This window comes from Apium graveolens, chromosome 6 (assembly GCF_009905375.1).
Source record: "Apium graveolens cultivar Ventura chromosome 6, ASM990537v1, whole genome shotgun sequence".
Classification (NCBI taxonomy): Eukaryota; Viridiplantae; Streptophyta; class Magnoliopsida; order Apiales; family Apiaceae; genus Apium; species Apium graveolens.
The window spans coordinates 98,078,753-98,150,841 of NC_133652.1; the positions used below are offsets into that span (position 1 = coordinate 98,078,753).

The window sequence follows — 72,089 nt, forward strand, 5'->3', positions numbered from 1 at the left end:
TGCAGTTGTTGATCAACCAGGAAAGATGATACCAAAGGAGAAAGGTGATTACACACCTGAAGACATCTCATCTATTGCCAAGGATGCAAGGGTTAGGCATCTGCTTCATAGTACAATTGACAATATCATGTCAAACAGGGTAATTGGATGAAAGACTGCAAAGGAAATATGGGATGCTTTGGAGACAAGATGCCAGGGAACTAAAGCCATCAAAAAGAACAGGAAGACTATACTCACACAAGAGTATGAGCACTTTGACTCAAAAGCTGATGAGTCATTAACTGATTTATATGACAGGTTTGCCAAACTCTTGAATGATTTGTCACTAGTGGACAAGGAATATGATCTTGAAGATTTAAATCTAAAATTCCTTTTAGCTATTCCTGAAAATTGGGATTTGAAGTCTAGTACCATAAGAGACAACTATGACCTTGCTGAAACTACTCTTGATGAAAGTTATGGTATGCTCAAGACTCGTGCACTTGAGATGGATCAAAGGAGCAAAAGGCATGGAAGAAAGTCAAAGATAGTTGCTCTTAAAGCTGAGAAGGAATCTCCTAAAGTGATTGTCTCAAAGGGGGGCAAAGGAAAGGCTCTCATCATATAGTCTGATTCAGAGTCATCATATTCTGATGATGATGATTCAGAATCTGAAAATTTATCTGAAGTGGATGTTGATGCAGAGATGATGCAACTGTGTGCTCTTATGGTGAAGGGTATCACAAAGATAGCCTACAAGAAATTCAGAAAGGGCAAGAAGTTTTCCAGAAAAGGTGGAAGTTCTGAAAAGAAAGGGTTCAGAAAGTCTGAAGGCAAAGGAGGAAAGTCTAGCAGAGGAGGAAACTCAAATTTCAAATGCTACAATTGTGGTGAAAGAAGCCACATCTCTCCTGACTGCAAGAAAGGAAAAAGTGATAAAGGCCAGACACTTATCACAAAGAAGAAAAACTGGGCAGACACTTCAGATCTGAAGAAGAGGTGAACTATGCCTTGATGGAAAATGCTGATAGCAGTTCTGAAACTGCTGAATTGAAGGCACCTCATTCAACTCTTGATTTTCATACTGATGATATTTCTGAGCTAAGATTATATATGAAAACCATGTTCATTAGTTTTAGAGATCAGACTTTAGAAAATAAGAGATTAAAATCTGAAACTCTTGCTCTTAAAAATACAAATGACTACTTAGAAAAAGATTTAGTTATATTCCATCAAACTCAGAAAGAAAGAGATGAGGCTTTTTATGTTAAAGATGAACTGCTAAAATTGAATAAATATCTTAAATCTGAACTGGAAAAGCAAAAGGAGATAATCAAAACTTGGACTAACTGTGGAAGAACAACTCAGAAAATCTTAGAAAATAGAAATCGGAAAGGAGGACTAGGTTAACTAGATGATAAAGAAGAAAAGGAAACTGTGTCATCTAAACCAAATTTTACCAAGAAAGCTGAAAAGCATAAAGTTAATCCTGTCAAGTTTGTGTCAAATTCTGACAAGTCAAAATCTGAAAAGATGAAAGACTCTAAAACAGAAGTAAAAAAAAAGTAAACTTCTGACAAATTAAAATAGGATAAACCAGCTGAAGTAAACATAGGTTTAATGACTAAGAAGCAGCTTAAGCATAAGCTGAAAGAGATAAGAAATGTGAACAAAGTCAATGAAGCTAGAAAAAATAGGAATGAAAAGGAAGGTGTGAATAAAAGTAATAATTATATGCCTTTTCCTAATGCTCCTAGAAAGAAATGCTATAATTATGGAAACTCTAACTATCTTGCTTCTTTTTGCAGGAAAAATAAAGATATAAACTCTTTACCTCCTAGATCAGGAGTTAAGAGGCAGTTTGTTAGGTTTAAACCACAAAATCCTTATTTTTATTATGGTAGTTTATGGCATTCTATTTATACTTGTAAGGAATATCATAGTTTGTACTATGATTATTATCAAATAAAACCTTCTTTAAAGAAAGTTAGTGTAATTCCTTCTAGTGTAAATTCTGATGCAAAGTCTGATAAAAATCATGTTAGCATAAACTCTGAAACTAAATCCACTGTAAATGCTAACAAACTTAAAAAAGGCCAAAGGATCCAAGCAAGTCTTGGTCCTTAAAACTAACCAATAGTGGTCTTTGTGATTGGAGGGCAACAAGAAAAACATCCTGGTCCTGGACAGTGGATGTTCAGGACATATGACTGAAAATAAAGCCCTGCTATCAGACTTTGTGGAGAAAGTTGGCCTAGGAGTTTTTATGGAGATGGCAACATAGGAAAGACTCTGGGATATGGCAATATCAATCTTGGGAATGTCATAATTGAAACAGTAGCTCTTGTCTCAGGACTTAAACACAATCTGCTAAGAGTGAGTCAAATCTGTGACAGAGGTTATCATGTGGATTTCTTTGAAGAACACTGTGAAGTTATAAGTAATTCTACAGGCAAAGTGGTTCTGAAAGGTTACAGACATGGTAACATATATGAAGCCAGACTTTCAACAAACTCTGATGGTTCTGCAAAGTGCCTGTTAAGTAGAGCATCAATTGAATTAAGCTGGAATTGGCACAAGAGACTCTCTCATTTAGATTTCAACAACATAAATGAGCTAGTAAAGAAATATCTTGTGAGAGGACTGGAAAAATCAATATTTTCTCCTGATGGTCTTTATGACTCATGTCAAAAGGCAAAATAAAGAAAATCCTCATTCAAGAGCAAAACGGAATCCTCAATTCTTGAGCCTTATCACTTACTGCATGTTGATCTATTTGGTCTAGTCAATGTCATGTCCATTGCAAAGAAGAAATATACTATGGTTATAGTGGATGAGTTTAGAAGTTACACTTGGGTGTATTTCTTGCTCAAGAAGAATGAAACTACATCTACTCTAACTGATCATGTCAGACAGCTGGATAAGTTAGTCAAAGATTCTGTTAAAATAATAAGAAGTGATAATAGCACTGAGTTCAAGAATTCAATCATGGAAGAGTTCTGCAAAGAGCATGGAATAAAGCAGGAATTTTCTGCACCTGGAACTCCACAGCAGAATGGAGTTGTAGAAAGAAAGAATATGACTCTTATTGAAGCTACACGAACTATGCTTGATGAAGCAAAGCTACCAACCTATTTTTGGGCTGAAGCTGTGCAGACTGCTTGTTTTACATAGAATGCTACACTCATAAACAAGCATGGAAAAATACCATATGAGATGGTGAAGAAAAAGAAGCCAAATTTGAAATACTTTCATGTATTTGGATGCAAGTGTTTTGTTCTTAAGACTCATCCTGAACAACTGTCAAAATTTGATCTAAAAGCTGATAAAGGAATTTTTGTTGGATATCCACTTTCCACAAAAGCCTTCAGAGTCTATAATTTAAGAACGAGGGTTGTCATGGAATCTATCAATGTATCTTTTGATGATAAAAAGATTACCGGAATTGAAGATTTCACTGATCATGATCAGCTGAGATTTGAAAATGAAGATATAAATTCAGATTCTGTAAATTCTGATGACCTAAATCATGATCCTGTAAGTTCTGACGGGTTAAACTCTGATGTCATTAAAACTGTGGTAACTGCTCCAAAGGGAAATCCACATGTTCAGGGGGAGCAAGCTGATGATCATACCACATCTCAAGACTCTCAAGAAGTATCAAAACCTGTCACTAGCTCTTCAAGTTCTGATTCATCAAGTTCTGATGAGCCAAATTCTGATAATTCTGGAAACTCTAATTCTTCAATTCCTGAATGATCCAACTCAAATTCTGAAATTTCAGAGAGCATAACTTCAGGGGGAGCATCAGAAAATGCTGATGGAGACACCATGGATCATGAGGGAGGATCTAGTTTAGAGATCAACTTCCATCTACAAGAAAGTGGACTAAATCACACACACCTAACTTAATAATTGGAGATCCTAAAGCAGGTGTCAGAACTAGAACAACAACATCAAATGAATGTCTCTATCATTCCTTTTTATCTCAGACTGAACTAAAGAAAGTGGAAGAAGCTCCTCGAGATGTTGATTGGCTGCAAGCAATTCAGGAAGAGTTAAATAAATTTGAAAGAAATAAAGTCTGGACCCTAGTGCCAAGACCAAAGAACAGATCAATTGTTGGCACAAAATGGGTGTTCAGAAACAAAACTGACAGTGATGGCATAATTACAAGAAATAAAGCAAGGCTGGTTGCTAAAGGTTACTTTCAACAAGAGGGTATTGACTATGATGAAACATTTGCTCCAGTTGCTAGATTGGAAGCCATAAGAATCTTTTTGGCTTATACTGCTCACAAGAAGTTTAAAGTCTTTCAAATGGATGTGAAAAGTTCTTTTCTCAATGGAGAATTGGAAGAAGAGGTATATGTTGAACAATTTACAGGCTTTGTAGATCCAAAATTTCCAAATCATGTCTACAAGCTTGACAAAACACTTTATGGTCTTAAGCAAGCTCCAAGAGCTTGGTATGAGACTTTACCTCAATTCCTTCTGGAAAGTGGATTTACCAGAGGCACAATTGATAAAACTCTGTTCTACCTTAACCATGGAAAGGACTTACTTTTTGTAACACCCCCAAATCCGGGGTTGGGGATCCGGGTTGTCACGAGTTCCATTTCCCTTAAAAACACCCAATCTTAATAATTAATCAACTACTCTGTACTGTGACCCCACAATAAACACACACACCACATGTTATAGTCTCAGAGATGAACATTCAAAAAAAATAATCACAAATCATTTTATTCCACAATTATCTGCCAATACACCTTAAAAGGTTTTCTGAATAAATTTACATTTTCTTTGCCATTATTACAATTCATAAATATACATAAATCTGGTACATCAAAAGTTGAAAGCCTAGCCTATTGGTAGTCCCTACCTCACCTACAGCAGCATCAACGCTTCCAGAAGACTGCCGAACGTTTTCTAACCTCTTGCGAATCGGGAGCTTGTTCCGGTTCATCTTGTCTATCTGATGTTGTGTGATGAAAGAAGAAAGCAATGGTGAGCAGCAAGCCCACCAAAATAATATGTATAATGATTTACAATATATATGAGCATTCTCATAGTACTCATGAAAGTCTTGGCCAAAAGAAATGAACCAAGTTGATATCTTAATGCGATGAAGTCGCAAAATATTCAGTATATATATATACATATATACTTTTCAAAATATTGGAAGTCCTCTTCCATGTATAATATACACAAAGTTCCAGTTTATAACTGTATAAAAATATCGTTGCAAGGTGATCTCATATATCTAACCTTGTCTCAACGTTTTTCTGAAAATCTTTGTCATTCATAAGACAATTATTAATTAGATATAAGTTTAAAAGATGAAGTTACAAGATACTCCAATATACTTATATCTTTTCTAAATACTACTTGAACTACCACCGTTCAAGGTATAATTAGTTTCAAAAGTTCATCACATAGATGAGACTACAAGACAAGATTTGAATAGATTAAATCTTTGAAATATTATTAAAGGAAATGAAGTTATGATATCCTTCATTAAGTTCTGATATATATATATATATCCACATATACATCTTCTTTATACATTTCCTGAAAACCTCTGCAATGTAAAGTATGAACAGAGTTTGAAACATCCAATGAATTTTGGAAAGGAAAAGAATTTTGGCATAAACCAGATATCTTGCTGATCAGGCAAAGATACCAATAAGTAACCTTTTCTACTAGTAGACGGACGAATTCCCCACTGGTCATCACCCTGGTCGCAATAGGACCTTATGTTGGACTGCCACTCAGCCACTTATGCATTTGATGGACTCCCACTGAGCCACTTACACTATCATGGACGCCCACTGAGCCCATGTTGCTTATGCCGACTCAATAGATGGACTTACTTCCCGAACATTGGGTAAGTAATCAATTCATTTACCAAAACTGCAACCTTGTTGCGAATATAAAATACACCATAGAGCCGGATTCCTCAGGTTTTGAGCGAGTATTTAAATCCCCTTTTTAAAAGGAAGATCTTAAATATAAAAATGAGTTTTGGGATCCGCTCTAACTTTTAAAAATCATTTTGAAGACTCGAAAACACTTTAAAGAGTGTTTGGAGTAATGCTGATTTAATGAAGTAAATCAGTTCCAATATATTTAGAAAATGTCTGAATATTATTATTTAAATAATATTCTCATAAAGATAATCTTTATACAAATAATTGAAGTAGAAGTTGTAAGACTTATACTTGAAATGAGTATTAAATAACCAAAGATATACTTATATGAAAGTACTATCTTTATTTGAATAATCGAAAATAAGTTTGATTATTTACACCTTATTCTTTAATAAAATAAAGAATATATTTCAGCAAATAATCGGAGTCATAGATCCTCAAATGAATATTCAAATAATATTCAATAAATATAATAAGCTGAGTCATAAGCCCTCGAATTAATATTCGAAATAATATTAAATAATAAAATAAAGGAGTCATAAGTCCTCGGATGAATATTCGAAATAGTATTCAATAATAAAATAAAGGAGTCATAAGTCCTCGGATGAATATTCGAAATAATATTCAATAATAAAATAAAGTTATCGAATAAACCTTATTCGATTAATAGTTTTGAAAACTATAACCATATATATATAAATATATATATATATACATATATACAAAATCTACTCGGGATCCTCGACTCCCGGTTTTAGAAAATGTTTTCACATTTGGGTCCCTATACTAAGGGTATATGCAAATTACCGCTATCCTCTAGCATAGGTATTATCAACTTAACCAACAGATATATATATATATATGGTAAGAATACGAAACAGGCATGCATATATATACCATATCAGCATGCTTCAATATATCGCAAAATTTGCTAATTAACCAACATGCATCTATCACAAGATAATGCATATACATATATACATCACAACAACAGTATAACGGGTAGAAAACTTGCCTGAGCGACTGGGGGTTACGAATGGCTCGGGACGAGTCTGGTAACCTATAAACAACAAGTAAGTTGGAATTAAACTAAAGTCACTTGTAAATCTATACTCTAACCAACTCAGACTCTACGCTCGTTTTGCGCTCACTGATTCTCTTAAGTCACTCGAGTACCCTCGGCTCCACCATTTTTAATAAATTAACCATTATGAGTTTTAAAGCGATTCCTTCGCGAGTGTCTTACCAACTGCCTAACACTCTTACCATAATTGTTTCATACATTAATTAACCCTTTTTGGTCTTTAACCTATGTTTCAAAGTAAGGCGAGGGGAAAAGTTTCGTTCGCGAAACGCCGTTACTTGAAACGGTCGTTTCTCCTAAACCGTGCATCGGAATCGAACGAACTATATATCAAAACGAAGCTCGTAACACGAGCTATCTAGACATGGCAATGGTCATAATCTAGCAGGGGGTTCTCGGGTCCTAATGTTATGCACAAAAACAGTCTAAAGAAAATTGGACGTTACGACGGCTTTGTTTATGTGATTTCCCAAATTTAAACCATTCAAAACCAACCACAATTCAACCCCCAATCAATAATACAACCAACATCCGTCCAAACCACATCATAACAGCCCCAACAAATCCACATTAACCATTTATACTTATTCCCCACATGAACTAAAAGCTTTACTTAGGTTCTTTAACTAATTATCAAGATTTACAACTCCACCAATACCACAAAACCAACTAATCTCTACAAACTCAACCAAACTTCAAACAATCAAGCATCATGCTTCACATATACTATATCAATCATATTCAATCCTAATTACTCAAAACTAAAGCTAGGGTTTGTAGTTTATACCTTCCTTGGAGAGTGGAGAATCTAGAGAATGGCTTGGAATCACCCTTAAAGTCCTTATCCAAGCTTAATCTAAACAAAACTTCAAGAACACAAATTTTAGTTCTTGAAAAACACTATTCACCATCTTCCTTAATGATTTATAGAAAAAGATTGGCTTGGAATTAGAAGCTTAAACTTATAGGAAGTATGTAACTATCAATGGGGAAGCTTAGATAATTACCTTGCTAAATAGTAAGTGGTGGAGCTTGGATCTTCATTTTTTAAGAAAGAAGCCGAGAGCATGAAGAAGAAAGAGAGATTTTTTTTTTGTGTTTTGATGAAAATGATTTGCTTGGCTTGGTTGATTTGGTTTTGTTTTTGTTTTAGTTAATTACCTAATTAACCTTGGACTTTGTGTGGTTCTCATTCAACCACACCTCCTTCCTTCCCATGTCATGCTTGTGTCATCCTCATGATATCATCCTCCCCTCCTTGTCCTCTTCTCATTGGTTGGGTGACATCATCCTCTCTAATCCCTTTGATCAACTTCCTAATTGTTTGCCTAATGACTGCTGATCTGTTATACGGTTCGCTTAACTTTCGTTTTCGTTTATCGTTTGAGGGATCATACCCGGGATCTTATTACTTAGGTTCCGTTAACCTTTCTCAATAAATTATATTCCTTTTTATGATCCTCTATTATAATCCTTTAATTTAAATCCTTTTTATCCTGTTACCTTATACTCAATTCTTTCCGTATCTATTGGATTTTCGGGAAAAATCAAAGTGTTCGGAATTGGATTCTGACGATCTTTGCATACACTTATATACCATATAGAGTACTAATAAAATCTCAGAATATCCATATCAGAACCCCTACATAGTGTGGCATGAAAAATTTTCTCATTCAACAAAAACACTATTCATAAGTGTTTCAAAAATTTCCAAAATTTTGGGGTTATTACAGTCTCTCCTCCTTAAAAGGATTCCGTCCCGGAATCAGATAGAAAATGAATAGGGATACTCTCTTAGCATTGCGCTTTCTAACTCTCGAGTAAATTTTCCCACATTGTGGTCCTACCACCAAACTCTGCCTAGTTTGATAACCCTTCTCCTAGCACTTGTTCCTTTTCACTCTATAACCCTTCCTGGTTGCTCCATATAGGTTACGTCGGGTTGCATGTCTATGCGCTCATATGCCCCTATTTATCTGGCATCAGAATTACACTTTCTTAACATTGATACGTGGAACACGTTATGAACTTGCTACAGGTTCGGGGGTAGGGCTAGCTCGTATGCTAACTTCCCAATATGTTTTAGTATAACCAAGGGTCCGCCAAATTGTCGACTTAGCTTTCCTTTCTTTCCGAATTTCATCAATCCTTTCCAAGGGAATACCTATAACAACACTAGGTCCCCTACTTCCCATTCCTTGTCCTTTCGTGTCAAATCAACATACTTCGTGTTCCCATATTGGGCTACTACCAGCCGTCCTCTGATTAAAATCTATTATATCCTTGATCCTTTGGACTACTGCGGGTCCGAGCATCTTGCGCTCTACAACTTCATCCTAACATAAGGGAGATCGACATTGTCTTCCCTCAAGGATCTCATAAGGCGATACCTCAATACTGACATATGATCTATTGTCGTAAGAAAACTCAACCCGTGTTAAGTGACCATTCCAATTTCTTTCAAGTCTATTGCACAGACTCTCATTATAGCTTTTAGCATTAGAGCTTTTGCTTCTCAATACCCATTCTTTTCCAGTTCGTAATCGTTATCACCTTCCGTTCCTAATATTATACTGGTTATACCTTTGCTCGTTAGCATTCTATAACCTTTTAATACACGCGTCAACCTTAGTATCACGAATGTGTTTCCATTCCGAATACCACCATAACTTTACTACTCCTTTTTCAGTTGTTTCTATTTTCCAAAGTTTGATCCACCATGTAGAAGTAAAAGAATTTATTGAGAGATCACTATGATCATGAACACTTGTTATATCTCATAGTTAGTACAGAAGGTGGCCAGCCTTTAGTACTTGACAAGCAATTAAACAATAGATGGTATCCTACTAGGCTTCTATCACACAGATAGATAGTCATTCGGCAATACCTCCCCTTCTGGAAGGGTTGTTCTTCTCAGCTTATATGAAATGAAAAGAAGAGAAAAGAACGAACTGAAGAGAATTGTATATATGAAAAAAATATACTGCCACAAAATATCTGGCTTGGAACCTACCTCTGAACTATAGAGGTTTGTCATAGGAGAACAAAACATATAAGTATTATAGCATCGTATTTCACATGCCTAAATATTTTTGCTATTTTGTCCATCATTCTATGGACCCATGCTCTTCCTCGAGCTTATACACAATCACCTTTGAAACTTCCTCGATATCGAAAATCGAATCTGGGATCTCATTCGAGACATCATCGTCACTAGAATTCTATGCTTGCACCGCAACCTTCCTCGTATAATAATACGACTCTCTTTTCATAAGAGGGAAATAAATATTCAATAGGTAGATACTCTACTTAATTAGTCTATCAATGATAACTTATACACTACCACGACCCGATTAGTGGTACTCAATCTCAACATCCATTCCAATACAACTCTCACGGTTGTAATCAGCTCATTACTCGCAGAATTATTGCTGCATTACTATGGTCCACCACTGACCTACTGTCATCATTCACTTTCCATGAAATCTTAATATCTAACCATATGGAGTCCATACATCTCGTATCTAATTCTCCTAAGGAGGTAACATGATCACCGTTCATGATTCATGAAGAACACTCCTGAACTTGACGTACTTTCATGACATGAAGTAGATAAAATTGCAGAAGAGTTTCAGTCAAAGCAACGATAGCAGGTTAATACCATTCTTAATCGTATGCCTTAAATAGAAGACTTAACTCAAAGGTTCGTTTAGTCCTTTTTGAAACATGGTCCTGGATTATTCTCAAGATAGTACCTTATGAGATAGATAGCCCGCTCCTGGCGATTACACGAATTAAACCTTTACTGAACTACTATTACGGTTGGGTATTGCACAGTCATCAGAAGGAATGTCAATCTTCCAAACCATAATACAACCTTTACGGCTTCAACCATCATCACTGTATTCCTTTGGCACAAGCGCCTATAATTATCCTCTTACCTTTAAAGTGTCGGCCACCTCTTTGGCCTTTCCTGATAGTAAAATTTCCTTACAGTCAATGTCATTTTAACCACCTTCAAATAAATTTTCTACCTCATTTCAATCACAGCTTATGTGAAGATGTTTTCCTTAAAATCTGATGAGTAAAAAAAATCACCATTTTTCCATAAGTTATTGCCTCAGTCTTTAGAGGTTAATCGCTGTCACGACTGACTCTCAATTATACTTAGAACATCTTTTATCTTAAGTCCTAATTGCCCTAAAAATTTTCGACCATTACTGGTTCGATCCACTTTCTCGTGGTTTAACACGTGCCTCACTTGGCATCAATATAATTACGTCATATTTCCTTTATCAACAATTATATTCTTGAAAATTTTGAATTTTACCTTTCTCCTTGTAAAACCTCTAAGGTTATCCTTGAATCGTTCCTCCTGTATTCCCTAAATACAGGGCATATCAAAATACCATTTACTATTAATAAAACCATTGTCTATATACTTCTGAAAAATTTCTCCACTGATTCTTAAAGGTTGTTGTTACTTTAACCCTTTCCAAATCATACTGTCAAAACTCATACTGTCCCTATTAAGGGTGGAATGCCAACCTTTATGCATTCCCCTAGGATTCATTTTAAGTTACCGATGTTCTATCCTTAATTCCACCTTTAAAAGGTACCTGCATCAATCCATGGATAAATCAAGTCATATATCCTTGACAGATTATCTTATTCATCATTCCCACCTCGATAGTCTATACCTAATTTCATAATAGCATCCTTATTCAAATTGAGGTCAATCCATATGGCCTCCAAAAGATAACAATGGTCATCCGCTTTTCTTGCCTAATTTGGTAACGATAACAAGGATGACCTGGAAGAAATTGGTCATGTTCAACGTGAACTTCTTCTTAATAATTCCTTATTTACTTTTGTTGTTTATCTCAACAGTCATCTCAATGTTGGGATATCTTTCATACCTGGCGTCTCCCTTTCTGGGTAACAAGCCACCGGTCTTACACTTCACATTCTTGAAGGTCACTTCCTTCATTCAATTTTCCTAATTTCTTACTTCCTTGTCTCCTCAGTCTATCCGTGTCTCATTATTTATCCTTCGAACTATCTCAAGGTTTTCCTCGAATCCTCCCAACTTAAAGGGGATAAAATATACATAACTCTTATGCCTTCAACCATCAATTTAACTCATGGTGAATCACCCTCATCCTGACGATTACATACTTTTCTATTTCTATTGCTACGAGTCTTTAGGGTTTCCTCATACCCAACTCCCTTATCATTCCTCAAACTCTATTGCCTTTATTTCATTATTTCATGAACCCACTAATCATTGAATTCAAACATCACATCGTTCTGGGATTCTTGTCATCAAAACGAATCTTGACAATTTTTACAACTTAGCTTCATATTTTATCATACTCGTCCGCCTTTGTTCTGGCTCTAAAGCTTTTACACTCTCTCCATAACCTTGGGAATTACTTTCCTGAAAACAATTGACTGCACTTAAATCAGTTTATTATAATCTCTTGCTCCGTGCCTTCCTTGGCCTTTCACCAGCGGGTGGCCTCCCTCTTAAGAGGGTAAGTGACAAAAACAGTCTTTTGTGATTCGTCAATCATTTAGAATCTCAAATGATTCCTATATTTCCTTTAGCCAGGCTCTTGCCTCGACTGGGTCAGCTTGTTCCTTGGAACTCTGAGAGCTTAGCGACTTAAAGGTCCTGAAAGAATTTTATACCACATTGTTTCCTCAAGGTGGTGGTTAGGGGTAAAAGTATAAGTTCTGTTTAGACAGGTCCATGAATTTCCGTATAGGAGTACCATCTCGGGTCTCCTTTCCTTACTTGATTTCTGTTTTCTTAGTCTAAATATTTCTTCCTACTACCCATAAATGGGGGTCATCTTTTAATTTAAAATCCTCATTTTCCACTTTATTATATTCTGGGTTCCTTATATCTTAATTGTGACCTCCCTGATTATCACATTCAAGGTTTGCCCCTAATCTTATTCCTTGTGGGGGGCGTATTACTTTAGAAACTTTTGAGAATCTCTGGATATATGTCTTACTTACTTTACTTAAGTCTTTCCCTCGTTCTGTCCTTGCATGATTGCAACTTATGAATTCTTAAGTTCGATAAACTTCATGACACTCTCTTAAGTGTTAACAGAGCAATTAACAATGTGATCTTATCACAACAAAATGATCTGAACTGAAATCAACGAATATATACATAACCATTGGTTCGAGGGTATAACAACTGAACATATTAAAGAGAATTACATTATGTGATCTGATCGCTTCTATCCCAAAAGTACTACCATAGATAATCATCTAGTCATTAAAACTAATCATTCATAACTTAGGCTAACCCTTCCAAAAGCGGTGCTACATGAAATTCTTGTCAGATTGTTCAGACTCTGCACACTATTATGGATCAAGAAATGCGGGCACGCACGACATCCCTAACCTGCTCCATTAAAGCGGTGATGAGGTCTAGGATAGTTGCAAGTAGAGCTGGATCAAACTGACCCTCAAGATGGCCTCTAGTTATAACACGGGTGGTAGCCTCAATCCTTTCCATGCTATGAGCTAATCCCTCCGGAAGTATCCCGCCCTCAATCCTTGGTGCAGTAAGTCGATCCAACAGATCACTCCTAATATTACGGGCCTCGAACAGGCCACCCAGGGTCATCTGATAATCAGCGATAAGAGAAGCCTGAGTGGTAACGTCTAGCAGTCCATGGGGTGCAGGTGGCGTAGACCCAGGAGATCCAAATGGATAACCAAGCACGGTATCAAGGGACAATGGTGCAGGAGATAAAGGTGGCATTTCCTCAGTAGGTGCTGGGCTCTGTACCGAGGATGGGACAGGAATTGGTGGGACCTCATGGATGTCTACAGGAACCTCTGGAAGAGGGTCTAATACTGGTATAATTGGTGTCGTGGAAGGCCCCACTCCTTCTGCCCTCATTAACCTTTGTGCCCTTGGTAACTCTTCATCCTCTAGTGCCACCCTCGTGGCCATTCTTGCTCTGGTAGTCGCCCTAACTACGGTCATCAATTCCTCAGCGGTCCTCTCTTCATTCTCATCAGGATCCTCCATGAGATCCTCCTCAGCCACAATCCTTTCCGGAATAACCTCCTCAACCACAACATTCTCAATCTGAACCTCATCCGGTCCCTCATTGGGGTACTCTATCGGATTCACAATTTGATCTCCAACTTGTAATAAAACATCCTCATGTTGATGCTCCTGAACCTCAGGGTTCGGTGCCTCGCTGCCCTATACGAGAATGAACTATGTTACTATCACGATACTTATAAGGGTTCCCGTAAGGGTTTTAACTGTCAGTACTATGTTAGGTAGCCCGACTATGAACTTGGCAAGAGTTCTTATTATCTTAGTGAACTTATTATCTTAACGTCACATCATCTCTGAGGTTTATAACGCTTGGCTCTGATACCACTTCTGTAACACCCCCAAATCCGGGGTCGGGGGTCCGGGTTGTCACGAGTTCCATTTCCCTTAAAAACACCCAATCTTAATAATTAATCAACTACTCTGTACTGGGACCCCACAATAAACACACACACCACACGTTATAGTCTCAGAGATGAACATTCAAAAAAAATAATCACAAGTCATTTTATTCCACAATTATCTGCTAATACACCTTAAAAGGTTTTCTGAATAAATTTACATTTTCTTTGTCATTATTACAATTCATAAATATACATAAATCTGGTACATCAAAAGTTGAAAGCCTAGCCTATTGGTAGTCCCTACCTCACCTACAGCAGCATCAACGCTTCCGGAAGACTGCCGAACGTTTTCTAACCTCTTGCGAATCGGGAGCTTGTTCCGGTTCATCTTGTCTATCTGATGTTGTGTGATGAAAGAAGAAAGCAAGGGTGAGCAGCAAGCCCACCAAAATAATATGTATAATGATTTACAATATATATGAGCATTCTCATAGTACTCATGAAAGTCTTGGCCAAAAGAAATGAACCAAGTTGATATCTTAATGCGATGAAGTCACAAAATATTCAGTATATATATATACATATATACTTTTCAAAATATTGGAAGTCCTCTTCCATGCATAATATACACAAAGTTCCAGTTTATAACTGTATAAAAATATCGTTGCAAGGTGATCTCATATATCTAACCTTGTCTCAACGTTTTTCTGAAAATCTTTGTCATTCATAAGACAATTATTAATTAGATATAAGTTTAAAAGATGAAGTTACAAGATACTCCAATATACTTATATCTTTTCCAAATACTACTTGAACTACCACCGTTCAAGTTATAATCAGTTTCAAAAGTTCATCACATAGATGAGACTACAAGACAAGATTTGAATAGATTAAATCTTTGAAATATTATTAAAGGAAATGAAGTTATGATATCCTTCATTAAGTTCTGATATATATATATATATATATATATATATATGTATATATATATCCACATATACATCTTCTTTATACATTTCCTGAAAACCTCTGTCATGTAAAGTATGAACAGAGTTTGAAACATCCAATGAATTCCCCACTGGTCATCACCCTGGTCGCAATAGGACCTTATGCTGGACTGCCACTCATCCACTTATGCATTTGATGGACTCCCACTGAGCCACTTACACTATCATGGACGCCCACTGAGCCCATGTTGCTTATGCCGACTCAATAGATGGACTTACTTCCCCAACGTTGGGTAAGTAATCAATTCATTTACCAAAACTGCAACCTTGTTGCGAATATAAAATACACCATAGAGCCGGATCCCTCAGGTTTTGAGTGAGTATTTAAATCCCCTTTTTAAAAGGAAGATCTTAAATATAAAAATGAGTTTTGGGATCCGCTTTAACTTTTAAAAATCATTTTGAAGACTCGAAAACACTTTAAAGAGTGTTTGGAGTAATGCTGATTTAATGAAGTAAATCAGTCCCAATATATTTAGAAAATATCTGAATATTATTATTTAAATAATATTCTCATAAAAATAATCTTTATACAAATAATTGAAGTAGAAGTTGTAAGACTTATACTTGAAATGAGTATTAAATAACCAAATATATACTTATATGAAAGTACTATCTTTATTTGAATAATCGAAAATATGTTTAATTATTGACACCTTATTCTTTAATAAAATAAAGAATATATTTCAGCAAATAATCGGAGTCATAGATCCTCAAATGAATACTCAAATAATATTCAATAAATATAATAAGCTGAGTCATAAGCCCTCGAATGAATATTCGAAATAATATTCAATAATAAAATAAAGGAGTCATAAGTCCTCGGATGAATATTCGAAATAGTATTCAATAATAAAATAAAGGAGTCATAAGTCCTCGGATGAATATTCGAAATAATATTCAATAATAAAATAAAGTTATCGAATAAACCTTATTCGATTAATAGTTTTGAAAACTATAACCATATATATATATAAATATATATATATACATATATATAAAATCTACTCGGGATCCTCGACTCCCGGTTTTAGAAAATGTTTTCACCTTTGGGTCCCTATACTAAGGGTTATGCAAATTATCGCTATCCTCTAGCATAGGTATTATCAACTGAACCAACAGAAATATATATGGCAAGAATACAAAATAGGCATGCATATATATACCATATCAGCATGCTTCAATATATCGCAAAATTTGCTAATTAACCAACATGCATATATCACAAGATAATGCATATACATATATACATCACAACAACAGTATAACGGGTAGAAAACTTGCCTGAGCGACTGGGGGTTACGAATGGCTCGGGACGAGTCTGGTAACCTATAAACAACAAGTAAGTTGGAATTAAACCAAAGTCACTTGTAAATCTATACTCTAACCAACTCAGACTCTACGCTCGTTTTGCGCTTACTGATTCTCTTAAGTCACTCGAGTACCCTCGGCTCCACCATTTTTAATAAATTAACCATTACGAGTTTTAAAGAAATTCCTTCGCGAGTGTCTTACCAACTGCCTAACACTCTTACCATAATTGTTTCATACATTAATTAACCCTTTTTGGTCTTTAACCTATGTTTCAAAGTAAGGCGAGGGGAAAAGTTTCGTTCGCGAAACGCCGTTACTTGAAACGGTCGTTTCTCCTAAACCGTGCATCGGAATTGAACGAACTATATATCAAAACGAAGCTCGTAACACGAGCTATCTAGACATGGCAATGGTCATAATCTAGCAGGGGGTTCTCGGGTCCTAATGTTATGCACAAAAACAGTCTAAAGAAAATTAGACGTTACGACGGCTATGTTTACGTGATTTCCCAAATTTAAACCATTCAAAACCAACCACAATTCAACCCCCAATCAATCATACAACCAACATCCATCCAAACCACATCATAACAGCCCCAACAAATCCACATTAACCATTTATACTTATTCCCCACATGAACTAAAAGCTTTACTTAGGTTCTTTAACTAATTATCAAGATTTACAACTCCACCAATACCACAAAACCAACTAATCTCTACAAACTCAACCAAACTTCAAACAATCAAGCATCATGCTTCACGTATACTATATCAATCATATTCAATCCTAATTACTCAAAACTAAAGCTAGGGTTTGTAGTTTATACCTTCCTTGGAGAGTGGAGAATCAAGAGAATGGCTTGGAATCACCCTTAAAGTCCTTATCCAAGCTTAATCTAAACAAAACTTCAAGAACACAAATTTTAGTTCTTGAAAAACACTATTCACCATCTTATTTCATGATTTATAGAAAAAGATTGGCTTGGAATTAGAAGCTTAAACTTATAGGAAGTATGTAACTATCCATGGGGAAGCTTAGATAATTACCTTGCTAAATAGTAATTGGTGGAGCTTGGATCTTCATTTTTTAATAAAGAAGCCGAGAGCATGAAGAAGAAAGAGAGATTTTTTTTTTGTGTTTTGATGAAAATGATTTGCTTGGCTTGGTTGATTTGGTTTTGTTTTTGTTTTAGTTAATTACCTAATTAACCTTGGACTTTGTGTGGTTCTCATTCAACCACACCTCCTTCCTTCCCATGTCATGCTTGTGTCATCCTCATGATGTCATCCTCCCCTCCTTGTCCTCTTCTCATTGGTTGGGTGACATCATCCTCTCTAATCTCTTTGATTAACTTCCTAATTGTTTGCCTAATGACTGCTGATATGTTATACGGTTCGCTTAACTTTCGTTTTCGTTTATCGTTTGAGGGATCATACTCGGGATCTTATTACTTAGGTTCCCTTAACCTTTCTCAATACATTATATTCCTTTTTATGATCCTCTATTATAATCCTTTAATTTAAATCCTTTTTATCCTGTTACCTTATACTCAATTCTTTCCGTATCTATTACATTTTCGGGAAAAATTAAAGTGTTCGGAATTGAATTCTAACGATTTTTGCATACACTTATATACCATATAGAGTACTAATAAAATCTCAGAATATCCATATCAGAACCCCTACATAGTGTGGCATGAAAAATTTTCTCATTCAGCAAAAACACTATTCATAAGGGTTTCAAAAATTTCCAAAAATTTGGGGTTATTACACTTTTGGTACAGATATATGTTGATGATATCATCTTTGGCTCTACAAATACAAAACTTTGTGAAAGATTTTTCATGTTAATGCAGTCAAGATATCAAATGAGTATGATGGGAGAACTTAGCTATTTTCTGGGACTTCAAGTCAAGCAAACTGAAGAAGGTACTTTCATAAATCAATCCAAGTACACCAGAAATTTACTCAAGAAATTTGGAATGTAAGACAGTTCAACTGCATCCACTCCCATGGACACTGCCACCAAGTTAGATAAAGATACTGGAGCATCAGTAGATATTAGAATTTTCAAGTACCTCAAGGGTACATCTGATCTAGGATTGTGGTATCCTACGGAATCAGATTTTAAGTTAATAGGTTACTCAGATGCAGATTTTGCAGGATGCAAAATAGACAGGAAAAACACTAGTGGAAGCTGCTAATTTCTTGGAGGCAGATTGGTTTCTTGGTTTAGCAAGAAACAGAAATCAATTTCCACATTAACTGCAGAAGCAGAATATATTACTACAGTAAGTTGTTGTGTACAGATTCTTTGGATGAAGAATCAGTTACTGGACTATGGGTTAGAATTTTCTAAAATACCCATTTACTGTGATAATCAAAGTGCTATTGCTATGACAGGTAATCCAGTTCAACACTCAATGACAAAGCACATCAGCATTAGGTACCATTTCATAAGGGAACATGTGATGAAAGGTACAGTGGAATTGCATTTTGTCCCAACAGATCAACAACTAGCAGATATCTTCACAAAACCACTATGTGAAGCTACTTTTACAAGACTGGTAAATGAACTTGGAATGGTTTCAGGTTCTTTCTCAAAATCTATTTAGTTTTTGTTCTCATCCATCAGACTTTATGATCAGTGTTTACAGATTATCTTATCTCAATTTAATTTGTGCTTAAAATGTATCATATTAAATATTGATTGTTATCTGATGTGATTCTATATACTCTGATAGTATTTTGAATGTTTTGTGACTATTCAATCAAATGAGGATTACTTTTCTAGATGCTGACTTAGTAGTCTTTAACAAACTATGTATCCCATGTTTGAATTAGTTGTTTACTCTGATTTCACAATCTTTTACCTACTCTTACTTTATCTATTATTTCTTTTACTCTCTCTCTCTCTCTCTCTCTCTCTCTCTCTCTCTCTCTCTCTCTTTTTCTCTATATATTCTGACGGACTCTCTTACAGGCATTTTATCGAACACATTTAATACACACAACTTTTCACTTAATTTTTCACAGAAATGGCACCCAAGGACATCATCTTTAATGGAGCCAAGTTTGTCCCCAATAACTACATGGCTATTCTCAGCAAGGATGATGCTCCATCAGATCTTCATTTTATTCAAGATTTTTTGGCTAACATTGAGATTGGGTATGCTCTGACCCAACCACAATTACTCTCAGGAACACAAATACTGGAGTTTTGGAGGACTGGGGTATATGATGATGGTGGTGAAAATGAGTCCCCACGCATTATCTTCATAATAGGGGAAGATGAGCATCTGGTTACTTTGTCTACTGTTCGACAAGCTCTACACTTACCAGAAAATTGTACTTTTAATGCTCAGATTAAAGATCTACTGCTACAGGGTATGATGGCCAATCTTGGCTATGAGAACAGTTTGTCCAAGGTGGGACAACTGAAAAGGCCCCACGTCAGAAGGGAGTGGAATTTCTTTTTTGACTGCATCACCAGAGCTTTTGCCAACAAATGCTCCAATTTTGATGTCATTCACATTCTGAGTTAGCAAATAGGGTATGCACTTCTAAATCACACTCACTTTGATTATGCTACTTCTATTTTGGGTTTTATTGGGGATAGGATGAAGGAGGACCCAAATACTGTTTATTTGCTAGATTTTGTCAACTCATTTACAGTTTTTATTATTCTGATAAGCCCCAAAACTTTAGTGAGTCAATTCAACCTTTTAAACTTGCTAAAAGGGCCTTAACATACTTGTTATCTACTGATAATAAGAAAGAAATACTAAGACCCCTTCAAATTCCTACATCAGTAAAATAGTTGTAAAATCTAACACAACCAAAAGAACTAAATCTGTTCCTAAATCTCCACGAAGGAGAAGAAGGATGATTCTTAGAGATGAATCAGATGAAGATGAACAGGTCCAGGTTCCAGCATTAAAACCTGTGATAGTAGAAGCTGAAGAGGTAACTCTTCAGAAAAAGAATGAAGCTGAGGGTTCTAGTCTTCAGAAAAGAAAAAGGTCTTCAAACTCTGATACAGATAATGTCTCTCCTTTCTAAGAAATCAAAATCAAAGAAGAAGAGAGCAGGTGTGAGAATAACACAAGCTCAATATGAAGAAGTTGAGGAAGGGGATCAGGAATCTCTGATCTTATCAGAACCATAGTGATTGAAGCTCTACCTCAACCTGAAGACACTGTTCCAGACACAGTGATCACACCTCCTATCTCTCCACCTAGAGAAACAACTATAGTTGAAGATTCAGGATTAAGTCCTGAAATTGACATTCATAGGTTGAACATTCCATCTGTCTTATTTCTGGAAGCACCACAAGGACAAGTGACAACTCCACCGGTTTCTCCATTAAATGCTGAAATACCAACTACTCCAATTCTGGATGTGGAAATAGATGAAGTTGTACTAGAATCTCCTACAGCCATACACACTCTTGTGTTGTCAGAAGATGATGAGCTTCTAGAAAGTTCTGGAGAGTCAGCTCCAGTAAACACTCCAGCTCCAATTCTTGGAAAGAAGGAACTGTTGAAATATGTTGAAGAAGAAGCTCCTGTTCCTTGGGAGGAAACTCACAGAGGAGTTGAATGGACCAAGAAGTGGAATGAATCTGACTTCATTCCCAACTCAAAAGTTCTGTCAGATTATATTGCAAAAGCTGATGAGTTGTTGACAAATTCTGACTTTAAAGTTCAACTTAAATTCACAGCTCTCAGTACTAAAATTCTTCAAGGTCAACACTCCATTACTCATGCCAAGGTTGATAAACTTCAGGAAAATGCTGATAAGCTAGACCTGATGCTCAAGCTAGACAGGAATAGGTTTATCAGACCAATTTATGAGAAAGTGGAAGTTATTGAAAAAGTTCAAGAAAAGCAGCAGACCCAACTGGATGAGGTCTTGCAAAATCAAGCTGCTCAACAAATTCAATTAGCTGAAATCCAATCTTCAGTGGAACTTCTTCTCTCACTACTCCTGACAGATGATTCCAAAAAGGGGGAGAAGGTAGTTAAGTCCAAATGCTCTACTATTTAAGCACTGCAGAAGAAGGATTATAAAGAAGATGACCAGTAAACCCTAGAAAGGGCAAGGGTCAAGGTCAAGGAAAGCAAAGCAGCAAAGTTTCTTCACAGAAACTAATTTCTGATTCTAGCAAATATTTTACACAGAAGAATACAAGTTCTGAAGCTGTGAATGCTCAAGTTCTGAAAGCAAGATCTGATGATCAAAGTCTGATGACAAAGCCTGATGTTCTGATTCAGTCTGAAAGTCACGACTCTCAGAAGTTTTTACAAACTCTGAAGCTTAAGGGGAGGGAGACTACTGTCTACTATAAAGATCCCAAGATTCAGACATTTGATGAAGAAATTGCTAGAAGATTGTTTCTCAAGGATAATCATGGGATGGATTTAGAGACTCTAAAGGAGGAGGAAGCTATATTTACAGCTGAGAAGACAAATCTTAAATATAAAGCTTCTAATGCAAAGAAACCTCCAAGGCCTAAGGCAAAAGGCATTGTGATCAAGGAAAGGTCAACTTCTGAGGCTTCAAAGCCCAAGACAAGATCACAAGTTGAGATTGATCCAAAAGTAAAAGGGAAAGAAAAGGTTGATGAATCAACAAAGATTCGGAAGAAGAAAATTCATTCAGTTCTAATAGATCCTGCCTATCAAGCTACAATGCATGATGATGATACTCTGGTAGAAGAGGAAGTTGAATCTTTGAAGAGAAGGAAGAAACTAAAAGAAACAGAGTTAACTACTGATAATGCTCAAACTACTCAAACTCTGGAAGCTCAGAGTTTATCAAATTCTGAGAAGCTGTCTGCTCAAGAAGATAATGAAACAGCAAATCCTGATCAAGTCAACAAGATATCAACCTCTGACAGAGCTCAAGTTGATTTGAACAAGATGAGCAATTGCTGATAAGAAGAAGCTGCTATGGAACAAAGCTACTCCAGTGGAAATTAAGTCCAATCTAATGATTAATCAACTTGCAACATTTGGGTTAAGAGCAAAGCAACCTAGAGATAGAGCTGGATTAGGTTATGATGAAGAAACGATACAAACAGGAGTAGAAGTTACTCTCAGAGATCTTTTCATGTTGACAGATAAACCATATGAACAAATCAAACAAAAGCACCTTGACAAAGTGTTGTCTGCTCAAATTGTGATGGATTCTCATGATAAAGATGATCTAAAAGAGAAATTGATATTATTTCTCAATGATGGCAGAACTTACAGACTAGCTGATACTGATGTGCTAAAGAAGTCTGTCAAAGAGTTTCAACATATTCACTACCTTCTGGAAGTAAAATCTGATGTTACAAGAAGATGGTTAAAATATATTTTGAAGGCTATAAGAGATCTTCTCAGAATCTCGGGTACAAAGGCTTCTCAGTATATTCCAAAATTAACTGAAGATGATGGAAAAGAAATTCCTATGAGGAAGATTTCTGCTAAGGTGGAAGTTATTCTGAAAGGAAAGTGTCTATGCTATAATAAAGACTCTTCATATCCTAGAGTTATCAGACTTGGAGATGGTCTTGAAAGAGCATCAATTCATGCACTCAGAACAGCCATTTATCAAATTGGTGATAATAAAGATGAAGAACTGATGCAAGTCAAAGCACAGTTAGTTGAAGTTCTGAGAAAAGCTGAAGACAAGTTGGTAAAAGACTTTATAAGGAATCACTTTGGATTCAGATTGATCCAGTGATATTGGTAAAGCTACATGTACTGTAAGTTGTAGTTAGTTGTCTAAATAAACTCTCATTGCATTTGTACTTAAATATTTTTGACATCATCGAATCTATTAACTTGTATATTTTTCATAATTTACAAGTTGGGGGAGATTGTTAGATATATTTGTGATGTCATGTCTAATCTGTTATGTTTAGTTTCAGAACTTAATATCAGGACTTATCAAGACTTACCAGAAAACAGAACTTACTGAAGTCAGAACTTATATCAGAACTTAAGGCCGTCAGCATTTATATCAGGACTTAAGTGCGGGAACTTCAGATAAGGAATGCGGCTGATTTACATGAGAGGATCTGGACTAAAACAAAAGAAGATATGCATAAAGAGTTGGACAGCTATAGGACTACAGAAGATAATATCTGATTGATATATTTTAGGACACAGAATTATATTCCATATCAATTAGAAGATATCTTGTAACTGTGTACTATATAAACACAACTTAGGGTTTACACTATATGTGTTATCATTCACGAGAACATTATTCATTGTAACCTAGGAGCTATTAGTGATATTGTTCATCACTGAGAGAGTAGTTCAACCTACTTTGTAACAGAGCTTATTATATTGAATAAACTTGATTACTGTTACATACTTGTGTTCTAAATTGATTTGATTGTATAAACACTATATTCAACCCCCTTCTATAGTGTTGTGTGACCTAACATTGTCCTCAGGAGCATCATCTTTAGGAGATTTCACTTTGTCACCGTCGTTAGAAGGACCACCAAATTCATTCATAGGAAAAACATCATCCAGGAAAGTTTCATTGTAGTTATTGATAGTCTCAGGGATGTTCCATTAACTTCATTCGCCCCTAGTACTCAAGCATCATGTCAACCCGAGTTCACATAATTTTTTGGCGCACAACCTTCTTTGCCTCATCGTGCATATCTTTCTCTAATGCTTGGACTTTGGAAGCAAATTCCTCCAGCTCGTTCTGGATATCTTTCCTGCACAATTTTTGTGCTCATCTTCTAAGTCTTGGAGCTTTTTCATCTCGTGTTCATAAACCTCACAGACTACCATGACGCTTTGCAGAGTCTGTATTACAAACAACGAATTATGAAAGAAAATAATCACTAATCAAGCAAAGATCTAAGAGAAAATATAGTTGATGGAAATCTTGATAATACTCAAATGAAAAGAATAGCCAGCAATGTCACTCAAGATAGAAGCAACAGGCTTAACAGAAAGGGTTTCCATAGATCGGGGAAGTAACATGTCATTAAGTAGATGAGCAAAGGTGGAGGGATCAACGACCATATCATAGTTTTAGATGGCAAGAGGAACAATTATTTCAGATTTAGTGACTGTGACAGATGGATTGATTTCAACCTTTTTGGAAAGGGGGCTACTAATAGGGGTCAACATCATGGGGGCCTTAGAAGAATTAGTCTCGGCAAATTTCTCATCGCGAGATCTTTTGGCAAAGAGATCTTTACTAGAAACGATCAAGGGTTTAATTACTGGAGGTTTAAATTTTATAAGGAAAAAGGGTTCGATCCACGTCAATATAATAAGAGATAAATAGAAAGAAAAAAGGAAATACGCCAAAAAAGAAGATACTCGACGTATATCTTTGGCATAAATTCTCCCGAAACTCATTTCACCGTCTTTCACACTATTGGGGTTGTCTTGGGACTCAGATGAAAAACAAAAGGCAGAATAGGATGGTTGAGCTAAAGGGGTTGAGAGCTGTTTACTACGGGTCCAATTCGCAGCAAACCTTTGCAAAATTTCTTAAAAGCGGTGGCCTTATGATGCAATTGAGATTTATTCAAACCCGAAACAAAGTCATCAACATTGAATCGGCTGGCATTACGAATGGGTTTACCCAAACAGTTTGGCCACAACCTCTCTCCAATAGGCAACACACGGATCTTGTCAACAATAGCTTTAGCTTGGACGTCATCCTTGTCAAAATCAAATTCACAGTCTACAGGTACAGAAAATATATAACAAAATCCCAAATAGGGATATAAAACTACGGGGAACAGAACCAATTGATATAAGGTGTTAACAATAGGGTTAATTATCTTGGAAAGCAGGAGAAATCAAGATATATTTTAAAGAAAACCTACATACTAAGGAATGAGTGGATAACAGTGTGAAGGCATGTATGAATGACATTAAAGTTATAGATTTATGGAACAAAGAATGAAGAAGAACAACAAAAATAATGATAAGTAAGAACATTACCAGCGTTGTTCCAACGCTCCAACAAGTAGTCAACATCATCTCCCAAACTCGCCTTCTCAATAAAAAATAGTCTTTCTTCCAATTGCGGTCATTGACAGTGTCGTTATTCAGGATTAGAGGGTCCTCTATATCCTTGTTAGTAAATCCGATCCTACAACCACTAAACTTTTTCAATCCCTATGAATGCTTGACAACCTCGACATAGATACCCAACTTATTTTTCTCTTTGATTGATTCCAAAGATGCAAGAACCCTCCATGTAAAGGGCATAAGTTGACCAGAGGATACTTTCAAAGTATTCAGCACACCAACGATAAAATTGGAGAAAGGAAACATAAGTCCAACATCAAAAGGATAGTAATAGAAATATACTCATCCTTTTTTGAAGAAATCAGCACGAAGGGAGAAGTCTGGAGTGAAGGCCACAACATTGGACCGAAATAACATTTTAGCCTCCTCGAATCTCTCAGGTTTAATTTCGTTGTGTCGGTTATCTTTTAGGTCCAATAAATTGGTGGCAGTCCAATTACATTGGTTGAATGACAAGTTGGGGTTTTCGTAATGCAGTCGGTTATCTGTTGTAATGTAGTTTGGTTTCATTTTTTGTTTTATGCTAAAACAATTTTGTAAGAGCATCTTCAATGCTAAAATATAAAATGGTTGGCTATAATGGTTAGCTATTATCTTTTTTTAGAATTTTAGCCAAGGGGTTTGAATTATACTCCAATGGTTTTATCTATATTTTCATTATGTAAATTTATACCTAAAGGGTTTTATGGTTGTACAAATATAGCCAACTAAAAGTGATTATTGTTATGTGAGGATTTTTCTGTCATGACAAGACGAGATCGACGTGTTGACAACAAGCTAGTTGGGGACAAGTCAAGACAGGAGGAGTAAGGAGGCATCTTGCACGACAACAAACACAATGATAACAGCGAGAAGAGCCAGTAGACTCCGTCAAGCCAAGCTCCGATTTTGGAGGAAGACCAGTCAAGCAATGCAGCAAGATGATAACCATAATTCGAAATGGGAGAGAAAGGAGTGGGAGTTGGAGAAAATAAACAAACTAAAAGATAAGAAGGGGAAGAACATTACACACAAATACAAAGCAAACTACCACAACTTGAGTTAATTTCCTTCACCGAAGGGATCAACTTAGAGCATATAAACAAAGCCATAGAATTAGATTTTTTCAGAGATCTAAGCGGGATATCATGTAAAACATCTTGTAAACGTTCTCAAATAACCGGTGAAACATAGTTTTGGTTGGGCAATTAATCCCACCCACAGTGTTTTCCCATTTACGGGTTTTCCGCGTCAATAATTCTTTGTGTCATTCTTATTAAATTGTTTTAGTTAATAGTTATTAAACATTTTAGTTCATTCAACCATACTTTGCATTTAACCATACTTGGGCAATTTTGCAATAGTGAACAATTACTATTACAATTTTGTATAGTAATTTTGAGTGCATTACAAATATTTTGTTATGAATGAATGTTCGCACAAAACTATGCAAGTGTACGCTATCACAAGTAGTATAAGGTTAAGTTAAGTTCGTTCCCACAGAGACTTGTTTAAACAGAATATGCACTTATGCAACAATGTATGGTTATTATTCACTGCTAAGACAAGTATCAATTTTGAGTTGATTAACTAATTAAAGTGATTTACTAGCATGCATTAACTAAGAGAATAAAACTGATTTACTTTTATGAGATAAAACATGGGATTCTAACTTAATTAAATACTTCATTCAGAGTTTATGCCTTTAATCTTAGCATGTGATGGTGATGACAACTAATCAGATAACACGAAATTAGTATACGCTATCTTTCGATATACGTATACCCTACTACTAAACATCCATAAATAAGATCAAAGTTGAGCAGGCATCAATTATGCTTAGACCATATATGTCTATAAGATTTGAAAATATAACGGTTTAGTGAGCAAGTTATCTATTGAAATTACATAGGGGAACATAAGATGGTTAAAATTACACTACGAATCTTGCATGACAACATACATAAACCTATGTTAACATGGCAAGTTCTAAACTTCTATATCCACTTTCGCTTCGATAAAGATCAACAAACGACATAGATGTTAGCTACGCATCTAAGAAGAATAAGTACAACCATACTAGGAAATCATAAATCACCACACACTAATGATTTAAAACAATCAACTATTAAAATCCATAAATAAATCCGCTAGAACCCCATGACAACGATTAGTTCATGATCGAACGCATCGTCACCATGGGTTCCAATGAAAATATGAGAATAAATAAGTTCAGAATACTACGAGATAATATAAAAGCACTAGGGTTTAGAACAAATCAAAAACAAGATCCAAAAGTATCGCCTAAATCGAAGAATATAAAAGTGAAAACTAAATCTTCTTCTCCCTAGCTGTCTTGTGTGGTTTAGGTCTTTTCTATGTTCTCCATGGCTTCCTTGTTCTTAAAAAACGTCTTCTTTTCTTTATATATATAGCCCTGGTTAACCTGGACTCTCGCAATAACCAAATTATTATCAAATCAGGATTCTGCAGAAATTGGCTGGCGCGGGCGCGCTCTGTGTCTGACAAATGGGGCGCGGGCGCGCTCTTTTGGGCGCGGGCGCGCCTGCTTTCTGTAAAATTTTTGCAGCTTTTTTTTGTGCTCCGTCATTCGTACAAACTTCCATGACTCCCTCCCTGATCTCTTATCAACATATAATCATTTAAAAGCTCATTTCCACCTCTGACTAGTGCCTTGCAACGACTCAACACAAAACACATCAAAAATACCAAATATTTGAGTCCAAAATACCAACTTAAGCCGATATGAAGTGTTCCAAGTATATATAAAATCTACTTATCAATGACCGCCTTAATCACTATATTATCTCTCTTTTAACAAAGTTACCTTTTTATGGAAAAAATATTCTCGAAAAATTTAGTTTCATTAAAATGAATAATTCTCTATTAAGGACATAAATTATGGGGAATAAGTTCATTACATATAACTTTAGAACTTTCATGTATATCTCATCTTACTCTATCTTAACACCTTCTCTTTTCATATAAGAAATAAAAATGATATTAGAAAAATTAGCTTATCAAGAAATATCGTTGTAAATCAGTCATTTCGGACTCGGAAAGAGTTCATGGATCAGCTCATCAACATTTCTAGATATGTTCATATCATTTCCTTTAATCCAAACATGTATATGTCCCCAATCAAAACTCGAGTTATGTCCTATTATAGCATAAAATCAGTATGGATATTTTATCGATTATTGAAAAAAATGGGTCGGATCATTGACAACGAAGGAGTAAATTGAGTTTTGTAGTCCCCGGGAGCGCCCTAAGCGGTGCTAGCCGCGAGGCGTGGTCGTTTGCGACGACCATCTACAACGAGAAGTTGCGGCAAGAATATGTGATTGATGTTTTTGATATAGGCTTATGGCGATCACAAAAACGAAGGTTTACAATGAAGATTTCCAACAGTCATTACGGTGGATGTTTACAACGGTCGTTAACGACGAGGGTATACAAAGAAAGATGAACATTAATAAGAAGTTCATAGAAAAACATGTTTCACAACTTGAAAGAACAACTGTAATTATCAAATAACAAGAAATGACTCATTCGTCTCATTTAACTGAATAAATCAAATTAGGTATATTTAAACGAGTTAGAGCCGAGTAAGATTGTAAGCTCGCCGACTCCGATTACATGTCTACACCTATCCATATATGCTCAAGACCATTTTTATATTATGATTCCTCAAAACCAACAGCAATAGTAAACCAACCCCCCCCCCCCCCAATAGTAACAAAATACTCCTATATCTTTTAGTAAAAGTTAATAATATTGTATTGTTTATCACATGGGTCAATGCTTACGTTGCTAATTCTATAAATGGTGCATGTGAAGAACAATGATCAAGGGGAGAAACATATACTGATATTATGGTATCATGATTCATGAAAGAATGAACAGCCGTATATGAAGGACTGACTGAAAAGTCAAAAAGTCAAAGTGTTGAATAAAAGTCAAGAAAGGGGATTCAATAACTAATGCAGAATAGATGTTAAAAAATTAACGAGTAACGAGGTTAGTTAAAAATAAATTTAACGGATCTGGAAACACAATCTTTGTCCCATCCGCCGCCAGCTTGTAAAGGCAGCGTTCTCTCAGCTGTCAACTGTCTGTTCATACTCTCGTATTATTGCTTTTATATCTTTTGGTTTTTTATTCATTATTATAATATCGGTATTTCTAATGTATACCCAAGTACACACAATAAATACTAACTCCTGTTTGGAGCATTTTAAATGTACGAGTTAGAGTTAGTGTTTATTGTGCACTTGAACACACATTAAAAAATCTGTTATAATAAAAGTTATTTATGGACACTAACAGTTTCAATTATATTTGTGGAATAATTATGTTAGATAAAAAGATTTTTTGTGAATTTTGGGCCTACACTAGGTTTTCAAGTATATCCAATTCCTATGATCCCTTTTCCGACCAGCATTCTAAGGAAATGTTTATACAAATAGAATTTTATAATTTTTTATATAAAAAAAAATTTGAATAAAAATATAAATATTCTACTTTAATTCAAAAAAAATTACATAAAATACTATATCTTAAAATACGTGTTATTAAAATTATTAACGGACTTAAACGATTAATTTTTTTATTGTTTTGAATTTAAGTGACCTGCTGCTGAGAAGATGGGGCGGCTTGTAATTTCATTCTTATTTAGTGCATCAAACGTTTACAAAAGGTTTAAAAATTCGAATTAAATGAAATATTATATAGCTGAATTATAAAAAATGTTCAGTTTTATCCTAAAAATTAATGCACTTTCTGAATTCCGTCCAAAGGGTGGCCATCGAAAAGGTGGAACACATTTTTCATATTCCTTAGACATACACAAATTATAGCGTGTAATAAACCAAAAGACTTGTTGTTTATATATGCCTGGATTTGTTTAATTTAATGTACTTTTTATCTGTATTTGTTTGATAAATTACTAAAATTTACTACTTCCCGTTCATTTCTCTATGTTTACTTTTTACACACATTTCAATATTCAAATATCGTATAGTTGCATAATATTTTTAAATTTTTTTTTCTAAATAAAAGTTTAATGTTTAAATCTTTATTAAAAAAAATTAAAAAAATATTATGCAACTATATAATATTTTAATATTAAAATACCTGCAAAAAATATAGGCACAAAATGAATGAGATGGAGGGAGTACATATTATTGCATCAGCCAATTGCAAAACCTACTTTATATTTCTATTAGATTTTATAAATTTTGATAACATGCAATCCTTTCATTCGACTCTAGTCAAGACTCGAGTATAACTATTACAAATCACTCTCCAACTCTAAAATATTCAAATATAAACATCTTTGAAGTTTGAAGAAATTCAGGTACATGTACACACAAGGTGCTATTCACTTATAGTTTGGCCTCACACACTTGATGGGCAGGGCTTTTTTACTTGAATCGAGTCGAGTCCCACAATAATTTCAAACAAAGTTGTTAAACCATCTACTTCAACTATTAATTCCCCACTGTTTTTGATCATTTTTTGATTGAATATACCAAAACAAAAACACATGGGAATATGTCATTGGTCTCTGTATCTATATCATGATAATATACTATAAACATACATGTACGTACTACATATATTTTTTAGATTATTCTGGCAGTAAAAATGAAGTGTTGTTTCCAAAAACACATCCGTGCATGCGCTGCTACGCCGCCTATCGCGACTTATTAATACTATTCTACTCAATCAGCCTTGGTTTATTTAGTACCGCTTTGTATCTGTATATAAATGGTGTACATCTGTACATTTATATAAAAATTATATTTGTATCAACTATGGAGAGTTATGAAGACTATAATATACGCACAAGTCCTCATCCATTGTTGATGGCTAGAGTGATGGCAGTGAACCCAGAAAACGGTATTCTGCCTGCAGTTGACAGTAGTTACAAAGAAGATGCTGGTGCAGCTTTTGTTCTTGAATCTAAAGGTACCTACAAATTTTGATTCGATTTGTATTAGTGTTGTAGCTGTAGTAGATTGATTGACTTCAGTTTCTGCCGGAGGTTTTAGGAGAACCGGTAACTTAATCGTATGATTTTTTGGATGGGCAGGTGAATGGTATCATGCTGGATATCATTTGACAACTGCAATAGTGGGACCAACAGTACTGGCGTTGCCATTTGCATTCAGAGGGATGGGTTGGGTACTAGGCTTCTTCTCTTTGTTTGTCATGGGGGCTGTTACCTTCTATGCTTACTATCTCATGTCACTTGTGCTTGATTTTTGTGAGAAATCGGGTCGTCGCCACATCCGATTTCGTGAACTTGCTTCTGATGTGTTAGGTAATTTTGCTACACTCTGATTTCATGTCTCTGGTTGTTTGATATCTCTTTTGTAAGTTCTGATCTACACTTTGATTCCATGTTCTAGGTTGTTTGATACTGTTTTCTTGATTTTGATTTAAGATTTAAGTTTATACATTGGTTTCATCCTCTTACTAGATATGCTTGGCCTGTTCTTTCTTGATTTTGTTTCCGGAAAACTTTAAACTGGTTTGAGTTGAAAAGTTGAAGTGCTTTTTTAGTTTTTGCTAAAAATTAAATGGTGACTGTGGGGTGGGGTGGGGACTTTTGGGTGGATTCTTAAATTCATACTACATATGAAACTAAAGTTGTTTCTTGCTAAGTTCTTCAATTACTGTAACACTTGACCCTTTTATTTTTTTGAAACTTTATATTTTCAAGCATATATGTTGCCTAGTTTAAGAGATGATTGTGGGTAAGTTAGACCTGTTTTAAAGGCCGGAGTTCTAGGCATCAAATCATAATGAATTTCTGGGCTGGTTCGTGATGGGATCTTCTTTTTTGGCTAAACTGCTAAGTTTTAAATGGAATTTAGGACCAACAAATCTACAGTCTATATGAAGTTCTTATAATGACAAATACATAAATTAATGAACCGCGAGACTGCCAGTAACATGCTATGAGAGCTACAAGAACAGAATGGTCGATCTACTATGCTCTGTTTTTTTCATCCTCAGGTCCTTTTGTTCCAAACTTTATTTCCTAACTTCATTCTAGACTTTTATGTTTTATAATGTCTCATTCTTATATTTGTATATCCAATTTTATTTCTAGAGTTAATTATATAAAAGGGACTAGTATATTTACAAATTGTTGAAATAATCAATTGTAAGTCAGAAGACTTACCATTAGATGTGTTGAAAAAATGGGCATACATAGCTGTGCAGAAGTATGAAATCCTACCAAAAGTAAATGGTCAATCTTCGCAGAACATAATTCGTGTATTTACAAGATTGAAGAAACGAGTAATTCACCTCTGTTATTAAGGATCACTTAGTTGCAAGTGCTGTACAATTGCAATCCATATCAATTGAATACATTTATTTAAAAAGATGAATCTTTCTTTGGAACATGAGAATCATATAGAGATTGTTGATCATATTCGTCACCTCATACTGATGTATATAATCTCGAAACAGAACACGCATAAAACCTGTTGAGTCTTTTTCTTTTCATTATATTTGGAATTGAGATTGCCCAAGTTGCTATAACATTAAATGTTTTGTTGATTACTTACAGGGTCTGGATGGATGTTTTATTTTGTTGTATCAATACAAACCGCAATCAATATTGCAGTATCGGTTGGATGTATATTGCTTGCAGGCAGTTGCCTTCAGGTACAGGAATCCTAGGGCTTTCTGTTGCATGTACACTCTAATAGCACACCAAATTTATCCATCATATTTATGTGTGTAAATATCAGTTCTTTTGCTGATTTTTTTTTGCTTATAAGTCGGTTGCTGATTGCCTCTAATACACTATTAATATAGTCGTGCTACAATCATGATCAGTTTTGCACTCTCACTTGTGCAGAACAAAAAAAAATATCGATATGACAATCTGATCTTCAGTGTATTCTCGCACCGGAGTAGTTGTGTCTGTGCTACACAATATAAACTTTCATGTATAATTAGTGACAAATAATCAATAATGCCAGTCATGATATGGCCATATTTTTAATGATTAAAAAATATCTCTAATTGCAAGATCAAAACAGAAACGAAGAAGTGGCTGCAGGTTCTCAGAATTAAACCATTATAATCTAGTATCTTGTATTAGGCTATTAGCAATTTGAATCTAAACTATTTCACTCTAATTAGTGCTCACCAGTACAACCAATGAAAGAACCTTGCCACACTTATCAGGTTTTAATATTGTAGACACTGCAGAGTTGATTAGTATAGGTAAGCAAAGTGGATTAATAAATTCTTAAAAATAATTGCTGCCAGTAAATGCTTTGTTTCTTCTCTCCGCTGAGTAAGTTATGCTAATACAGAGTGGCCTCTGTTTTTCTATTTATTTCAAGATCATTTACAGGCTGATTACTCCAACTGGATCCATGAAACTGTATCAATTCATAGCAATGGTGACAATAGTAATGATTCTTCTCTCTCAGCTGCCAACCTTCCACTCTCTCAGGCATATCAATCTAGGTTCACTTATTCTCTGCTTGGGTTTCTCTTTCCTTACAACAGCGGCTTGTATATATGCAGGTAAATACATATAAAGGGAAGTGCTAGATAAACAATGAATGCCCAGCGGCTTGTATAGATGTGGATTATATTTCTGTTTGGACACTATATAATCAACAATAAACACACTGAGACATGTTCATGTAAAGGGAAGTGCTAGATAAACAATGAATGCACAAACTGATTTGGCATGTATCCATGGATTACTATTGAAAATTAAGGTTCCCACTGACCATGACATGCCACCTGTCAGTGTTAGCTGTTGGGTAATTTACTTATTTGCTAGCACTTTGTGTTTTCTAATTAATCTGACCATTGTTATCTTTGAAATTTCCTGCAGGTACCTCAGAAAATGCACCTCCGAGGGATTATTCTTTAGCAAAGTCATCGTCATCAAAGCTTTTTAATGCATTCACTTCCATTTCTATTATAGCTGCCATATTTGGAAACGGGATACTGCCTGAGATACAAGTAAGTCTGTTTCCTCGTGAATGCAAAATCGATATTTGGTTTTCATCAATTATTTTTAGATATCTCGCTTGTTGTCTTGCTCTTTTTACTGATGGCACCCTTGCCTATTCAAATAAATAACTACTATATATAGCAGATCGATAACATCTTTCATAATTAAGGTCATCACTAATATGCTGGTTAAATCCTTCGAGCTTCTTAATAGTTGACATTCGTCAAGGTGTAAAATTTTCCAGCTCACCAAAAATATTAGTTTTCTTATTTTGCCGCCTTATAATTGTTCCAATGATCGGCACCACTAAAAAGTGCCTACAGCACAGCTTACAGTTTATATGTACAATCGGATACCTTATAGTTCATTTCTGTCGAGGACATATAAATTTTGAAAGATTTGTTTTTTTTTTCTTTTTTTTTTGGGGGGGTGGTTATACTCAATTCTACAGGCATTAAACACGATAGAAATTTTTTTGCTTCTCTCTAATTGTTTTCTCTCTTAGGAAGTTTTATTTCCGCAGAATGTAACAGTAACATGATATATATAAACAAACCTATATACCCTGTTTACATGTAATGGCTCAAATAAGTTTACAAGTAAACATATGGCCCTCTTGTTTCAAAGGAGATAAAACCTAGGTGAAGACATTGACTTTTTCCTGACAGAAGGTTAAACGTAAACTTCTAATCTATATGTTTCACAGCTAAATAAACGACTTTATATAACTACGATCTATGACTCATGATGCGAATGCCACCATGTCAATCTAACAGGCGACACTGGCACCACCAGCCACTGGGAAGATGGTGAAGGGCCTAGTATTGTGTTACTTGGTAATTATTGTTACTTTCTGCTCTGTTTCAATTTCGGGGTACTTGGTGTTCGGAAACAAATCCAGTCCAAACATTCTAAACAGTTTCCTGCCAATTCAAGGACCGGCACTGGCTCCGAAATGGCTTGTAGGACTTACAGTTGGCCTTGTTCTTCTCCAACTCTTTGCCATTACCTTGGTAAGCTTGCCAACTTTTCTACATACGTCTAAACTGTGCCCTTTTTGTTTGTTTGTAGAATAATCCTTTAAATTGAATTACTCTTGTGAATGACAGTGATCGCATTTTACAATTCTAGGTTTACTCTCAAGTAACATACGAGATTATGGAAAAGAAATCAGCTGATGTAAAACAAGGATTGTTCTCCAAAAGAAACTTAATTCCGAGAATTATTCTTCGATCTGTCTATGTGATTTTATGTGGCTTTTTTGCTGCAATGCTGCCATTTTTCGCAGACATTAGCGCTGTAGTCGGAGCAGTTGGCTTCATCCCTCTAGATTTCATCCTTCCGATGCTTTTATACAACATGACGTTCAAGCCTTCACGATCTTCCTTCATGTATCGTTTTAACAACATAATTATGATAGTCTTTACATGCGTTGGACTTTTGGGTGCATTTTCTTCTATACGACAACTGGTTCTTGACGCTAAGACGTTCAAGTTCTTTTCGGAATAGTGTAGTTTATAATTTTCAGAGTACTCAGCAATGTTGTTTTATGAAACTCAAGAGTTCTCTGCAATATAGTTTTGAAAACTTTAGCACTTGGTATAAAAATATTGTATAGATTTTGCTTTCTTTGTTTATCTGTTCCAGGTCCAACTCTGTCAAAGATTAAGTTTCATTCATCTTGCAAAGATATTTTTTCTGTTAAGAATACGGATCCTTTCTCTAGCATCAAGAAATAGAAACGAATCGTCCGATGTAGGTTTTAGAGGAAGACGGTTTTAGAGGAAGACCGGGCCAGATCTATATTCTAACACTCCACTCACTCCTGAGCCCATTTTTGGATTGAAGAGTGGATCAGAGACGCTCATGCACCTTAAAATTTTAGAAAAAGACCCAACCGGATCTTTATTCTAACACTTCCACTCATTCGAGAGCCCATTTTTGGATCGAAAAGTGGATCACGGACGCTCATTTTCTGGGCATAATTTTGCCTCGTGTTCTTAATAATTTTTGAGAATATTGGGGTGACAGAGAGCCAAACCCATGTCAAGGTGTTAGAGAAAGAATTTTTGAGGATCTTAATATTCTAATACCTCCTCACTTCAAAGCCCATTTATGGGTGGAAGAGTGGATCACGGACACCCATTTTTTGATCTTTTGGGACATTAATTTGTCATTTAAGGGGTTGCAGGGAATTGAACATGAGTCCTCCCGCTGCATAAGCTCTAATACCATATTGAATAACCAGTTCATTTAAAACTTAGATGTTAGAGGAAGGCCCTGTTAGAAAATGGAAAATTTGAGGCATGTTTAAGACTTGTTCTTGATGTAATTTCCTAAAACTAATTGTTGGTGGTTGTTCCCTATAATGGGGACTTAAACTTTCATATTTGGATCTAATTCATTTTCTTAGTGTAACACATATAGAAATTAAGGCGAAGTTAGTAGTTTGGAATGAGTTTGTGGGTTCTATCTCACATTGATTGAGAAAAGAGGGGTTGTGTGATTTATATAGTACCATGTGCAAGAGTAATATACTAACTACTAAGACATGTGGGTGTGCATGGTGTCATCGTGTGCCTCGCGCGCATGTGTGCGCGGGCCGCTGCCAGGCCACGGGTCGGGCCGCGCTGTCTCGCAATAAATTTTTATTTTTCCGATATTAAAGTGCCATGACCACAACTATTATATAACATAAGGCTTGGAAGAAAGCTCCCCTCGCCTATCGGCGAGAGCTGGGCTTGGGTTGGGTCAAAGGGCGATTTTGGCGAATGTCTCGGCGTCTCGCACACGCAAGGCGATTTGAGCGAGGAATTTTATTGCTTGTTTAAAAAAAGTATTTACTGACTTATTATATTATTTTATATGAATATTAAATCCGTGTAACAAGGAATATCAGTATTTACAGATCGGAAATTATAAACTCTGATTCGCTGGAATAAATACTGATAAGGATTTGCTGAGCTAGCTGAAAAATCCTGGTACCTGATCAGGATTTGCTGGGTCTAAAAAATCCTGACGTTGACACCCCTGGATCAGGATTTGCTAAGGCTGATAAATCCTGATGCTGGTCAGGATTTTTTGTGGGTGGTAACTAATCATGGGTTGGGATGGATTAGGATTTGTTGCGGTAAATACTGATTGTTACGTTTCTGATTGTGAGATATTCTATTAAATGCATATTAAGTCAGAATATTTATTTTAATAATGAATATCTTCACTTACGCTTTATTTTGTATAAGATACAAAATTAAACGTTTGGAAGAAAAAGACTGCAATCACATACATGTGAAATCCTAGCTGTTATCTCTCTCTTTCTCTCCAACATAATATACAGATTATAGCATAGGTTTTCTGGGCGAACTAAGGTACAAGTTGTTGTAAAGTGCTACGTATCTGTGGACGAAGTACTTTATGCTATTGTATCCTGGAGGTGATTTTGCTGCAACCCAACATAGCGTAAGTAAGTCAATAATCTCTTCAAGAACAGTATAGACTTCTCGAAGGCTAGGCGCCTCAGCTGTTCATAGTTTTTGCAGATTTGTTAAAGTTTCTGTTAGAGTTAAGTGTTTTATCCTCTCTTTAGCAATTCAGTTACTGATTTATCTTCTTGTTTTCCTTCATATTTTGTTTCGTTATTTGATTTTAATTTGTCTGTTCTTGTTAATTTGTGATATATATATAACTGCCTCATTTTTGTGCGTAATGTTATTTTATTACCCAACATGGTCAACCCGCTCTATATTCTAACATTTCCAATCTCAACATAAATGCATGTAATTTCTACTCCATCCGGTCCCAAATAATAGCTTTCTTAAAGGTTTGCACAATTATTAAGAAAATTTATAACTTCAACAATTCACACTTAACTTCAATTATATTCCCACATATAAGTATTAATAAAAAAACTAATGGAAGCTATTGTTCACTCTTCTCAGGTGTAGATTTTTAGTTTTTTTTATCCATGTCACATTCATTAATTATATACACGGAATCGCTAGTTCAAATAATACAAGCCATAACATAGCCATCCATCATCCATTGTAAAACTTTATTTTAAAAAAAATAACATTAAAAAATAACTTGAAAATGAAAAAAAATAAGTATTTAAATTTGAAATTGATTAGGTTTTATCTCTCTTTTACAATATGTTACGAGAATGATTAAACGGGTTTATATGATCCATCAAAAAATGAAATATTAACGAATTTTTAATTTAAAGGCTTGATTAAGAATTTTGCTAGCAAAAATATCACTACAACAAAACTGGCTATTTACGACGGTTAACTTACGATGGAAAAAAGTGCGCGCCTTTCTTACGACGAAAATTTAAATTCCGTCGTAAATTTTTACGACGATAGAACAAATCCATCGTAATTATATTATTTTATTATTAAACTTACGGTCAAATATGCAATCAGTCAACTATGAAATATACTTTACGACGGAATTTATATTTCGTCGTAAGTTGAAATATTTCATTATTATTCTAGTATTAAATTTATTTACAAAAAAGGATAATTAAAATTTAATTATAATAACGACGTCGTTTAATTATAAATTATGACGGAAATCAAGTCGTCGTAAGTAGTATTTACGACGGAACTGTTTCCGTCGTAAGTTTTAATAAAAAAATATTATTTTATGAAATATACTTTACGACGGAATGTATATTTCGTCGTAAGTTGAAATATTTCATTATTATTCTATTATTAAATTTATTTACAAAAAAGGATAATTAAAATTTAATTATAATAACGACGTCGTTTAATTATAAATTATGACGGAAATCAAGTCGTCGTAAGTAGTATTTATGACGGAACTGTTTCCGTCGTAAGTTTTAATAAAAAAAAATTATTTTATGAAATATACTTTACGACGGAATTTATATTTCTTCGTAAGTTGAAATATTTCATTATTATTCTATTATTAAATTTATTTACAAAAAAGGATAATTAAAATTTAATTATAATAACGACGTCGTTTAATTATAAATTATGACGGAAATCAAGTAATCGTAAGTAGTATTTACGACGGAACTATTTCCGTCGTAAACTTCCCACCTTCCACATTAAATGTCACCGGCTAGCTGTTAAAAAATAATATTTTTTTATTAAAACTTACGACGGAAATTTATTTTCGTCGTAAATATGTGCAAAATATTACTGTCTCTTTTTAAAGTTCACTCTTTTCACTTATTTTTTCTCACAAAAATATATCTTCATATCATTCAAAATACATGATGACATAACAACAACGAATTTTACAATCTTCAATGTAAGTATTAAATTTTAATCTTATTTTATATTGTTTATATGCATTTAAATGTGTGATTTATATTTTTATGTTTACATGTAATATATATATGGGTGCTTATATATTATTCACGTAGCATTTTATTTTCATTTGTAGATGTCTTATGATACTAGTTGGATCACTAAACGAATTATTCCCGGTGGTTATGGTTTTACGGAAGAATTTAATAAAGGGGTTAAAGATTTCTTGGCATTTGCAATAAAAAATAGCAAGGAACCGAATGATCCGGAACTTTTGATTAGATGTCATACATGTAACAATCAACTCTTTCAACTCATTTCCGATGTCGAGTTTCACTTATATGCGGTCGGTTTTCTTGAGACTTACACCATATGGCATTATCATGAAAAAGAATGTGGCTCACGAAATGAAGAAATGAATGATCGCGAAGATGTCTTTGATGAATATGAGATGTTGAGGGATGCCTTTAGAGGGGAAGATTTTGGATATGTTAATATTGTCCACGAGGAGCCGAACGAGCAAGCATCTAAATTCTTATACAATGTGAGTAATGTCGGAGAACCAATATATCCGGGCAACATCAAGTACACACAATTGAAATTTGTCACTAGATTACTACATTGGAAGAATCATAATAAATGTAGTGATAAGGCCTTTGATGAGTTACTCCTCTTACTTGGAGATGTGTTTCCGGAAGGGCATAAACTTCCTTTTAAATATTATGGTGTCCAGAAGATGGTCAAGAAGCTGAACTTGGGATACGAAAAAATACATGCATGTGAGAATGATTGTATGTTGTTCTACAGTGATGATAAAGATTTGGAAAACTGTAAGTACTGTGAGTTAAGCCGATACAAAGATTCAATTAATGGTGGGAGTGATACCATTCCGAGGAAGATCTTAAGATATTTTAAGATCACTCCTCGTCTACAGCGTTTGTACATGTCTACCCATACAGCCCAACATATGAAGTAACACAAGAACAGAATTGTGACTGAAGGGGTTCTTAGTCACCCTGCAGATGGAGAAGAATGGAAAGAATTTGACAAGAACTATCCGGATTTTGCAGCGGATATTCGTAATGTAAGGCTTGGTCTTGCAACTGATGGATTTCCCCCGTACAGTAATGCTACTTCTACTGTATACTCAGTATGGGATGTAGTATTACTTGTGTACAACCTTTCCCATACCATATCCATGAAGGATCCATACATGTTCATGACACTACTAGTACCCGGGCCGAATGATCCTGGGAGGAATCTGAATGTCTATCTTAGGCCTTTGATTGATGAACTTATTAGTTTATGGTAGGTTGGTGTGCAAACATATGATGCTTTTACGAAGACCAATTTCATGATGCGGGCTGCCTTGTTATGGATTATCAGTGACTTTCCCGGGTTGGGTATGGTTAGCGGATGGTCAACCCACGGAAAGATGGCTTGTCATGTATGTATGGGTGAAGTTAAAGCCAAGCAACTACCACACAGCAGGAAGTCCAGCTTTTATGGGTTACATATGGGGTTTCTAGACAAACGCCGAAGAAGTCGACGAAAAGGTCGAATTATCCATAACATGTGTGCTGGAATCACATTTCCACTACCAGGGAAACCACATAGCAAAGAAACGGCAGATGGCTTTGGGGATTCACACAATTGGACACATATTACTAGCTTCTTTGATCTACCATATTGGGATTCATTGCGTCTACGTCATTGTATCAATGTTATGCACACAGAGAAAAATGTGTTTGACAATATATTTCATACTATTTTATGTAGTGCCAAAATGAAGGATACCACAAAATCAAGAGAAGATTTGAAGGCAATGGGCATCATGCAAGAGTTATGGATGAATGGTAGACACAGGCCTAGAGCTAGATACGAACTCACCCGAGATCAGCTGAAATTGTTATGTAAATGGGTACATCGATTGAAACTCCCAGATGGTTGCTCATCAAACTTGAAGAGATGTTGTAAGATAGCTCAGTTAAAATTTCAAGGCATGAAGTCACATGATTGTCACGTATTTATGCAAAAGTTATTATCTTCTGCATTTCGTGAACTTCTTCTAGATGACATACATAAAGTACTTTGTGATCTTTCAAATTTTTTCAAGGACTTGTTCTCAACTACACTACTCGCATCAAATATTAGGCAGTTGGAAAAAAACATAGATGGGATCATTTGTACTTTGGAGACTAAATTCTTTCCAGCTTTGTTTGATCCAATGGAGCATCTTCCCGTTCATCTACCCGAAGAGTGCAGACTCGGCGGCCCTGTCCCATCACGATGGATGTATAATATTGAAAGACTACAACGCAGAATGAAACAAAAAGTAGGGAACAAAGCACGAGTTGAAGGTTCCATTGCAGAAAAATATGTACATGAAGAGTTGACACATTTATGTTCCATGTACTTTGAGTCAGGAGTTGAGACAGCGAATAACTTGCTAGGTCGTAATGTGGTTGATGATCGCTCACGGGATCCACATAAACTCGAGGCGTTTACATATCCGGTAGAGCTCCTCGGAGCATATACAGGTTACCATTTAGATGTGGATTCCCTACATATTGCAGCACATTATGTTCTTACTAACATGCGTGAAGTGGCATTATATATCACGTAAGTAATAAAATATTTTTATTCATAATTAAAACATTGAAACATTCTTCACTAACATGGTATGATTACTTTTTTCAGTATGTTCGAAGAAGAGGTTCGCAGTCATCATACATTGATATTGAGTGATACTGAGATGGATACAATGCTAAAGGCACATTTCGCAACATGGTTTTAAAATAAGGTATTTCATCAAATACACAAATTATATAATTATAAAAATATATTTATATACTTGTTTTTATGTGATTATTCCATTTCAGGTACAAAACAACTACGAAAAATTTCAATACCTATTGCAAGGCCCAGCTTCATTTGTGCTTTCTTACAAAAGATGCAAGGTCAACGGATACTCATTCAACCTAGGAAAATCAAGCTCCGGGGTACTTGTGAAGGGTAGTTGTTATGGTGATAGTGGAAGCAATTACTACGGGACTTTGCAAAAGATTATCAAACTAACATATGGTGGCGGAAATCAAGTGATTTTATTTAGATGTCATTGGTATGATCATGTTAGGGGTGTAAAGAAACACAAAAATGGAGTGCTCTTAATTGATCTTAATTCAAAACTAAAAGGAAATGATGTTTACATTCTAGCAAGTCAAGCCACGCAAGTGTACTATGCTCCTAGTGTCAAGAATCCCGATAGTAATATTCACACAATCATCGCATGTAGACCTCAATTGTTAAGTGAAAGAACATGGGATGTTGATGTGGAACCCCTTCAAGAAGAAGTCTCAAATATCATTGCGTTAGATTTTTCCTCGAGCTCGTTATTTGTTGACTTTTCGCACTATGAAATGGAAGAAGATCAAGAAGAAGAACAAGAGCAACCAAAACAAGTGGAAAGTGAAGAAGAGGAAGAAAATGCAAGGCAAGGTGAAGAAGAAGAAGAAGAAGAAGATGGTTATGATAGTATTGACGTTGAAAGTGAAGATGAGTAAGAAATGTACTTTATCATTTTAGGCTAATTTCTATATAACTTTTCTCACAATTTCAACTTTTTAATGAATTAGACGGTTTGAAAATATTTTAAATGTATAATATGATGTGTTCGTGCAAAAAATTTGAAAATTTTATCATTAACGACACTTTCCTAATTTTAAATGAATTAAAATGGATTTTCGACTCACCAACACTATTTTCAACTAACTTTTCTTGCTATTCAATCTTTTTAACCAATTGACATTTTGGAAATCTTATAAATATATAATATGATGTGTTGGTGCAAAAAAATTGGATGATTTATCATTCTTGGCAAATTTCTTAATTTTAAATGAATTAAAATGAATTTGCCGTTTATTTGCATTTTTTCAACTTTTTTCATTATCCTAATTTTTTCACTAAATTGAAGATTTGAAAATCTTAACAATATGTAATGTGATATGTTTGTGCAAAGAAATATTGGATGATTTGTTGTTCTAGGTAAATTTGTTATTTTAAATGAATTGAAATAAATTTTCCTTTTTTACTTGCATTTTTTCAACTTTTTTTGTAATCCTAAATTTTTCACCAATTTGAAGGTTAGGAAATCTTAACAATATATAAAGTGATATGTTTGTGCAAATACATTTACAGATTTTATCATTATAGGTACATTTCTAATTTTTAAGAATTAATATGAATTTCTCATTAATCCATCAAGATTTTCATTTAAGGTTTGTGATTACTTGTGTTTTGCTAAGATTCCTTTATTATTTTGTTATAATATGATTTACAATCTGTTTTTTAGGTTGAAATAAGTGGTTTACTGATGTAGATTTTGATAATAAATTACAGCAGGGGGGAAAAGTTACAGTCTGCAATTTCTGTATTCTGGGTATATTACGACGGAATAAAAATTTTGTCGTAAGTCTGGGTTTCTTACGACGGAAAAATCGTCGTAAGTTAGTTAAATGATTACTTATGACGACTTTTTCGTCGTTAGAAACCCAAACTTACGACGAAATTTTTAATCCGTCGTAAATTGTTCTTTAGGCTTCCTCTATCCCCTTTTCCTATCGGACAAATCTATTATATATATTAATTTATATCATCTTAAAATACAAAAAAAAATTATAATTAATTATACTTTAACAACATAAGTAAGAAATCCTACATTGAAATATGTTACAATTATTATTTCATGAATTAACATACGTTGTTTATTGTTACGATTTTACTTAGCAAATAGGATCTATGAGAAAATTATGTCAATTCATATATTACAATCATATCAAATAAAAATTCATGTGTTAAGTACTATATGATTGTACATATCACTAAACCTAGAGATGACAATTTCACCCGACCCGATAGATGACGGACCCGTTCCTACCCGTTTGGATTTACTCCAACCCGATTCTTTGGATTTGGATATTATTTCTAGACCAAAAGATTATGGATCTGGATTTGAATTTTTGGTATATCGAACCGATACCCGTCCCGAAACCTAAAATTCGTTCTAAACCCGATTTAAACCCGAAAATAATTCAACAACATATTCTTCACTTACATAATTTTATAAAAATAATATATGATTTATATATATCAAATATTTAAATCTAATATTTATAAACAGGACATTGGATAATTATCGATAAATAGACCCTAATGACCCAATATCAAAAGCCATCACATTAATTATTACGTGAATGATGATATTATATTCAATATTTTTTTAACATTCAAGATTGAAGTCAATATTTTAGTTACATGTTAACTAATATTTAATAATAAAAATTTCAATCATCATAAATTTGTTTGTCCAATCGTGATATTTATAATTTTATGATTAAAACAATTCCAAAATAAATATAATATCTTAAAATTTATGTTTATTTTTAAAATTTCATATGTTAGTAAAGTATAAAAAAATTAAAGATTTAAGCTATTTTTTGTATAACATACTAAATTATTCTTCGTTAAAATAGTGATCAAATATATTATTTTAATAAATTTTAAATGAGAAAATGACTAAAGTATATGTAAATAATGCTCAGTAATGCTTAGAAAAGTTATATGTCACAAGTGGTTGCTCTCCCTTTATGGTTCAACAAAGACCCGGGTTCGAATCCCGTAAAATTCTTTTTATTGTATATTAACATACGACGGATTCCGTCGTAAGTATTCGCGGTTAAAAACTGGGAAAAAATTGAATTGACCGCCCAATACTCTATACGATGCCGTGACAAGCAAAAACGACATTGTTTCAACTAAAACCCTAAAATAAACTGCTTTCCCCTTTTTACTTTTTGGTAAAAGTATCTCTATCTCAATTTTCAAGCTGCGGTGCGATCAGTTCACAGCTAAAGGCGATCTTGATTTCTCTTCATATCACACACTAATTGCAAAGCATCATGATTCTAACAGTCGTCGTACCCATTACAAGGTATAATCTTAATTTTCTTTTACGATTTGGTTGTTAGTTTTCAACTATGGGTCACATGCATGTATATATATGCATCGTCGTATTATCTATAGGTGTTTACACTGGGTTCTACCTGTTTCCTTTCAAACTCAACTTTTAATCCAACTATATGTTGATGGGTATGTAAATCTATCACTGGGTATCTATACTAATCATTGGGTATCGATATTAATCACTGGGTGTCTATTTATTCACTTGGTAAAATAATATTGCACTTATTTTAACTAGATATGCATGTAGTTATGGAGAATTGATGTTTTCATTAATTACTTCTTATGGTTTGTTTTGTTTGTACCGCGGTTCAGTGTTTTAGTGATGATGGCTGGGAGGACAGCTGCAGGTGGTAGGGTTGCAGGTGGAAGGGGTGTAGGTGGAAGGGCTTCTAGTGGTGGTCGTGGAAGGAGTGGTCGGGGAAGTGGCAGTGGTGGTGATCGAGAAAGGGGGAATAATAGTGGTCAGGATGGGAATCGAGGTCTTGGAACCGGTGGTGGGGGAAGTGGCAGTGGTAGTCAGGAAGGGGGAATGATGGCACCGGTGGTCGGGGAAGTGGAAGTGGAAGTGGTGGTCGGGGAGGGGGGAATGATGGTAACGGTAATCAGGAGGATAATAATGATAGTGATGAATGGAGGGGCAAAGATGACAATGACGTTAGGGGGCAGAGTAGTGGTTCCAGTGGTGGCGGCGCAGAGGGTAGCGGTATATGTACAAAGAGAAGACGTCGGCGTCGACATAGAGATTAAGAAAAAAATTCCGAATGCCTTCTTTGGGATGATGAAGGGAGGCAAATTCTTCCAGTTGGGGTGGATTCTGATTCCCGCAATCACAGGACACGTGGATACTCTCCGGGGGGATTTGGCACATACCCTGATGTCGCGAAGGTTGTTCGGATTGCGGGTAACCAGTAAGTTTTTGCCCATTATCTTCCTCGCAGAAATTTATGTGTGTGCCTTGTTATGATTTTATCCAAGAGTATGATTATTTTTAAGCATGCTGAAATAAATATAATAAACTGAATTCTCCATTTCACGAATTGTCAGACTTTTGAAATGGTTTATTGTGTAACAAAAAATAGAAACAGATTTTTCAGTCGTAAATAAGCAGAAATTACAAGATCCTATTCCAATGCAAATTAAATATTTTCTCCAGACGACTTGAGCAGTTGAGACTAAAAGAAATCAAGTGGTAAACTATCAGTAGATGTATGTGTTAGTGTATACTGAAAATATTTATTTGAAGTATGTACATTTATTTCTGGCCAGTTTATTTGAGAATCATTTGAATGTTTACATGTTGTCTAATATTATATATTGTGAACAATCTAGTATCAAATGGGATACATAATATTAGATTGTTAAAGTTATATAATATAATAAGGTTCACAGCACAGGTGGTGTTGGACAATCCACTGGTATGGCTGTAGTATTATTTAGATTAGTTTATATTGACTAATAAATAATACTAGTATACTTTGTGTATATTGAACATGATCAAATTTAGAATTGTTCCTTTAATACTGATTAAGAAGGAGAACTAAGATTCTATGTTATTATTAATGCTTAGGTTCTTAATCCGGAAATAGTAATTGATACGTGTATATTATTTACATGCTTTGATTTATATATGAAATAATTCTTTTGAATTATATCATTATATTTTGGGTGATGGAATTATATACATGGTGGATATTATTTATTGAAGGAATCCATGTCCTGATAATATTCGGGTTAATGATGTCCCCTTGAAAGCTCAAAAAGATTTAATTATGTGAAACCATGCAGGTGGAATTTATTCTGGCATAATTAAATAAAGGTTGAGTGGATGATCAAGGATAAAAGATATTAATTAAATAAATTATCAGTAATTTACTTAATTAATGGACATATGATATTTTAAACATGGGGAATTTGATAAGCAAATAATATTGGAACCGAATTAATTAAATTACGGTATTAGGAAAGGTAGTGCAAATATTAATTCTTTAGTGGATTGAATTAATATTTAATTACATTGGGCTAGGCTCAAGATGTAATTAGAAGGCCCAACCTAATTATCCATGGTCCCTATTGTAGCCTATATATATTCTTATTCTCTTCTTGCTTGGCAATTGAGTAAAAACATATTGTAGCCACCAAGGAGCAAAAAGAGAGGATAACTTGAGAAGACGGAGGCCACACTTCGCTCAAGGGAATTTGGGAATACAATAGAAGAGCGTGGAATCAACCATTAACAAGGTAATCCTCTTTTCGTAATCTTTATCGTAAAACGTAGTAACACCCTAAGTCCGTGGTTCCCAACAATTGGTATCAGAGCCTGTTAATGGGTTCTACGTTTTATGATATAATGTCCATGTCGTAATTATATATGCATGTATATAGTATTTTGCTTGTATTGTTTTTGATGGAGGTTGTTAATCCACTATTATGGCCATGTATATTTTAATTATGTGTTTGGATCCCACGTGGTTTAATCGTGGTTAATTTTTGTTTTGGTTTCCACGTGGTTTAATCGTGGTTGTAATTTACACGAGGGTTGATCGTGTTAGAATAGATTTTACAAAATTAGTTTTGTAATTGTTCCGGGTATTTTGTAATAGTTATGTGCGATCAGAAATCAATTCCGGTAGTTTTTTGTTCCGCTGTGCGATTACAAGGGGCTGCTGGGGCTGCCGGGGGCATCGTGGCGCGCTTGGGGCAGATTTTTTTTTAGAGATGGATTTTTTTCCAAGGGCCATAATAGTGGAAAATTTATTTTAATTTTTTCCATTAATTTTTTAATTATTGCTTTAAATTTATTGATTATGTGTGTCGTTAATTATGTGTGTAATTCCTTTAAAATTGCATGTTTAACATAATTAGGACTACATGGACATAAATTTTATTTATTGCTTTAATTAAATGTTATATGTTGCTAAAATTATGTGTGTATTTTGAATGCATATTAGACATAATTGTAACGACATAGGGCCCCATTTAATTTTAAAATTCCTCAATTTTAATAAAAATTCTAAGTGGGAGAGGGAATTAATATGAAATTAAATCCCATGGTCTCCATTATTGTTTGTAAGTAATTTAACATAAAGACGAATATAAATTGTATATACGTCACCCATCTTGGCATGTAATTTATGGTGTCTAGAATGTTATAGAAATTACTAGAACAAACTTCTTAAATTAATAAATTTTGAAAGGAATAAATACGGATTTTCTTTATTTCTGATTTGGGGCAATTTTGTCAAAAACGGGTTCATCGAACTTGTAAGGCTGTGGGTTTTAAGCGAGACCGATGTGACTCCTCCACTACCTGGAAATCAAACCATTGATGAATATTGAATTGAAGTATTCTATTCAAGGCAAAATTACGAATATTGGAAGGTATACCAAGTTCCATATATTTCGAATGATTTAAGATTTGATGATGGTATACACTTAGCTATGAAAAATAATATAGTCCACCCCAATGTGGCATATTGTTTAGTAATAGGACCGAAGTAACATTTAAATAAAATTAGGTGGTATACATGTCACACATCGTGGCGTGCCAGAAGCTTATGGTGTTTAGATGTTAGTGCATTAAATTTTAATAATTTAGATCTTAATAATTAATGCACCCTTATTTATGTGATGTTTTTATGCATGATTCTCAGGATAAAATGGGCTTTAATCCACTATTCACCATACTTAAGGATAACAAACTTACCAGACCTAATTATATTGAATGGAAACGAAATTTGGATATTGTGTTGACTGCTGAGGAGTACAAGTTTTGCATTTATGAACCCAAGCCTGAACAGCCTGCTGCTGATGCTCCTGAAGATGAGAAAGAGTATTATAAACGGTGGATTAAGGCTGATGAGATGTCGTGATGTTACATTCTGGCAGCAATGTCGGGTGTTTTGCAGCATCAGCATCAGTCTATGGCCACTGCTTCGGATATGCTCTTTAATCTCAAGGAACTTTTTAGAGATCAGAATAGGGCTGCTAGGCAAGTAGCCATGAAGGCTTTAATGAACACTCAGATGGCTGGAGGCACACCTGTAAGGGATCATGTTCTCAAGATGATGTCGCATCTGAATGAGATAGATATCCTTGGTGCTGAACTTGACGGGGAAACCCAGATTGACATTATCCTTATGAGTTTGTCCAAGAGTTTTGAGCAGTTCCGCTTGAATTACAACATGAACAAGAGGCAGTATAGTCTCGCAGAACTACTGACAGAACTTCAGGCAGCTGAAGGATTATTTCGGCAGAGTGTTCAAGTGAATGTGGCTGAGAAAGGTTCTTCCTCTAAGCCGAAAGGTATTAAGAAGAAGAAAAAGGCTCAGACACAGAAAGCTGTGAAGGTAGTGGGAGTTCAGGGTGGTGTGAAAAAGCCTAAGGGAAAGTGCTTCAGATGCAAACAGTCAGGTCACTGGAAACAAGATTGTCCTCTTCCTAAGAAGACAAACGATACTGGTATGTCTCTTTCTCTAGTTACAGAAACATTTATAGCGGCTATATCTACGAGCACTTGGTGTGTAGATACAGGAGCCACTGATCATGTTTGTAATTCTATGCAGGGGTTCCAACTATCCAGAATGCTTAGAGATGGTGAGATATATGTGTTCATGGGAGATGCTATGAAAGTAGCAGTAGTTGCAGTAGGAGTTATTCATTTATCTTTTGGTTCTGATTGGAGTTTGGTTTTGAACAATTGTCTTTATGTACCTTCTTTTAGAAGGAATTTAATTTCGGTTTCTAAACTTGCTTTGGATGGTTATAATGTTTGTTTGGATCGTAATGTTTCTATTATGATGAATAAACGAATTATATGTTCTAGTACATTGCAAGACAATTTGTATATAATTAATCCTGGTCAACTTGCACTGCAACTGCAATTTAGGGAATTGAACAACACATCTTCTAACTCTACTAAAAGAAAGGAACCTTCTAGTTTGAACCAAAGATATCTTTGGCACTTGAGATTAGGTCATATTAACTTAAGGAGGATTCAAAGACTGGTAGTAGACGGGCCTTTAAGCTCATTGGCAGTGGAGCCATTTCCAGTTTGTGAATCCTGCTTGGAAGGTAAAATGACTAATAGGCCTTACAAGGCAAAAGGGAATAGAGCCAAACAACTGTTAGAATTGGTTCACTCTGATTTATGTGGACCTATGAATATCCAAGCAAGAGGTGGTTATGAATATTTCGTCACTTTCATTGATGATTATTCTAGATATGGGTACGTTTATTTATTGCGCCGTAAGTCTGAGTGCTTTGATAAGTTCAAAGAGTACAAAGCTAAAACGCAGAAGCGACTTAATAAAAGTATCAAGTCACTACGTTCAGATCGTGGTGGCGAATACTTGCTTGGAGGATTTAGGGAATATTTATCAGAAAATGGGATAGAATCCCAGTTAACTGCACCAGGCACACCCCAGCAGAACGGTGTAGCAGAGAGAAGGAACCGGACTCTTTTAGAGAGTGTTAGATCGATGATGAGTTATTCGGATTTACCCAAGTCGTTTTGGGGACATGCCTTGGAGACAGCAGCTTATCTTCTGAACTTAGTAACTTCTAAGTCGGTTCCTAAAACCCCCTTAGAATTGTGGACCGGGGATAAACCGAGTCTAAGACATATTCAAATATGGGGTTGTCCAGCACATGTGCTGAACAAGAACGCGACTAAGTTTGAATCTCGTACAGAAGTAAGGTTGTTTGTAGGCTACCCCATGGGAACGAACGGATATTTATTTTATAGTCCGAAGAATCGGGATGTCATTGTTAGCACCAATGCAAGATTCTTAGAGGAGGAATATATAATGAATCACAAACCCATGAGTAGTGTCGTTTTAGAGGAACTAGTGGGAGGGACAAATAATACCCATGAAGCTGTAGTACAAGTAGAACAACCACAACATAATGTACAACCTGTCACTAATACTGCACCAGTGCCTCGTCGTAGTGGGAGGGTTGTTCAACAGCCTGATAGATTCATGTTTTTGGGAGAGTCTTCAGACTTGATCTTTGGTGAACATGATGATGATCCCCGTACATACGAAGAGGCAACACAAGACAAAGATGCAGATCTTTGGCAAAAGGCGATGGAATCTGAGATAGAATCAATGTATTCTAATCAGGTCTGGGAGCTCGTGGAACCACCGAAAGGTATAAAACCTATTGGATGTAAGTGGATCTACAAGAAAAAGAGGGGATTAGATAAAAAGGTGAAAGCCTGGAAAGCAAGACTTGTTGTGAAAGGGTATACTCAGAAAGAAGGTATCGATTATGAGGAAACCTTTTCACCGGTAGTCATGCTTAAGTCAATCCGTATTCTTTTAGCTATAGCAGCTCATCTCGATTATGAGATTTGGCAAATGGATGTCAAGACAGCTTTTCTTAATGGAAGTCTTGAAGAAACCATTTATATGCAGCAACCAAAAGGATTCATTAAAGAAGGCCAAGAGCATCTGGTATATAAGCTTAAGAGGTCTATTTATGGACTTAAACAAGCTTTTAGACACTGGAATATTCATTTTGATCAGGCAGTCCAGTCATATGGATTTGATCAAAGTCCAAGCGAATCGTGCGTGTATAAGAGAAGTGAAGGTAATGCAGTGGTTTTTCTAGTACTATATGTAGATGATATTTTACTCATTAGAAATAATGTTGAGATGTTGTCATCAGTAAATGCATGGTTGTTCAAATAATTTGACATGAAGGACTTAGGTGAAGCGGCATACATCCTTGGGATCAAAGTTATAAGGGATCGCAAGAAAAGGATGTTGGCTTAATCTCAAGAGCCCTACATTGATGAAGTATTAGCTCGTTTTAACATGCAGAACTCCAAGAAAGGTTTTCTACCTTTTAAGCATGGAGTTGCTCTATCTAAGAAGCAGTGTCCTTCGACACCTAAGGATATAGAGAGCATGAAAGCAGTTCCATATGCTTCAGCATGTGGAAGCTTAATGTATGCTATGTTATGTACGAGGCCTGATATCTGCTTTGCTGTAGGCATGGTTAGTAGATATCAGTCGAACCCAGGTCAGGAATATTGGAGTGCAGTAAAAACTATACTCAAGTACCTGAGAAGGACTAAGGAGTATATGTTAATTTACAAGGCCTCAGATATATTTCCTTTGGGATATACTGATTCAGATTTCCAATCAGATAAGGATAAGAGGAAATCAACCCCGGGATATGTTTTTACTTTGGGAGGTGGAGCTGTTATATGGAGGAGTGTAAAGCAGAAATGCATTGCAGACTCCACCATGGGGGCTGAGTACGTGGCGGCCTCTGAGGCTGCCAAGGAGGCTGTATGGTTCAGGAACTTCCTTTTGGACTTAGATGTGGTACCTAATTTTCCTAGGAGCTTGACGGTGTATTGTGATAACACTGGTGCTGTGGCAAATTCAAAGGAACCGCGAGACCACAAAGCAGCTAAACATATTGAATGTAAGTATCATCTCATAAGAGAAATCGTAAAGCGAGGGGATATAGTTGTGGCTCACATATCATCAGAAGACAACCGAGCAGATCCTTTCACAAAGAGCTTGCCAACCAAGGTTTTTGACAAGCATGTGGAAGCGATCGGAGTCAGATGGATGGACATATAGATTTTTATGTAATAGTGGATTAAATAAACAGTGATGTACACATAAAATATTTTGAGTATAAGTGGGAGATTGTTAGTGTATACTGAAAATATTTATTTGAAGTATGTACATTTATTTCTGGCCAGTTTATTTGAGAATCATTTGAATGTTTACATGTTGTCTAATATTATATATTGTGAACAATCTAGTATCAAATGGGATACATAATATTAGATTTTTATAGTTATATAATATAATAAGGTTCACAGCACAGGTGGTGTTGGACAATCCACTGGTATGGCTGTAGTATTATTTAGATTAGTTTATATTGACTAATAAATAATACTAGTATACTTTGTGTATATTGAACATGATCAAATTTAGAATTGTTCCCTTAATACTGATTAAGAAGGAGAACTAAGATTCTATGTTATTATTAATGCTTAGGTTCTTAATCCGGACATAGTAATTGACACGTGTATATTATTTACATGCTTTGATTTATATATGAAATAATTCTTTTGAATTATATCATTATATTTTGGTTGATGGAATTATATACATGGTGGATATTATTTAATGAAGGAATCCATGTCCTGATAATATTCGGGTTAATGATGTCCCCTTGAAAGCTCAAAAAGATTTAATTATGTGAAACCCTGCAGGTGGAATTTATTCTGGCATAATTAAATAAAGGTTGAGTGGATGATCAAGGATAAAAGATATTAATTAAATAAATTATCAGTAATTTATTTAATTAATGGACATATGATATTTTAAACATGGGGAATTTAATAAGTAAATAATATTGGAACCGAATTAATTAAACTACGGTATTAGGAAAGGTAGTGCAAATATTAATTCTTTAGTGGATTGAATTAATATTTAATTACATTGGGCTAGGCTCAAGATGTAATTAGAAGGCCCAACCTAATTATCCATGGTCCCTATTGTAGCATATATATATTCTTATTCTCTTCTTGCTTGGCAATTGAGTAAAAACATATTGTAGCCACCAAGGAGCAAGAAGAGAGGATAACTTGAGAAGACGGAGGCCACACTTCGCTCAAGGGAATTTGGGAATACAATAGAAGAGCGTGGAATCAACCATTAACAATGTAATCCTCTTTTCGTAATCGTTATCATAAAACGTAGTAACACCCTAAGTCCGTGGTTCCCAACAGTATGTATATATGTGCTTTGGCTTGCCTGAAACTCTAGTTGCATCCTTAATCTTTAAAAAATTGCACACAAAGAACAACATTATGTTAAACAGTCGATCTCTAACGTCACTTAAGCGATCTGGGAAAGAGAGATCCTCCATCTCTGATTCAAAATGTACTGATAAAATTATCAGGTATATAAAATATTGTATTCTTTGGGTCCTATGTGACAATTTATATAAAATGTGCTTGATAAGTGGTACTTGATATAGACTGATATAGTGTTTGACTAGCAAGACAATCAAACATAGACTTATGCCACATGATAGAGTTTGCAGGGATCAGGAACGAACTTGAATCAAGTTCAAGTCAGCGTGGGGATACGCCATTACCGGCATGTTGTGCCCCTGTAATCTTCCCTGATATTCCACATTATTAGTTTTCAGAAGTAATAGGTCACTACTCACTAGAAGTTTAGACTCCGGAACAAAGAAAATATTTTAAGTGTAATAAATATTTGTTGATTTCAGCTTTTATTATGAACATCTCCTCATCTAGAAAGTTAGAAACTCAAGATTAACCTTTGATAAGATTTTAATCTATGCCTATCAAAAATCTCTCTAACAATGCTAATCCAACTATTTTAGTTATAGTAATAAAGAACCTATTATGTGAAAATAATAGAAAAATTAAGCCACTAGTCTTGGTCCTAATCTTCTGCAGAAAACTGATCTAGGGACATAATTCCAGCTAGAAAATTTTGTAGTAAAGTGCATGTTGCACAAACCCGAGCATGTAATGTAACCTTGGACAACACAAGTGGGCCTAGCAAGGAAGAGACCCTTTTTTATTATAATAATTCACACAAATATCTGCATGCAGTAGGTTATCATGTAATATCATTGCTATGTAGAACTTTATCAAGGTATCAAACTCTTCTAACAATTTAGATTTCAGTGAAGGGACTTAATATGTTAGATATATATAACATTTATAGGATTTGAACCGGAGACGATCACAAGAGTTCTTAATATCATGTTAGGTTGCCGGCCCTCCTTAAATCTTTATGCTAGAAACGATTCTAGAATGTATATCATTGTAATTAAAATTAAAATTTAATTATTTCTTTTGAATCTTAAAATGGCTTCTTATTAGGACTAATACTGAAACTTTAGAAGGGTGAAAATTTGGCCACAGTATGCAGCAAATCAGTGAAAAAGGAACATAATTACTAGAACAAAAACACCAAAAACAATGACCACCTAAAAATTTCACTATAACAGATTAAGGGAAATATACAAAGGGTTCCCGAGATATAACTAGATGCATCATAAATTAAAAAGAGTTATCAAGGATTAAGAAATTAACTAAACAATCAATATCTTAACACATGGAAGTGAGACTACTCATCCCCTTAGAGCATATCCGACAAACTCTTTATATAGACTCTTAAATGTTAAAACTAAACCTTCTGGACCTCTAAATCAAATTGAGCATTTAAATTTAGATAAAGGAATTAATAATACACTTTCAGACATCAAGAAATTCAATGACTACATAACAAAAAATCACTAAGCAGAATGTTTCTAGCGAAATCTCTCTTTTCTTTTCATAGATGATATCTTTATATCCTGACCTCTTGAATAAAGGACTAGTACTTTTCCTTTTTTGAAAGAAAACAAGATGTATATTTGTCAAAATATCAAGTATTTGAAAATGTGCAAACTATGTAATAATTAGTGGACTATACAATGGTGGAGATGGTGAATTTATTGAGAGAAGTTAAGTTATCTTTATCTGTTCCTCAACTTTATCATTGACTAAATTGCTGCCATTTCAGGATTGATTGTCCAAAGGCGTTGCGAAATATATTGGCGATTATTCACATGTTTTGGCCAGATGGTTGTGTTGGCATCAAAGAAATTGATAGGAAATCTCCTGGGTTCTGGAACAAGTGTATAGAGGAGTTCTTGGTATGTTGCATATCTTTGTTATATTCTTATATATTAGATTGTGTTTATTTTATAGTTGTTCCCCTTTATCTTATGCCTTATACTATATCTTTTTTTGTAGCGCTACTACACATGGGACCCGAGATTTGCCACTGAAGATGAGGCAAGGGCTTCCATACTTGTGCATATGCGAGACAACATGCGTCGTACACTTGCTGATGATAGGGAAAGGGCTGACGACAAGATCGCGGAAGCTGGAGGGACTTATGCAGATCATAGGCCCCCATATATGAAGCCTGGTGTTTGGTCCAGATTAGCGGAGTATTGGGTAAGTGAAGAATTTAAGAAAAAGTCTGATGCTGGTAAGAAGGCTCGAGCAGCTGTGAAAGTGCCTCACACTTCGGGAGCCCGTTCATTTGATCGTCGTCGTCGGGTATATCATTTCATCATAATTCTTGACTTGCATCTCTTTCCAACTTAGCCTTAGATTTCTTACTAAATATAATACACATATGTAAATGAGCAGCCTCTTATCCCCAGCAAAGTAATATGAATGATTTCCTTTTAGTGTTTACAAAATTTATATTAATTAGTTCAGGGGAAAATCACAAAATGATAAATATTTGTCATTTATTTATCATGAAATTGAAAATTTTAATTTGACTGGTTATAAATTTTCTTAACAGGATTATATGGAGTCACACAATGGCAACCTGGACATCTTGTTGTCTATAAGGACTGCCACACTTTGAAAGACAAGGAGAGAAAGGGCGATTGGATTACTGAGGACGCCAAAAATATTATTGTAAGTTCTTTTTATAGAGTATCAATTTATAGTAGTGCCAGCTTCCGAAAAAATGAATATCAATTTATAGAGTGAGCCTTCAAAATCAAAATTATCTGATTTTCGTAAATTATTAAATTTATGTTTTTGAATTTTGATTTTTAATTAATTATAAAACTCAGTATAAAATAGCCCAGGCCTCAATAATCTCTAAAAATAGCTATATATCTAAAATTTAGTTGGTGCCTTTATGTGCTTCATTTCTTTAACTAGTTCATATGTGGTCTAGACGTCAAGTTATAGTTTACTTGCCTTCTGCCTTTAGTATATCTGAGCCTTCAAAAATCAAAATTATGTGATCTCTTACCAAAGTTTTACCACCAGTTGGAAATCTTGACAAGAGTATGTGATTGAGTTGGTTGGAGAGCCGGGAAGCGGAGCATTATTCCCACCATTATTCCCACCATTATTTACTGTATTGTATGGATGCCCTGCCTATAGCAAAATTATGTGCTAAGGCTAATTTATACACAGACTCTCTGATTTTGAATTTTGATTTTGAATTAATTATAAAACGCAGTATAAATAGTTCAGGCCTCAATAATCTCTAAAAAATAGCTATATATCTAAAAAATTTAATTCTTAGAATTTTTAATTGTTCAGGCCTCATAGAAGTGATTAATTAAAATGGATGTGTATTTGCATAAAATAATACACCCCTAACCATTCAATTCCACTGTGAGTATTATTGATGTGTATAATTGCCGGCACAATTATTCTTTCTTTCGATTCAGTATCTAATTATTTTCTTTATAGGAGTGGTACATTAACATATGCGGAAAGAAAGGAGTTGATCCTAAGGTGACCCAAATTCTGAGCTGGGTAGAGGCGGTGGGTGGAGTTCGTAAGAACGTGATTCTTGGACATCCACAGGTTCGAGCCTCTGATATTTACGGTATATTTCTTTTATAGACTTGAAATGTTTAAAATACGTGAGCGTGAGTTGTTACATATAGTTTTTTCCCAGTGATAATATATCAACATTATGTTGTTATAGAGCCTGGTGCACGTCCGCCACGTCCTCAGAAAGGAGAAGGAAGCTCTGGAAGATCTGCTTTGACTCGCTTACAAGATGAAATGTTCATGCGTGTCGTGGATGAGACCTTGGCCCAGGCTCGAGCCAATCCCGAAGAGTATATGTTAACACCCGAGCAGATTCGTCTCTTAGCACAGGGAGTGGTGGAAGGAGACTCCTCACTACCTCCGAACCATCCTATTACCAGAGAGACGCGTCAAGCTATTGTTAGGGTTGTGGTGGAGGTCCTAAATAATATCTATAAGACCGACGGACCGGGAGCTGCCAAGGTATGATCAATTTGATTTTTTATTTAGTTTTATTAATTTTTTTATGCCTCGTCACTTGAAATCACTCCTGAATAATTATTGGAAGCTGGAAACATAAATGCCACCTAATTAACTCGAAACTTAAATAGGCCAGCTTAGCACCCACTAAAGATTAACTTGATTTCCTATATCTTGATTATTAACATTTCCTCATGCAATTTAAAATTGTAAAAAAACAGACATAAATAGGGTCCAGAAGCACACTTGCGGGGAAATACCCAAAGAGAAATATACCAAGTTTATAAAATTCTGGTGCATGCTAGCCCCCAACCAAATACTAATACATCCCTAATCATATATTTATATGATTATATAAACTTGAGGTTAGGAATTAGGATTCTTAGTTGGTAAATTTTAATTAACACAATTATATATGGACCGCTACCAGTGATCAATCACATAACCTAATTCTGATCTTCTTGTATAGATACTAGTTTTATTCATAATAAAATGATGATAAATTTTCTTGCATTACAACAAAGTTGGCATTCATACAAATAAAATAACCTTATTACCTTCCAAATTATGCGACCCCTAAGTTTATGTAAGTGTATACAAGTGTAAAAACAATTCATAGTAATTCTTCATTTTAATATTGTCTGAATATACTAAAATGTGAATCATCTTTAATATGATTTAGGATGCTACTCGTAATTCTTAATCCAGGTGCTGCTTGATGTTTAGTCGCGACTTCAAACACATGATTGAAATTAATAAATAGATACAAGCTCAATTTAATTACTGAATTCATGTTCAGGTGCGCTATAATTAACATCAACAATTCAGTAAAATAGAATATAAGTGTTTTATTATACTTAGATTGAACTCTACCAAATCTGGGTGTCACAAGGTCTATACTCTAAGTAATAGCCAGGGTTAGCGGGTGAGGGCCCTTGTTCGAGGGACAAACCTCGACTCCAACAGATCTGCCTTTGTTCGAGGGACAAACCTCGACTCCAACAGATCTGCCTATCTGGTGAAAACAAGGGCATATGTTTTTCATTTGATTCGGCATGGATGGCAATGAGGTTGTGATTCCTTTGATTATTTTTTTAATTCTAAGTTTCTAATTCAGAATTAAATTTAGCAGCACCACTCGCATCATGTAGGAATTTATTATTTATATGATCATGTTTAGTCTTAACAATTTACTGTAATTTATTACTTGGCATGGCCGTTTGTCTCTTATTAGATACGACGGTTAACTGATTAAAGTGTGTATTATAGGGAAAGGCCCCAGCTAACGAAGATGATTCGGATGATGGTGAGAGCAATGACGAGAGTACCGAGTCTGATGAAGATCGTGCCATGATCGGTTCTTTTTATGATCATGTCCCTCGCGGTGGTCCAGTCATTAGGGGTTAATTTTAGCTTTATGTATTTGAATATTTGTAAGATAACCAAGTTGTGATTGTAAACTGAATTTGGTTTGTAAACTGAATTTTAGTTTGCTTTCTCCTTTTGATTGTGAATTAGTACGGATTTACGGTATAACTAATATAAATTATGTATTGTGACTTGATTGCGAGGTTTAGAGTATGTTTTAAGTTTGCGATTGCATAAGATTTTGGCAGGTTTAGAATTTAAATTGGAAGTCGAAAATGGCTGGATACTGAAAAATTAGAATTTGGTTATTCTGGAAAAACAAACTTACGACGGTTGTTCTTCAAACATTCCGTCGTAATTTTTCTGGAAAAACAAACTTATGACGGTTGTTCTTCATATATTCCGTCGTAATGTATCAATTTTCATATTTAAATTTTTTTTTTGAATTTTCATTTCACGGCTTGTAGACCCCACCTTCTAAAATACGACGTTTTTTTGTCGTAAACTTTCTAACTTACGACGAATTCTTCCGTCGTAAAATTATGTTTTATCTCATTAAAAGTGGGTCCCGTAAAGTAATATCCGACGTTTTTTCCGTCGTAAGTTGATTTATTATTTTATTGAGTATGCGGGCCCCGCCTTTCTAACTTGCGACGCAATTTTAACTTGTGACGAAAAAATGAACTTACTACTCGACCAAAAACGACGAATTTTTTCCGTCGTAAATGGCTCAATTACGACGATTTCAGTTCAAAAAAACCGTCGTAAATGGCTAGATTTCTTGTAGTGTATGGTATCTTTACGTTGCTTTTTTTTACCAAAAAATGGCGCGGGGGACTTTAAATATTGGCATAAGATATCTCGAAATTCACGACCCGCCCTACCAAACTCAAATTTTTATCTCAAAATTTTTTAGCGGAAAAATTCAATTTTTTTCATTTCAATTTTAAATTTCTTCCCTTCATGCAAATTGAGTTGGTACTGCAATTTTTAAAAAGTTCCCACATGTTAGAGTTTTATATTTCTATTTATAATTTTTCAATATAAATCTATTTAATAATTGGTTTATGTTAACCAAATCTTTAGCATAATAGTTTAGGATTAGTGATACTTTGGTTTTGAATATTTTTGAATATTAGTTGTAGTGTTTTTAGCAATAAAGTGTTTGCCTCCATATGATTATAATAATAGATATAAGCATTTCACGTTATATTTTCTTCTTCTTCTTCATGTATATTTATGTAGACATTTAATCAATCAACCAAATACACCTTCTATATCTCGTTTATCGCACGGTTTGATGAGGGTAAGATATACACAACCTTACACTCATTAAATAAAATGAAAATGTTATTTTCAGAAGACCGTCGGCGTGTGTATAGGTGTACAATACGTACAAAGTAAAAAAAATATACATCATATGCCACAAGAATCAATAACAATTTCAAAATAAAGAGAACAAAAATTTGATCACAAAGTACTTGAGACAGACCTTATCCCATTATTTTTTTTATCACATGAAACTTACCTATTTTTTATGTAAAGATTGGAAATCCCGATTCAACGGTTGGTTTGATTGATGCACCACCACTCTACAATTTTGGTCATTGAGAAAAGAGACAAATACTTCTTGGTTTTTGGGGTCCAAAAGTGATGAAAAGGGAAATGATGTCAATTAGAAGTTTGATGATTTTGGTGAATATGACGTAGTGTTGTAATCCATCCACTTACACCCTACTAAATTAAAAACAAATACCAAAAGTAACCGCCATGAAATCATGTGTAGTCTTATGATCAATATATACACGCACCTAAAAAATTAACATGATATACAAGTTTGTTCTTGAGTGACCTAATTGTTGAAAATTATCATATCCAAATACCACAATCATGGAACCATAATCATGAACCATAACTCATAACCATAACAGATTCCATAACTTAGAAGTTTAAAATTACAACACATAACCATAACACACTACATGTCCTATAACCATATCCTATAATTATAACATATTCTAAAATCATAACATATCATGATAAACAAAAAAATATAACTCGAAATGACATTCATGAAAATGAAGAGAGACAACTACAATTTACGATGAATAGGCACAAGAACAACATATTTTGGAAATGATAAAGTTGGCCAATAATTTATTAATGAAGATGATAATTTGTTTTGATGAAAATTAAATATTAAGGTAGGGATGAGCGTTAGAATTCTATGTTTTGATATTTAAACTTAAATTTATTTTAATAATTGGTTGATGTTGGCCAAATATTTAGGATACTAGTCTAGGATTAGGTATAATTTAGTTTTGTATATTTTTAAATATTAATTGTACTGTTTTTATAGGAAATAGGGCATTTTTGTGAAGTATTAGGATGATTATAATAACATAATAGTTCACTTATATTTTCTTCTTCTTTAAATAGACACCAAGACACCTTTACCCCTAGTTATATACAACACCTAAAAAATTAACACCATGATTTGCTCGTGATGAGCCAATAAAATACTGTTTAGGTTTATAAAAAAAATTTGTTAGATATATATAAAAAAATATTATGAGTAAACTACATCTTGATCTCAATGTTCCATGGATGAGTTCGGCAATCCTTTGTATTTAATCTTTACTTTAAATTCTCATTCAACCACATATGAACTTGTTTATTTTAATTTATATTTCTAGTGCCTTATTTTTTAAAAGTTCTTTTGAGGTTAAATATTATGTATACATAGTTCAATTTGCATGTGAATATATTCATTTTACGTATGTTGCTCTCTATTTTATTTGTAGTTTTGTTTTTTGTTGGGCGAAAATGATGATTCACCAACAGAATGGCTGACAAAAAAAAGCTTATGAATGCTCATGCACAAGCATTTTACCCGGGTATACTTGAAAAAGTACTAATGGGAAGCTAAAAAGCAGCATCCCAAAAATATTGCTATAATTTTCTCGGTGTCAATGACTACGGTTCGACGTATATTGATGCGCTCAAAAGAAAATTCAAATAAAGAAGAGGTAAATGTCTCTCACCGTAAAATAAAAAAATTGCGGGAGAAAAGAATGCAAATGGACGTGAAACAATTTAGAAATATTCTGTTGTCTCTAAGAGCTAGTCTCTGTTCAATCTCATATGCCATGGATGTTAGTAAAATGACTTTGAATAGGTGGAAGGGAAGTGGAGAATTTAGAAAGAACACTAATCGAATCAAGTTACTCTTGAAACACAAAAATAAAAGGTCAATGTTATAATTTTGTATGATAATGCTTGACAAAGAAACCTTTTCCCATGATCATAGATTTATTAATATGTACAATATCGTTCATATCGATGAAAAATGATTTTACCTGACAAAGATATCTTAAAATTATTATCTTGTGCCACAAGAAGAGAAGAACCATTGGGTACATGCAAAAGGAAAAACTTTCATCACTAAATTTATGTTTTTAGAAGCTATTGCTCGCCCGAGATAATTTATGGGAAAAACCGAAATATTTTCTTTGGTTATTAAAGAGCACAAAATAAGAAGTGGCGCGAATCAAGTTGCAGGTCCAAGCGAGGCCTATCTTTGTCCTTTTTGGGACTGCATTGCAACATATGCTACTTTAATTTCATCTAGGTTAATTTCCTTAACTTTCACTTTTTAATTTAAAGCCCGATTCTGGTAAACGTTTGTCATGGACAAATTAAGGGCAAACGATATATTAGCTGTTGGATCAACCGTCCAATGACTGTGATTTAAAATATATCCCGCATGAACCGCAAACATTGTCTGCACTACAGGATAATTACTATTATTTCCCGTGCACGGACCCTGGATAATATACGCAGTTGGACCCTATTTGCTTATAATCCGTCCCTTATTCTTGCAACACTATGTCCATTATAACCGCACAAAAAGCTCTCTTCAATGCTCCCATTTTTAGGAGATTTTTCTTTCACATTCAAGCAGCTTTCTCAGATCTAAGGTAGATTTTATCTCTTCAATTTATTTTTCTTATGGGTGATAATTTATTTGCACGTATGCTTCATCATAAACATAAAAATGAGAAAAAAGAGTGTCAATCATATTTTACATCTTAATGATTTAAGTATGAGTGAAGAATCTAGAACCCCTCAATTTCACAACAAGAAACAGCTCTATCAGCGATGACTTATCAGTGATGCCAACCCGTTGAAGAAGTCTATAAGCGATGGAACGTCGTCGCTGTTATCTGTCGCAAAAACACTGGTCGCTGAAGTGCTTTTCAGCGACGACTTTTGGCCACCACTTTTATAGAGAACGTTGTTGTCGCTATGCTAAGTTTATACCGAACTGATACAATTTGATGTAGAGTGTAATATCCGGGAAATATCGTGTAATTATTTTTATTAATAAATAATTATTATATAATTATTACATGAATTTTTGGTGAATTATCTAATGATTGATATTGATGTTTGGGTGTTTATATATGATAAAATTTGGATATTTTAATTTTTAATTATCCAGAATCAAATATAGATAATTTTGGTATTTTTATGACAATTTTTTTGGATCATTATATGATTTTATAAGGATTTATAGAATTAATAATTATTATTTTTAAGTAATTATAAAATTACTTTATAAAATTGGTAATTGTCCAACTTCAACCGTTTTTGCGTCTTTATAACCCGAAACTCTTCGGAAAACTCCTTCCTAACCTAATCTGATAATTCTGAACACTTCCCCTGTTTTGACTTTTTCGATCTAGGGTACGGTTTGACCCGTACGAGTCCCGACGCAAAATTTTCGATACGATAATTATTTTATAGATTAATAAAACTCGTATTCTCGAAAGGCGAGATATTATTACTTTATTTTCATATAAAGTGTTTTATAAGAAGCTCGGTTTTGATAATTATCCAAATCTGATATAAAATTTTATCATTTTTATAGTTACTTAGCGGCTAAGTAATCTATTTTCGGATCCGATATATATAAGTGTAATTATGAAATTATCAAATAAATAAAATATTTGATGGTTATGTCAGTTGTGCGCTGCCTTATTATTAATTGTGTGTGATTTGTTGGGTACGAGGATTATTGGTATATTTAATTATTAAATTGTATGGTTTTGTTTTTGCTTTTAAAAGTGATTTGATTGAAGATTTATTCTCGTAAATGTTAAAGTTGTTCCTAAAATTATTTTTATGCTTTTATAATTTTAATATTTATTTTTAGGAATTTATAAAATTCAGAAATTAATATTTTATCAATTATTCATCCTTAAATGATTTTCTGATTGCATTTAAGTGTAAACTCTGTATTAAATTCAAGAATGCTTATAAAATCATGAAATTCATATTCTATTAAGTTTGGAATATATCGAGAATTTTAAAATTATTTCGGAATTTTTTTGGCTTTTATTTAACCGCACGTTTGTTCGTTAAATCGTTAAATGCGGGTCTGATGGACGATTTGAAAATATTTTAAAAATTATAAAAATTTTATTTTATTAATTTTAATTATTTGGGAGGTTTTAAGAATTATTTAGAATTATTTGGAACTATTTTTATATTCTTCCGATGAATTCTTGCACGCGATGTGTACCGATAAATTCTCGATTCAGGGAGCGAGACAGGGTAATAACGAGAGTAAAAAAATAAAATAAAATAAATAATAGATAGAAAATTCCCCAACCCCTGTTCTGTATCACCCCCACCGTCTCTCTCTCTCACCTCCGCATCTTTCTCCTTGTCTATCTTTCTCATCCTCTTTCCTCTCTTATTTTTCTTCTCGATTATATATAAACATATGTATATATACACACCTCTCTTCTTCCTTTTTTTCTCTCTCCCCATGCTTCCCCGTTTCCCCCTTCCTCCTCCCTCGGTTGCGCCTTTTTCCGGTGACTATCCGGCTGCCCTGTGTTCCGTTTACCACCTCGTTTTTGCTCCTGTTTGTTATCTGTATGCATCTATATGTGCTTGTGTGTGTTCATTTATGTTGTTGCTTTAGTTCTTTGGCTGTGTTTGTGTTTCTCCGGTTTCTTTCCGGTTGCCGCCGGCTTAAATTTCGGAGAGGTGATCCCCCTGTTTCGCAACGCGTAGGCGCGTGTTGATGCCCCTGTAATTTTATTTAATTGCTTGACTGATTTTCTTTTATTAATTTTGCAGGAAATAAATATATAAAATTGATTAATATTCGTGATGTAAATAAATTATTCGGGTAGGAATAATTTATATTAATAGGTGAAATTCATGTAGGATGTCCGATATAAACGGAAACCCGTGAATTTTACCGCCGTCGACGATGAGCCTCGGCGAGTCGACGGTGGACGGTGATGATTTTTATCTGAGTCCTACGTTTATATATTTAATAAATTATTTTGAGATGTTAGGTTCGAAAACAAAATGATTAATTAATTTTAAAAGTTGTATCGGTGGTTAGGATTTGCAAATGTTGGGATTGTTGGTTGTGGAGTATTGTTGTTGATTGTGATTGACGTCAAATTGTTTCGACTGGTAGGCCGATAAACAAAGGAGACACATTTTCGGGAAATTAATTCCGAAAATATGGAAACGTAACTTACATTTATCAGAGACGTCGAACGAGGATATATATTTATATTTTACGAAACCTAATTACGTGTTGAGACAAGATATTTTATCAATAGCCGATTACCCTATTTTTCAAAACGACGAGTATACATACTTTCTGAAAATAAATACCGAACCGAGTTTGGAAGATGTGAACCATAATTGTTATGTGTATTTCAATAATATATATAAATATGAGTCGGGATATGAAATCGTATGGGTAGAAGTGATAGTGATATTATGTTAAGCTTAAACAATCATCTGAATTAGGGTATTTCGACCCTGTAGGTCCTAGTTGGAAGACCCGAAGATTGACATCGGACTAAGAATGGCCTAGTGGTTAGTCGTCGAGCGCAACAAGGTTCCAATCGAAGGACCGCAGCGTTGAAATAATATCCAGGATGAGTTAGTGGTTAGGCGATAAAGACGAACGTTCAAATTAATCCAAAAAAAATCAATGAATAATAGTGGTTAAAGCTTATCAAGGCAAGTATTCCTAAACTTTCTCGTAATATACTGCAAATACATCATTCATATTCTAATTTCAGAATAGTTAATTGTTTTATATTTCGTTGCAATTACTCTTAATTATGCACATATGTTATTTCTAGAGAACTAACAATGAGATTTACAGAAGGGGGGTTGAATGTAAATCTCAAAACTTTTTCAAGTTTTGAGCAGTTTATAAAGACTGTGTATTCAAGATGAACAAGTGTGTGAATTGCTTTAAGCTGATACAGACAGATATATATTCAAACACAAATGTAAAGAACACAATAAACCTTTAAAAACTTTTCTGGTGGATTTGTTGTTCCACTAGAGATGGTATTTCAGAAATTCTGTGATCTAAGAATTTGATCACAGCTGCATCCTAGTACAAACTAGATAATTTTTCTCTCAAGATTTTTCTAAACAGCTCTGGAAAAATTCTTATCTAATTACTAGCTACTACTTGGTTTATATATTACCAAGTTTACAAGTGAAGACAAGGATATATAAAATAATAAAGTAAGATCTCCACTTGTTTCTTCTCCAGTTCACTCCAGTACTTTGTTGACTTAATGTCTCTTTATACTAGAGTAGAACGGCTGCTTTTTCTGATGTTCCTGAAATTAGGCTGCCACATTTCAGTTATCTCTGTTCACCCACGTGACTCTGTTTGTAGGTACAACTACCACTTATCAACGGTTAATCAACAGAACATCCGTTGAAGCTTTCATTCGTTGATGCACTCATCCGTTGAAGGATGTTATCCGTTGAAGCTTTAGAGACATCCGTTGAAGCTTAGCTTCTCATCCGTTGAAGGTCTTTAAGTCATCCGTTGATACCACTTCATTTATACAAAATTACAAGGCATGAAATATTTACAATTGGCCTTCCTATCTGCATATCTTCTAGTAGTCAACATGACTCATAGTTTCTCTCAACTTCTAAGAATTACATCTTAAATACAGAGACTGAAATATGCTACAACACTAGACTTATTTCTAAGTAAAGCTACACCATCAACGGATAGCCAAAGTGGTCTTATCCGTTGAGGCTACAGACACTGAATTTCTACTTAAGTGTTTTGTTAAACATATCATCAAACTAATGCACATATATTCCTAACAACATACCTTTCATTATTGTTCCTTTATTGTCGATTGATCTCTTAAACAAATACCTATTATTATGGGTTATTTGCGAACCCTGAATCAGGATGTTTTGAAATAAAAATTATTTGACATCAAAATACTCTACGGGCTGGATGGTTACTGTCACGGCCAGTGATGAACTAGACCCTATGGGTCGGGGATGCACTAGACCCTTGGGCCATGGTGCCTGGGTACCCGAATGGATCTATACAAGTAGGTATAGATCTACACTATATCTTGACTGATCAGCAGGGTATGAGTGTGAACGTTGAACTAGTGTCAGTCTAATTTATTGTTGATCACCATTAACGACATTCCTTCTTGAAAAGTTCGATGATTACAAAACTGGACAAACCCTGATTCAGGAGATGAATCCGGGAATTGCTCGTCACTTTTGATTTATGATTAAAGACTGGTAACGACCAATTGTTATTCTCTCAACTACCTCAAATAAATAAAAATATTTATAAATTATTTAAAAGATTTTGTCCTGAAATTTCCTTAATATTGATACCTGAAAATCAGTTATATACTTGCTGGGCATTTTTGGCTCACTCTTGCTTTGTAAATTCTTATTTCTTTCAGAAACAAATGAGGATAAAGGTGAATAGCTTTTGATAGATAGCAGAATTTAGAAAGATCTCTGCTATAAGAGGACGAAGATGTTAGAAAAGTAAGACAAGGGAATTAGTATAAAGGTATTTAATCTTGTATTTTAGTTGTTGTGAATTGTAGGAGGTTAGATTCTTGTTTTATACCATAACCTGTAAACGATCCGAAACTAAGGCGTCATTTGTATGTTATTTTATATTATGTAAAGATTGTTTAGTGACACTGAATCTTGACCCCGGATTTGGGCTGTTACATAGAGGCGAAAACATTTGCGACGGAAATCTTTCGCCATACGTTCCTACCAACTTTAGCGGCCATCTGATGTAGCTACTATTCGTGAACAAAATTTATTACGAATGTTTGTCACCATTACTAGTGACTAGAATTAGCTACAAACTTCAGTCACTACTATTTGCGACCACTTTCTGCTACCAATTTCTGTAGCAAAATCAACGATAATTGTTTACTAATAAAGGTGGTCGCTAAAGTATGCGACTTTTTTTAGCTACAGAACACGATCTCTAAGATAGGTAACCAATATTGGCTACTATATTTATGTCATTAAATATAGCATTTTTTACGATAATCCGTAGTTATTGACGTCAGTTGCTAATGCTTGCGACAAGCTTTAGCTACCATTTTTCAGTCTCTAATAGTATTGTGAATTTTTACAGAATTTGGCTACCTAATTCGGTCGCTAAAAATAATTTTTTAGAATTTTATTATATTTATGTTCTAGCACATTTCCTCGTATTTATACTTGTTTTCCCCAACACATTTTTAACAAAATAATTGATTCGTAAAAAAAATATTGATTACATTATAAACATTTGCGCGAATCTAGATATCCAAATTTCCTTAATATAATAGTTCAAATACTTTTACACCATCCAGAAAATAAAAAAGACAAATATAGGTTCAAGTGTCAGCCAAACGAAAATACAACACGGAATCATAAATGCAACCAAGTTTGAGTACAAAAAAGACATAAATGCGACTCAAACACATTAAGAAGTTCCACCAAACTCGTCATCATGATCATCACGATGTGCTCCCAGTAATAAAAAAATATTAAATAAATATTACATTACAGGATATCCACTGTGCATAATAAACTAAATCCGCCATTCAAAAATATAAAAAAAAAACTTCACTAAATAAAATACCTTAGAGCCATCCCCCTATTGTGATGCATTCACCTCCACCGCTGCACGTTCCAGCTCCTCGGGATCTAGAGTTCCAAGATGGTCTTCCAGTACACGAAGAAGTTCTCACAAAGTCAGCCGGAGTATGAACAGATGGCTGGCTCGATGACTGTGAGAATTGTGAGCTAAATCAGGAGCCACAGATGGATGTGCGTCATCATTGTCCTAGACCTTTGACATAGTGATGTACGAGGATTTTTGGTGCTTTTGTGGAGGATGGAGAGATTGTGCATGATCATGCTCAAACCTTCATTATTACGCTGATTTTAATTATTATTTATTTTTAATTAGGATTTGTTTTTATTTTGTTTTAGGTTTTTCTATCCCTTATAAATATAATGTTTGATAATCTTTCATTAAAATTAAAATCCTAAGAATTTTTCTCTTATCTTTCTTACGGATTCAAGAAAACCCTTGTGAATTCAATGATTTCCTTGTGGATTTAAGATATTAAAGGATTTCTCGTGTAAGAGTCCTTGGAGGATTAACGTTTGACATTCCTACGCTTCTGTGCTATGTCAGTTGGTATAGAAAGGGTATATCATGTCTTCTCGTTACCTGATTCATTACAGGAGAACACATTACCAAAAAAGATCTGGAAGAGGTTATGTCGACTTTTAGCACAACTCTCAAGGCTTTGACTAACAGGACGACTATGTTGATTGATAAATTGAATAATGACAAATAACATAGTGGTGAAGGAGAATATCATAATCGAGTACCTTGAGACGTAAAATATCTTGTGGGTGAGAATTCTTGCCCAGGGTTAAATATGGTTAATCGTCTCAATGACAATGATATTGTATCGGCTAATATACCAATATTTTATAGTTCTCTTGTAGTTGATGAGTTTTTGAATTGTTATATTGATATTGATAGATTTTTTTATATTATGGTTGTCCCGAGAGTAATCTGGTGAAGATGTTAGCTATCAACTTAAAGAGTGTTGCATTTATATGGTAGCATAAACTTTTTATACAGAGATAGAAACCAATGAAGAAACCCGTTAAAACATAGCGGATAATGAAACAATTGATGTTAAAGAGGTTTTTACCGGAGGGCTACGAGCCTAAGATGCATATTATGGTTAAGCATGATGATGATACAGTTGAATAGTGTGAACCGATCATGTTGACAACGTGTTTGATGGATGTCCTCAACCAAAATTGGGTAGCTTGTTTGGTGAGGAAGATTGGAAAGAGCTTGGTTATGTAATTGTCAAAATTGCTTTAAAAGATTTGAAAGGTTTATAGATAGTTGGAGAACTGTGTGAGACAATAAGTTCTGGAAGTTGTATGCCTACTGATTTTAATGAGATTGATGTGATTAAAGAATATGACAAAGATAAAGATGGAGAAGAAAATAACAAAGTGAGTTTCAATGTTTATGGAGATGAGGATGATGATTACCTACATGTTGCAAATGTGCATAATCTATCCTTGTACACTTATTAATTGGCGGATGACCTGCGATATCAAAACTTAATTCGGTAATTAAGGCGAGTCCCCAAACTTTTGAGATTATGGTAGATTGTCAAAATCACGATAAATTAAATTTGAGGGATATGGTTAACGAAATCAAGTATCCTCCACAAATTTATGTCACAGAAAATAATGTTGTTTGGAGTAATCTATTGGTTATCGCTACTGCTGGTGAAAATTATGTGTCTGACATTGCTGGTTTGAAAAATAAAGATGTTGTGGTTTTTGATAATTTTCATATGGATTCA

General features: G+C 34.6%; 2 protein-coding genes across 2 annotated transcripts; both read left to right on the plus strand.

Annotated features, from left to right (window-relative positions):
* The first annotated feature begins 31,467 nt into the window (after positions 1-31,467).
* LOC141666729 (putative GABA transporter 2) lies at positions 31,468-36,462 on the plus strand. The gene is made up of 7 exons (XM_074472890.1): positions 31,468-31,796; positions 31,921-32,151; positions 33,412-33,509; positions 34,199-34,385; positions 34,705-34,835; positions 35,604-35,840; positions 35,959-36,462. Exons 1-7 carry the CDS (start codon positions 31,505-31,507, stop codon positions 36,334-36,336), a joined length of 1,554 nt encoding a protein of 517 aa, XP_074328991.1. The 5' UTR covers positions 31,468-31,504; the 3' UTR covers positions 36,337-36,462.
* Positions 36,463-40,239: 3,777 nt separating this feature from the next.
* Positions 40,240-43,666, plus strand: LOC141665331 (uncharacterized). The gene is made up of 5 exons (XM_074471310.1): positions 40,240-41,038; positions 41,126-41,244; positions 41,416-42,725; positions 42,804-42,876; positions 42,986-43,666. The coding sequence occupies exons 1-5, from the start codon at positions 40,240-40,242 to the stop codon at positions 43,664-43,666; spliced, it is 2,982 nt and encodes a 993-aa protein (XP_074327411.1).
* Positions 43,667-72,089: the final 28,423 nt, after the last annotated feature.

Excerpts from the sequence above, each read along its gene's own strand:
- LOC141666729 (XM_074472890.1), top strand. The coding sequence starts at position 31,505 with ATGCGCTGCTACGCCGCCTATCGCGACTTATTAATACTATTCTACTCA. Across the intron at positions 34,836-35,603 it reads GGATACTGCCTGAGATACAA|GCGACACTGGCACCACCAGC; the intron begins GTAAGTCTGTTT and ends TCAATCTAACAG. Across the intron at positions 35,841-35,958 it reads AACTCTTTGCCATTACCTTG|GTTTACTCTCAAGTAACATA; the intron begins GTAAGCTTGCCA and ends TTACAATTCTAG.
- LOC141665331 (XM_074471310.1), top strand. The coding sequence starts at position 40,240 with ATGTCTTATGATACTAGTTGGATCACTAAACGAATTATTCCCGGTGGT. Across the intron at positions 41,245-41,415 it reads ACAGTAATGCTACTTCTACT|GTTGGTGTGCAAACATATGA; the intron begins GTATACTCAGTA and ends AGTTTATGGTAG. Across the intron at positions 42,726-42,803 it reads GAAGTGGCATTATATATCAC|TATGTTCGAAGAAGAGGTTC; the intron begins GTAAGTAATAAA and ends TACTTTTTTCAG.